Raw genomic sequence first — 72,089 nt, 5'->3', positions numbered from 1 at the left:
TTTCCAAAGGCTTTGTAAATCTTTCTAGCAATATATAGCCTCAACTTTCTCCTCATGAGCTGCTGGCTAGTAGGTTTGAGCCATTGACCTTGTGGTTAGCAATCCAACATTGACTAGATATTGCCAAGAAGGATAGCTTGCTAATAATGTAAATCAGGGACATAAGGGCTGGGGCCATGCAATAAAGTGTATGGAACTCTAATGAGAGAATTGCTGTTCTGCAAGGTTTAAAATGAGCCATCTCAGAAGTTTTCTGAAAGGGGATATCTTACCATCATCAACAAGGAAGTGCCAGATGTGGAACATGCTTTTATTTTGAACCCTAATATCCTTGCACATTGATCCCTTGATCCAGGAAAGTTGACAAAAGAGACAAACAGACTTGGCAATAGCAGAACCAATAGCACCAGAGAGAAAAGTGGGTGTCCTGGCCCACAAAGCTAGAAAACTGAGTGCCCTACCAGTGGTCTGGGTTGCTTCCAGACACTTAAATCGGAGTGCTGGTTTTGTCCGCACAGGGTGCTAGAGCTGAGTGCCCTTGGGCAAAGGCTTACTGGTTGAGTGGGCATTTACAGGGCAGAGCCACACTTGCACAAGTAGATTGACCAAGGACTTGAGGGGTGGGAAGACAAGAACTTTGTAACAGTTGGACAAGCAGGCCATGAAGCTGAGGGCCCGGGCATGCCTATGAACGTGGTTGGCTGTCCTGACTGAAGAACTATATCCTGACCATTTCTTATCCTGAATTATAACTTGTTAAGTTCCCAAGTAAATTTCATAAATGAGTATTGTCTGTGAGTTGTGTGAATTTTGCAGTGAATTTTCAAAGTCAGCAGAGTATTAGAGAGTGGTAGTTGGTATCAGGAAAGGTAAATAAAATAAAATAAAAAATTGTAGGGTAAAGGTATGTCCAACCTCTATGACACAGGAATCAACCTAGATCCAAGTATCCTTCTTCCTTGTGAAGTCAGACATCTCCATCTCCGTGCCCCTTTTATGTGCATCTATATTTTACTGACTCAATTTTATACTGAAATATTTCATTAAAGACAGATCATTTTTGTCCAAAGTGGTGTCATATAATCTTTTAAAAATTGTTTTAAATTTTCAGTTAAGGAAGACCTTTTAATTATTAGTTGGTCCTTCCCTCTATCCTATATTTTGCAGTTTCACTTTGATGGAGACATTTGTTCATCAAGATCAGAAATTATTATATCCTGAGTCCTGGTGGTATAGTGTTTACATGTGAGGCTGCTAACCGCAAGGTTAATAGTTTGAAACCACCAGCCAGCTCCTTGGGAGAAAGAATTACAGCTTCAGACACTGACAGGGGCAGTTCTACCCTGTCCTCCGCTGAATTGGCACTGAGTGGATGTACTTGTGCAATAATTCATTGTAATTGTCATTAGGGTAATAACCGTATAGGGCACGATATATCTGGCCACTTATTTCTAAGAATACTTCTTTAAATAAAACTTTAGTGATTACTTTTGAAAGTTAAATACAAGTATTACACTGTTTCCTAGAAAATAAGACAGTGTCTTATATTAATTTTTGCTCCCAAAGATGCGCTAGGTCTTATTTTCAGGGGATGTCTTATTTTTCCATGAAGAAGGATATGGTACACATTTATTGTTTTATTAAAAGAGATCTCGCACTTCCTGTCTGCTCTGGCTGTGCTGTGGTCAACAGTGAGCCGTGCGGTGGTGCCCACCGCTACAGTCCAGAGTTCAGAGTTATGGTAGTTTAGGGGGACCTTATTTTGGGTGGGGTCTTATTTTTGGGTAGATGCCTTATATTTCAGTGAGGCAAAACTGTTAAGTAGGTCTTATTTTCAGAGGATGTCTTACTTTTGGGGGAACGGTAAGATAATCCACCGTGTTATACAAGAGTTTCTGTATGCGTGATGAAAAAGATTAAGCAGTAGAGTTTTGGAAGTAGCACATTGTCAATGTTATTGTTAGGTGGCATTGCGTTGGCTCCAACTCACAATGATCCCACACACATCAGAATGAACCACAACCCAGTCCCAAGCCATCCTCACATCCTTTACTTTACCAAACATGATGCCCTTGTTTAGGGATTAGTCTTTTCTGATAACGTGTAAAGTATGTGAGATGAAGTCTTCTTCCTGCACCTCATTCTCATGGTACTTCCATCAAGAGAGATTTGTTTGCTCCTCTGGTAGTTCATGGTACTTCCAATATTAACCCAGAACATAGTTTAAATATATCAATTCTTCTTTAGTCTTCCTTATGCATTATCCAGCTTTCATATGTATATGAGGCAATTGAAAATACCATGGCTTGGATCAGGGCACACCTTAGACCTCAAAGTGACATCTTTGCTCTTTAATACTTTGAAGAGGTATTTTGTAGCAAATATGTCCCATCCAATGTCATTTGATTTTGTGAGTGTTGACTGTGGATCTCAGTAAAAGGAAATCCTGTTCGCTTCATTCTTTCTCTCCTTGTCTGTTGGTCCCATTGTACGCATTTGGGTTTTCTTCACATTAAGTTGCAGTCTTTATGTTACTGAAGTTTGTGGTCTTTGATTTTCATCAGTTAAGTGCACCAAGTCCTCCTGGATTTCAGTAAGGAAGGTTGCATATGGCAGGTTGTTAATGAGCCTCCCTTCAATCCTAAGGGCCATGTTCTTTATTGTGTAGGCCAGCCTCTTGGATTATTAGTCCAACATACAGATTGAGTAAGTATGAAGAAAAAATACAATCTGAAGTGTACCTTTCCTGATTTTTAAATCTTGAAGTATGCTCTTGTTCTGTTTAGACCACTGCCAGTTGGGCCAGGTACATGTTCTTCATGAGCACAACCAAGTGTTCTCAAATTTCCATTCTTTGAAATGTTACCCATAGTGTATTATGATGCACACAGTTGACTGCATTTACAAGTAAACATCTCAGATCTATCTGATATCAGCAAGTGATATCCCTTGTTCTATGTTCTCTTCTAAATCTGCCTTGAATTTCTGGCAACTCTGTTGATGTATTGCTGCAACAGTTCTGAAATTATCTAAAACAAAATTTTATTTACAGGGGAGATTAATGATAGTTTAATTTCCACCTTCTGTTAGGTCATTTCTTTGGAATGGGCACAAATATGGGTCTTTTCCAGCTGGCTGTCCAGGTAGCTAATTCTCTCAAAAATTAAGTAGGATAGCACAAGGTTGTCTTCTAAATTCCTTGGCAAAGACCAGTGAGCCCTTTCAGTACTTCATTAGTTTATCAAAACATTTCTATATGTATCCCATCACTTCCTGGAGTCTTTTTTCCCAGTCAATATCCCATCAGTTTCCTGGAAACTTCAGTGTAGCTTAGACACCTTTCTTGAGTAACATTAGTTCTTGACCATATGCTACTTCTGGAAACGATTGAATGTTGATCAATTCTGCACTTCTCCTGGCAACATTATTTTACCCATAGAACACAGTATTACAATCTGGGGCTTGAGTTTTCTCCTCAGTTCCTTAAGCTTGAGTGTGTTCTTCACTTTCGGTGCTCTAACTCCAGACATTTCATTATGATGCTTTATTTTGTCTTGAGCTGCCATATTTTTTTTCCCTTTTTACCCATCAACTCTACCATTTGCTTTAGCAACTCTGTGTTCAAGATGAAGTTTCAGAGTCTTCTGACATCCGCTTTGGTCATTTCTTTCTTCCTTATCTTTTTAATGATGGTTTGCTTTCTTCATGCATAACATTCTTGGTCTTGTCATTAATTAGTGTTCCATTTGTCATATCTGTTCCAGATACTGTCTCAAAAATTAGGTTGAATAATTCAAGGTTGTATTTTGGTTCTATGGCATTTGTTTCAATTTTATTCAGTTTCAATCTGGACTTGGATATGAATAACTGATGGTCTGTTCCACAGCCAGCCTCTGGCCTTGTTTTAGCTAATGATAATGAGCTTCTCCATCATCTGTTCCCACAGATGTAGTCAAATTGACTACTGTGTATTTATGTTATTGAAATGATATACTGAAAAGAAGAAGGCGTTCTTGAAAAATCTTGTCATTCAATGTCTGGTTTAATTTCTACCATGAAGGCCATACATATACTGAAAACCCAGAAATAAAATCACCAGCATACAGACAATTGATCTTTGATAAGGACCAAAAAAATATCCAATGGGAAGCAGATACCCTCTTTAAAAAGTGGTGCTGGAAAAAAATGGATATCTAACTGCAGAAAAATGAAGCAAGACCCTTATCTCACTCCATGCACAAGAATAAACTCAAGGTGTATCACAGGCCTTGAAGTTAAATCTCAAACTATTAGGGCCATCAATGAGGGAATTGGGACCAATTTAGAATTTTGGCATAGGGAATACATAGACAATCAGAAATAGGGAAGGACACAAGCACAGAGGAGGCACAAATTGACAAATGGGATATACTGAAGATAAAACACCTGTGTACATCGAAAGAATTCACCAAGAGAGTAATAAGAGAGTCCACAGACTGGAAAAATATCTTTAGCAATGACATCAGACAAAGGCCTTATTACTAAAATATATAATACTCTGCTAGCTTTCAAAAAGAAAAAAACTAATTGCCCACGGAGGAGGTGGGCAAAGGACCTGAAGAGAAGTATCACAGGGGCAGAAATCCAAATGACCAATAAACATATGAGGAAATGTTCCCAATCTTTAGCCATAAGAGAAATGCAAATTAAAACAACAATGAAGTATCACCTAACACCCTCAAAGGTAGCCCAATTCAAAAAATCAGAAAGCAACAAGTGTTGGAGGGGCTGTGGGGAGACAGGACCTCTCATCCACTACCTGGAAGTATGTACAGCCATTATGGAAATCGATCTAGTGATATCTAAAATAGATGGAAATCGAGCTACCATATAACCCAGCAATCCCCCTACTGGGCATATACCCAGAAGAGGCAAGAAACAAACCATGACCAGACATCTGTGCTCCAATGTTCATCGCAGCAGAGCTCACAATTGCAAGGAATTGGAAACAACCCAAATTTTCATCAACTGAGAGTGGAGTACATCCTGACCCACCAAGCCTTGACGATGAGATTCCCACTCAAAGCAGCCAATCCACAGAAAAGACCATATGGCCAGTCCCACTACGAGACACGACATCCCTCACTGGCCCATAACCCTACAGGGGACAACACTGGAGACAGTGTGGGAATTGCGCCTGATCTGATCCCACCACACCGAGGCAAAACACTAATTAACAGAATAGCAAGGGGAAGAGAGAAACGAAGGCCCCAGGGAGTACCAAAAATAGATTTTTGGGGCAGGGCTAGGAGCCCCATCAGACTCAATGGGAAAACACTGCTAAAGGCCAACAAATAGTCCTTGAACTAACTACAATCTTTTCTGGTTTATTGTTGTTGTGTTGTTGTTTTTTGTTTTGTTTTTGTCATTGGCTTTTTGTTGCTGTTGTTTTCTTTTGTTGCTTGGTCTTGCTCTGTCTTGTTTTTGTGCATGTTATTATCTCCCCAGGTCTGGCTAACTAAGATCGGCTGCATGAACAATGTGGAGGAGAAAACAACGAGACCGACAGTTCTGGGGGGACATGAGAGAGGGGGAGGTGGGGGGAAAGGTAAAGGTGTTAACAAACTCAGGGACAAGAGAACAACAAGTGATCCAAATCAGTGGTGAGGGTGTAGGAGGCCTGGTAGGGCGTGACCAAGGGTAATGTAACCGAAAGGAATTAACTGAAACACAAATGAAGGCTGAGCGTGATAGTGGGACAAGAGGAAAGTAAAAAGAAATAGAGGAAAGAGCTAGGAGTCAAAGGGCATTTATAGAGGTCTAAATAAAGGCATGTACATATGTAAATATATTTCTATATGAGGATGGGGAAATAGATCTATGTGCATATATTTATAGGTAGCAGATGGACATTTGGCTTTCACTCAAATACTCCCTCAATGCAAGGATACTTTATTCTATTAAACTGGCATTCCATGATGTTCACCTGCCCAATACAATTGCTGAAGACAAATGGGTGCATAAGCAAATGTGAAGAAAGCTGATGGTGCCTGGCTATCAAAAGATACAGTGTCTGGGGTCAAAGGCTTGAAGGTAAACAAGCGGCCAGCTAGCTTGGAAGCAACAAACCCACATGGAAGAAGCACACCAGCTTGTGTAATCAAGAGGTGATGAAGGGATGAGATATCAGGCATCAAAGAACAAAAAATAATATCATTGTGAATGAGGTGGGTTGCGAAGTGGGGACCCAAAGCCCATCTGTAGGCAACTGGACATCCCCTTATGGAAGGGTCACGGGGAGGAGATGAGCCAGTCAGGGTGCAGTGTAGCAATGATGAAACATACAACTTTCCTCTAGTTCCTAAATGCTTCCTTACCCCTTACCCCTACCTCCCACCCCCCCGCTATCATGATCCCAATTCTGCTTTATAAATCTGGCTAGACCACATGATGTACAGTGGTACAGATGGGAACTGGAAACACAGGGAATCCAGGGCTGATGATCCCTTCAGGACCAGTGCTGAGAGTGGCGATACCGGGAGGGTGGAGGAAGGGTGGTGTAAAAAGGGGAAAGTGATTACAGGGATCTACATATAATCTCCTCCCTGGGGGATGGACAACAGAAAAGTGGGAGAAGGGAGAGATATTGGACAGTGTAATATATGACAAAATAATAATTTATAAATTATCAAGGGTTCATGGGGGAGGGGGAGCAGGGATGAAGGGGGAAAATAAGGAGCTGATGCCAGGGGCTTATGTGGAGAGCAAATGTTTTGAGAATGATGAGGGTAATGAATGTACAGATGTGCTTTATACAATTGATGTATGTATGTGATGAGTTGTATGAGCCCCCAATAACATTATTAAAAAAAAAACTTTCCACAGCTTTGTCTCCCCCAAAGATATGCCAAACATTAGAGGCTGTTTGCCAGTATATGTTGGGAGGTCAGATGCTTAGAGATATTCTCCCTGAAGGCATTCAGCCATGAGACTAAGGTCTCCTCCACTGTAGGTGGGGCTCACACCCTATTGATAAGGATAGAAATTGCTTCCATTGAGAGTCAGAGAAGTGGTCACACCTGCTCAGTGACATCCAAAGATAGGCGGCTATCTTAAATCTAGGATCCACTCATCTTGTCACATGTGTACCCCCAATCCCTCCTATTGTGTGTATGACCCTAGATTGTCCCCCTCTCATTACTATATAACCTAGAGTACAACCCCTTCCTGTGACGTCTGGCATTACCTTTAATCAGGGGGCTTGCATGCCCCCCAAAGATATATAAGCCTTGTTTAGTAATAAATCTCTCTCTCTGCCTGCACTGTGTGCCGACCTGGCTGTTGAGCTCATGACCATCAGGAGGTGAGCATGCTACCATGAAGTTTCTGACTCTTTCATTTTATGCTTTCTCCTATCTCTCCTTTCTATGACTTTATTATAATCTTTATATACCATAACCATACAACTGAGCCTACCAAACCCATAATTAGTTGTGGGGCTGGCTACCCCCACAAATGGCACCCATTGTGTGGAAGTAGGAAAAGAACTCTTTTGAGTTATGCCCTATGTGACAATTGTATGGCCCCACTGGAATGTAGAGTGAATCAGGAAATTGAAATGAGTACCTGGTGTGGAGATTAGTAGATAAGTAGGAGTAAGAGTAGTAGTATAATATTTTAAAGAGGACAATAGGGCAAGATAAAAGTAAACCTGAAACTTACGGTACTATGTTCATCCACTTACTGAAAAGGCAGGGCGTAAAAGTAACAAAGAAAAAGATGCATGTGTTCTAAAAGTAGTAAAAAGGTATAATCCATGGTTCCCAGAGGAAGGACCTTTCGATCTAGAGACCTGGGAGGAAGTCATTGTAAAATTAAAGAAAACATACAAAGATGGGGAGAATATCCCCGTGTGAGCTCAAGTTAAGGTGGTTTAGTACCTTTTCCAGAGGAAGAGAAAGGGGATTATCAGTCTAGTGAGAAGTCTTGTGTCTGTCCAAATCTAGGAAAGCAAGCTAAAATCTCTCTGAATGAGTATAAATTAGGTGAAGACATTTTAGAAAAAAATCTGAAGCAGCCGCTACTGTTTGTTATCTAAAGGCTCTCTGATTGTAAGCAAAACATCATGGCCAAAGCCTCTATGCCCTTGAGGTGCTGCAACCTCCAAAGGTTTAAAGGTGAGCAGCACTAAGCCTGAATCAAAAGGGGACATCATAGTCAAAGCATCTTCTCCCCTGGTGGAATTTAGTGTAGAAAAGACCAGAGATTATAAAACAATCAAGCAAGCCAGTGCTGGAGGGGGAAATGAAGATTATATCCAAAGAAATGCAAACAGAGAGTTAACATAGAAGATGAAGTTCGGGAAATGTAGTTTCAAGATATACTGTTTGAGAAGACCTGAAAAGAAAATAGAGGCAGAGAGGCAAAGTATAGAAAAGCGCATTTACTTTCAAGGGTAGAAAGAGGAATTGCAGAAGGAGACTTAAAGATTAGAATGTCTTATCCTGTCCAAGTTATTAACAGATAGCCTGGGAAACACCCACGAGGAACTCACAGTGCCTTCCCCTTTGAGTTGCTAAAAGATCTCAAGCAAGGCGATCACTGACTATGGCCCAGACTCTCATTTTGTAATTAACATGATAAGGTTTTTGACAGAGTCTGAGAGCTGTATCCCTGCTGACTGGAGAGTTTTGGCAAAATAATGTATTTATCCTTCAGAGTTTTTACATCATATCTGGTGGGATGAAAAAGCACATGGACAAGCTTGTAAAAATACTGAGAATGAGATTGATATAGGAATTCATCAGTTGCTAGGGCATCAGAATTATATCACAGTTGAGTCACAAGTACAATTTACCGAACAGGCCATAGCACAGGTACATGAGGTTTGCTTAAGAGCCTGGGAAAAGATAATTCTATGAGGAGAGAGAAGACCGAGTTACACAGCTATGAGGCAGTGGAATGATGAATCCTATGTTAACTTTGCATCCCGATTAGAAAATTTTGGGAGCAAATGTGTAATAAATGTGAAGGCAGTGAAAGATATAGTTCACAAGCTATCTTATGATTTCTCTAATAAACACTGTAAAATGCCTTGCGTCCCTACAGGGAACAGGCCATGCTATTAAATTATCTCAGAATATGCAAGCATGTAGAGACAGTTGAATACAAGGCCAAGTTCGGCAGCTGCATTGGAAAATTACAGCAGACCTAAAAGGAAATGCTTTAGTTGTGGGAAGATGGGTCATTGTCAACAAGAGTGCAAGCAGAACAGGCCGATAAGCCTGGCCGCAAAAAGCGAGCTGCAACCTGTGCCAGAGCATGGGCCAGGACCACCGAGTTCGGTTTTAAAAGTACCTGGATTTTGCCCCTGCTTCAGGAAAGGAACTCATTGGGCGAGTCAATGTAACTCAAGATTCAACAGTAAAGGATTTCCATTAGCAAATGCTTCCCAGCAGGGAAATAGAAAAAGGAGTTTGATACAGACTCTGCACAGCAGAGCATGAAGGCAAGATGTCTGTCAGCCAGAGCAAAGAAAATCTTAGAAAGAAATCACAGGTATTCCGCAGTCTCACAGCAGGAGACCAGACCTACCCAAACTTGCAAAAGCCCAGCCTCCATTCTCTCTGCAGAAAGTTTGACTAACCTAGAAGAGGCTCAGAAGCCCCTGTATCAGCTTGTTGATTCTAAAAAGTGGAGCCTCTTATTGAAAGAGTAATACAGTTTTTATCAGCAAGACTTAACCTAAGTACTCAAGGCATTCAAATTGATGCTGCAGTTGATCAGAGTTGTGAGGAAAAGCTAAAAGCTGTAACACATCAGAAATTATTAAGAGTGGTACTTGGGATATACTACCTAAAAGAACTAGAGGTCATTTATTAGGAAAGTCTAACCTAAATTCTCAAAGTGTTCAGATTGTTGCTGGAACTATTGATCAGGGTTATTAAGAAATTAAGGTAGTGATAAAATTTTATATACCATGGTTTATAGGGAAGGAAGATTGCTTAAGCCAATTTTGCTTCCTTGCATTTCTAGAGTAAAAATTTATACCTATTGGGAAAGAGTACTTGAGAAGTCTGACCACCCTTTAAATCAAGGGGCCTTTTGGAATGGTGTTGTGAGGAAACAACAGCGCCCCCAAATGGAATTAGAAATTGGAAGGAAAAGGTTTTCAATTCTGGATATGAGGTCATTTCCTTAAGGCATTCACTAGGGCCTAAGACCCTCCCACTAACTTCCCCTAAAGCCAGCATGAAGGGAACAAGAGATTTAACCAAGACAGAACATTGCAAGATGGTAAAATCCTACAGTGTAAAAAAACTGAAGGGCAATATGGCTTAAATGAACCTGTAACCTTTTGTTAGAGTAGAAAAAAAGGTCTGTTTGGTAAGTTACTTCAAGAACAGCTGAAAAATTCATTAAATTTTTTTTGTCTTTCAAGTCATCCTGAGTGTAGTAAGAAGTTCTCAGAATTAGTCAGCTTCCTGGATTCTCTGAGAGTGGGAACCTACATTTACATAACAATGAACTCTAACTAATTATACTGGTTTAAAACCAAGCAAGTTAACTGAGATTGCCAGCTATGCTTTAAAGTCTCCATTGTGAAAACAGAAGGGGGAGAAGAGAAATCCCATGTGTGAGAAAGTTCATTTAGTCCTTTTAACTAAAAATTTTTTTCCTTACTAAAAGCTTGTAACAAAAATAGGGCAGATAAACACATGTTCACTTCTACAGAGAAAGCTGATCCTTAGAAGACCCAGGAAGTTGGGAATCGTGTTTGGGATCCTGGTCTCATAATCACCTGGAGAAAGGGCCATACATTTATGTTTTTTTGCAGAATAGAGCTGATGGAGTCCCCTTAGAGGATGCAACCATGTTTGGAGAAAGACACAAAAGAGATGGAAAAACCATCCAGTCGACCATGATTCTGTTTCCAGGTTGATAACAGCCCCCAAAAGAGGGGTATTTGTTTATGTTTTCACAAAGGAGATAGGTGGAGTTTTCAGCCAGCAAGGCCCAGAAGAAAGGAGGGAAGCTGATGCTGTACCCTGAGAGTTAAAGGGAGTAGCCAGACACGCCAATGAGGAAGGCAAAAATTTTCATTTCACTCTAGGTTTTGAGACTCTGCATTTATGTGTGGGTGTCAGCCCTAGCTGTTTAGCTGTACATTCCCAAGCATGGAATAACTGGCTGGTCTTTAACGAAACCACCTATGGCTTCTACATGATAATCGGTGAAGCATTTGCAGATTATGAAAGCTCTACTACTATGGAGGGGAGAGAAGATATGGAAACCTATAAAATTATGAGTTACTGGCATGTCGTTGCTGACAGACTCAAATGGCTGAAATGTCAGGGGCCACATGGAAAGGTGCTAAGGAATGACGCTGTAACTTATTGATTAGGGTCCCCATGGCTCAAAGGAAAGTTTCTAACTAATCCTCATGTGATTATATCACTAATTGTGAGTGGCACAAGTCCCTTGATGGCATTGCCACTACCAGGTCAAAGTTGATGGCCTAGCATGAAGGGGTCTTGTACCTCCCTGCCCCAGGTTACTGAAGCCTGAGGCAGGACCTGAACAGTGGGACTGTGGAAATTATATCTTGCCACTAAGCATTTAACAGGCTATACAGGAAGCTTTACTGGCGCCAGTCAATCTGGCTAGACTTATGCTTTTCACAAGAATGAGACTCAATACATAGGCTTCATGTGTAAAGTTGCTTGATGTGCTTGCTGTAGGAAATATCATCATAAATGAAACTGCCCGCAGGGCCACTTGCCATAATCGTAAATTGTTCACTTGCATTAACCATACTCTGCTTGTAAACCTTTCTAAAGACAGCATCCTCAGCCTAAAGAGCAGGATGGGGTGTGGATCCCGGTGGAGATGAAGCACAGATGGGAGGGCAGTCCAGAATCGTCTGCACCATTACATGATGCAAGTGATGTCGGAGATGCTGAAGAGACCTCGCCAATTCGTGGGAATGGTCATCGCAGCTATAATCGGACTTACAATCGCCACCACTGCTGCTGTGCTGGGGGAGCATGAGAAGAATCCATCAAAACTGAACATTTCTTGCAGAAGTGGCAAATGTGTCCACATCAGCTCTTGGCCACTCAACCAAAGGTGGACAACTGTGGGACATAAAAAGACTTTCCCCCAGCTTTGTCTCCCCCCAAGATATGCCATACATTAGAGGCTGTTTGCCAGCACATGGTGGGAGGTCAGATCAGATGCTTAGAGATAGTCTCTCTGAAGGCATCCAACCATCAAACTAAGATCTGATCTACTGTAGGTGGGGCTCCCACCCTACTGATAAGGATAGAAATTGCTTCCATGGAGAGCCAGAGAAGTGGTTACACCTGCTGGCTACCCCCACAAGGTTGTACCTCATCAGAGAAACTCTAAAGCAGTGGTTCTTAACCTTCCTAGTGCCACGACCCTTTAATACAGTTCATGTTGTGGTGACACCCCCCACCATAAAATTATTTTCCTTGCTATTTCCTAACTGTAATTTTGCTACTGCTATGAATCGGGCGACCCCTGTGAAAGGGTTGTTCGATCCCCAAAGGGGTCACGACCCACAGGTTGAGAACCGCTGCTCTAGAGGGTTGGCAGCTAATTCAAGCCTTTTCAGCTACCAGCACTTTCAGCTTTCCTTTTCAATTTTCATTCAAGGATTAGAGAATCTACCTGTACTGCTTATGTGGTTACAGAGAGGCAAAAGAACTGTAAGGAATTATGTAGCTGTCCACTCACTGTATTTCTAGTAGGGCTGTAACTATGTGCCATGAGACAGAACACTGTTTAAAAGCTGAAGTAGACACACTCTAATGTAGTCTTAACCCAAGTTTCTCAAATTTTAACATGTCCTCTTTTCCCCCTGACCCAGTTTCTATTCAAATTAAAAAATATGGGCAAGTTAACCCATGGTTCGAATATATCTCCTTCTCCAGGGTCTAGTCTCACTTGTTAAATATTTTTAATTTGCAGATTTCTCACAGCTTCCCCATTTCTCAATCTACAGGGGTGGCGAACCTTTTTTTCTGCCAAGGGCAATTTAGATCTTTATAACATCATTCACAGGCCATATTGGTCAAACATTCAATTAAGTCACACCAGTAGGTGGCTATGCTCTTTTTATTTGATGAGGCCTGTGTTGTTAGCAAAGAAACGGTGTTTAGTTTTCTACTTGTTATTATCGTATATAGCCTTCTCCCTTTGGAAAAAGGTGTACTTATGTATTCTTAGTGTGCTGGTTAATGATTTGCGATAACTTGGCTGGACCACGGTTTTCAGTGGCTTGGCATTTAAGACTTAGTGATCTTTCATAATGAGATCTAACACAATGTAATCACTTCCACACTGAGATCTGCTATGAGAAGCCAATTAATTTAAAGGCAGTTTCCTCATGGGTGTAGACTGCTGTCAGTGTAAGCAGATGCTGCGGAAATGCTTTCTTGCCTTTTGCGGTGTCTGGATCTTGCATCTGGCTTGTCAACCTCTAGTTCTTTGGACCTGAGCCCATGGTCTGCCATATTGCCTGCCCACCCTGGGAGTTGTCAGTGGCCTGCCATCTGACATATTGATCTTGGATTCATTCACCTCTGCAGCCATAAGCCTTACCTGCCAAACTTGTATTCATTTACACGTGCAGCCACAAGCTTGTCATCTTCCTGTTGACCTTGGGATCATCAGCCCTCCCACAGGTATGCAAGTCAGAAGCCTCCAGCTTAACATCTGACCCATAGACTTGGAATTTTCCAACTTCTTTAACTGTGTAAGCCAATACAAACTTCTCGATCAATATATCTATCTATATATATCCATGTATAAGCTTCACTGGTTTTTCTTTTCTAGAGAACCCAACCTAAGATACCTGGCAAGGTTATTCATATGATAAGCATAATTCCAGAGTTAAACAAATTTAAATTAAAAACTCCATTACCTGTAAGTGATCACGATACTATTGTCCCCTTTAATATTTCCTATTTTATGAGCTATTGTTAACTCAAATCTCATATAATTACCCCCACCCCGCAGGGAAGCTAAGAAGTCAGATATAATACTGGTATTCAATACAGTAGCAGTGGTTCAATTTAGTTGAAAAAGCCTGTTCTCCATCCTCATTAAATGAAAAACCACATAGTATCCATCTGGAAGTTCTGAGAGTCCATATAAAGAGAAAAATTTTTTAATCTTAGCATTGCTTTACTGAGAAAATGGGTGGAAAAGGCAGTACAAACAGATCGGAAATGTCTCTAAAATGTGTGGCTCTAATATCAGGTGACACACTGAAAAAAATCATGAACATTGCAATTATAAACTAACCAGGAACAAAAACAATTGGTGTTTGATTAAAAAAAAAACAACAACAATGAAACCAAACCCACCGTCATCAAGTTGATTCTGACTCAGGGCAGAATGAGCTGCTTCCTAGGGTTTCCAAGGCTGTAAATCTTTGCTGGGGCGGATAGCCTCATCTTTCACCGGAGGAGAGACTGGTGGGTATGGATTGGCTGGGCATGAATTTCTGCCCTTGTGTTTAGCAACCGACTGTGTAACCAACTACATTACCAGGGCTCCCTGGGGTTTAGAAAGTACATCTTAAAAAGCTCTAAGATCTATATTCTGGGGAGCCATCTACAGATGCAGTGACTGTTCACGGGAGGTACACTGTGTGTGGCAGTTGAAGGAAGAGCTAGGACAGCAAGACACAGGTGGGATTTAAACTTTTCAAACTTTTCAAAATAAGGGCACAGGATCTGGCTTTTCCAAGAACAGAAATAAATGTTTACAATTACACATTCCTTTCAGGGCTAGTGTCCTGGTTCACATCTTGTACCATCTTAGAGTCGTCTAGCTATTATCACCTAGCTACCTTTTCAAACAATCATAACTTCATGTTGACACAGTTAGCGTCAGCTCCAAGCTTCCTGCTCAGGTTCTATAGCAACGATACAGGATAAATAAACAGACCTCCCCCACCCCACCTCAGCATACCCAGTCAGACTAATCATAATTTAAGGGCAACAAATTCACATTTTATTTTGTGCTTGAGTGTCTTGAATGTAATATGCTTCCCTTGCCATTAGCAAATAAAAACTTTACATTCATTTTTCTTTAACAAAGAAATTCACCAAGGCTAGTAAAATATTTCAAGTTTAAAAAAGATCTCTTCTTGAATTTTCTTAAATAAGTCTCCCTTAGTATTCCACGTTGTGGAAAACTGACACAGGCAGGCTAGACACCAGAGCACTGCTGTTTCGGAATGCTGCCACCAGTACTTGTAAGGATTTTAGAATCCATCAGAGCAACCGTGTTCCACCTTATGCACTACAGCCGATGACAGGTATGGAACTGCAAGAGGTTTACAGATGATACTTTTAATCTGAAAGTGTTCAATGTATCAGATGAATTCCAAACTGCTTGAGAGAGAATATTGAAAAATAGGTCTGAAAAGAGCTTGGTCACAATCCTTGGGTTACTGCAGCCTGTACTCTGTAGGCACCTATTAGCAACTTAACCTATTGGAAGAAAAAATACAGGTCAGTACAGAAGTAAAGAGCCCCCCCCCCCTTTGCTAGAAAAAGGGGGGGAAATGAAACTTAGCCTCTCCTGGTTTCTCTTACTTAGCAATATATTTCCAGCTGGGTGCTGTTTCTATTGCTATAAGAAATCCAAAGGCCTGTAATTTGATTTCATGATATGTCACCAAAAAACTACTGCTAAGAGTCATGGAAAGTAAGTACCATAGCCTAGAACTGACTTATAGAGTTCTATTCTGAGCAGTCTCTTTCTTGACACATTGTACATAATTTACCTGATATAATTTAGATCTAGACAGGAGATGTACCTGGAACTGCTGCCCTAGTAGAGAGACTGACACAATGGCTCAAGCTTAACCAAAAGTGGGGATGGTGCAGAACCAGGCAGTGTGTGGGTCCGTGGTACTTGGGGCTATGCTGAGGCAGACCTGCTCGACAGCACCCAACAAGGGAGTACCTGTCTCTGTGATAGGGTCTTCTTCCAGAGACTAAGGGGTAACACAACATGCTTGAAGAATATTTCTAATAACAGTAGCATGATTAAGAGTCATTCCGTCCCTCCCTCCAATAGAGTTGATTTTGACTCATATTGACCCGACAGGGCAGGGAAGAGCTTTCCCTGTAAATTTCTAAGACTGTAACTCATTTTTTTTAAGATCATTTTATTGGGGGTTCTTACAGCTCTCATAACAATCCATATATCAATTGTATCAAGCATATTTGTATATATGTTTATATTTGCATATTTGTATCTATCATCATTTTCTAAACATTTACCTTCTATTTGAGCCCTTGATATCAGCTCTTCTCCCCCCAACTCGTGACTCCTTGATAAATTATAAACTATTATTATTATCATATCTTACACCAACTGCTGTCTCCCTTCTCCCATGGTTTCTGTTGTTCATCCCCCTCGGGGGTGGGGTTGGAGTGGTTATGTGCCAATCATTGCAATTGTTTCCCCCTTCATCCCTTCCTCTTCCCACCGTAACCCTACCTTCCTGGTATCACTACTTCCATTTATGATCCTGAGGGATTTATCTGACTTGGATTCTGTGTGTTGTGAGCTCTTATCTGTCCCAGTGTACATGCTCTGGTCTAGCCTGAAGTGGACGGCAGGACTAGGGTCATGCTAGTGGGGGTGAGGAATCCTCAAGGAACCAACAAGAGTAATATTGTGTGTTTCATCAGTGCTATACTGTGCCCTGGTTGACTCATCCCTTCCTTGTGACCCTAACGGGGACTGTAATTCTTTACAGGAGTAGAAAGCCTTCATCTGTCTCCAGCAGACGGGTGGTAGTTTCAACCTTCGGGCCTTGCAGCTATCAGCTGGAAGGGTAACCCCTACGCCACCAGGGATTTGGAGTAATTGTTTGAGAAGTAACACTTAATATGAGGAAAGAATTTTCACCTTAGCAGTGGGTACTTCTGCCAACCTGATGAAGAGTTTATTGAGACCGGCAACAGGACTGAATGAATAAACAAAATGACTATCCTAGAGCAGAAAGAGGCCACAAAAAAAGAAAGTCAATGTTTCTTCAGCAACACTGAAAGCTAGAAAAGAACAGACCATTAGTCTTACAGTACAACTTTATTGTAATGGAGACCAGATACCTTTAGGACTCAAATGATTTCAAAGGTAATCATACAAACTTTTGCATTTGATTTTTCATAAGCCTGTGTACAGAGATTTCTTTGTTTTCACCTCAAGTTATTTTAAGATGTAAATGATTTCAAAAGGAACCTTTAAGAACTATCTGAAAAAAATTATCCAGATAAATCTTTGAGATTAAATACATCCAGCAATATATAAGCATGAATGTTAAAAATGCCCACACCCAGTTAACTTTAATTCAGCTTAGGGAAAGATTTCTCACTGTGGTAGAGTTGAATGCAGAAGGATTCTTTACAAGCATTTATCCAGCCATGAGTACATTATTTGCTATGTGTTTTTATTTTTAAAATTTCATGATGAATTAAAAATAAGAAATGATAATATAATAATGATCGTTCCAATTATGTGTTGGAACTAAGCACAAACATACCCAGAGCTAATAAGTGGCTGCCTTTAGGTACTGAAAGCACAAATAGATGCAACTTCATTTTCTTTTTGAATTTCCTAAATTTTCCTTCCATGAAGGTTTATCACTATGATAGTAGGGAAAAGCTGTAACATTTAACTGCAGGCACGGTGCTCCTGGTAAACCATAACACTTTCCAGATTCAGAATCATGCAGGCTTTAAGGCATTATGGTAAGCATAATTTAAGGCATGAAATTAGCCGTTGTTTTTTTATGGACCGTGTCCAGTATAACTTCATTGTATGATTGTGGGGTACAACTGGTTTACTAAGTGGTAAGGACTGGATTTTATGGAAAACGAAAAGTGACCTTCGCTTTGGATTAGGAGTTTTCGGTACTGAGCTACAAAAAACAATCTTACCAGAAAAACAGGGAGCTGAAACTTGTCATTTAATACTACGGCTTGCACACTGCATGGGCCACAGAGCCGAGCAACCACTTCTTTACCCAGAAAGTTTGCATGGAGAATAAACAGCAGGATCCCAGAGCCTGGGTAAAGGGCGACACAAACACACACTGTACTGAAGCCCCCAGAAAAGGGGTTGTAGTCAGATGTGATTTTATCTTAATGCAAATCCATTTTATGAGCTCCGTGGGGCCCTGCTGAGAAGCCTGGAGGGGGTAGGACTGACACTGGGGAGCCTGTCTGCCAGCTCACCACCCACTGCCGCTGCCAAAGGCCTTGCCAGCTCTGTGTCTGCCCGCGCGTTTGCTTTGCCCAGCCCGTTCCAAGCCACAGAACTCTTACCTTTCTGTCTGACCAAATCCCTCTTAAGTGAGAGTACAGAGAACACACTTTTTTTCCTTCCTCCTTCCTCCCTCCCTCCTCCCTGTCCTTTCCCTCCCCCAGACCCCCTGGCCTAACCCTGGCCTTGTCATGGTCTTGGAAGCCTAATCCTTAGCTGCAAAAACCGAATTTCTGTTTTTCTTTTTTCCCCTCTATAATAACCATGTCATAAGATAGTGATCTTTAGGAGGTGGACTAACTTGGCTGGGCACAATGTTTTCTCATGTTGTCCATGTCTGAAGGTGTTTGACAAACTCATCGTTGCTTTTTAGGAACACGTTTTCCAGTGTGCTTTTTCTAGATTAAAGCTGCTTGAATTTTCTTCGTATAGTAACGTAGAGATGCTGCCGAATAGAAGTTCAAATTCTCATAGCATGTAGACTTTTCTGTCGCTATGGGGGTTGGGTAAACCCCTGTAAAGACTGACCTGAGATAATCCTTCACCCTTTTAACTGAAATCCTCCCCTCAGGGCATCTTGAAACCAAACACCAGGTTGGCTGCACTAGTTCTGCCGTGAGCAGAGCACCTTTCAGAACTACGACCTCGGACATGTGTGACCGACCTCGGTCATGTGTGACCGGATGGGCAACGGCACAGGGAAGGTCAGCCAGGAAGCATAGGAGGCAATGGCTTCTGGTAATGGGGAGGAGTGCATCTGGGAAGGCGAGTGAGAAGGTTGGAAAATTCAAGTGGCACTGGATTCTGCCTGCAGAAACCTGATTTGGCATGTGTTTTGGCAGTGATAGGAGGGAGCATCCCCCCCACCCCAAAAATGTGGGGAAATGGAAAGAAAATATCATGGGATTTTCACCCACACTTTTATTTTTTTTTGCAATCTGCTCATATTCTCAACAACAGAAACACAAAGGTTGCACAGAATGGAGCATGTTCATGAAAAAACCCTGGGGCAGTTCTACTGCGGTCCTCTGTGGCTGTAGAATTGATTTTCCTTCTTTCTTTCTATATATTGTTTGGCTACTTCTCAATGTTCTGATTAATCCGAAACAAAAACAAACATGTCAGCATGAGATGTGAAGTTTGTACGGAATAGTCCAAAAGGTTCTGTACGGTTTATTTTGGGGACAAATGCTGCCTGTGCAGTAATCTAACAAATAAGTGCATGAACTCACCAAGTCCCTGGTAAACCAGGCATTTCTAACATGAGATCATGGATCCTTGTTTGCTGACCTCGCCGTACAAACTATTATTACTGCTTCAGGGCCGATTTCCTCTCTCACTTATACAGCTTCTGCAGCCTCAGGCGCGGGGACCGGAGGCCAGCCTGTCTCGGTCCCTTTCCTCCAGTTCCACCAAGAACTCTGCTGCTGGGATGTCAGGCCGGAGGGGACATCAGGCTGAGCGTTCAGCCAGTGGCCATCTGTGCTGGTGACTCAGATACAAACAGCCCAAACAACGGAAGTCGCCTTAGAAATGTCTTTCATTAAGACCCAAGGAAGTTAGGTCTAAGCAACGTGTGTTCAGGTGTCAGTTTTACTCTCATTGATACATACTTAAAGTGTCATAGATGGGAAATGAGCTATGGGACCCTAAAGGCTTGTTCGCTGTTGGTTCATGATATCAATACATATTTATTTTGTCAGCCATGCTTTCAACATGACTTACAACCCAAAGCCCCTCAAGTGGTCATCACCAGGTGCGTTTCTAGCTCTAATGTGCTTACGAATCACCTGGGGACCGTGGTGACATGGACACTGCTTCAGAAGGTCTGAGTCTACATTCCTAACAAGTTCCCAGGTGCTGCTTGGAAGGGCTGGTCTGCAGAGACCACACTTTGGGTGGCAAGGACTGGAGGACGTCAGGACATTTGTGTGGTCAGTTTTCTGATTAATGGACAACAGAATCATGGCTGCAGATTTTGGACATGAGAAAGAATTCGGTAATTCCAAATTCACCCAGTCACCGACAAGAGTAATACCCACAGACAGTGCATGACTGGCCCACCTTGGCTATGAACGCAAGAGGCATGCCAGTCCCAGCTCTACACATGCCCGCCCAGCTGTCCAACACACATACAATTCGATTATATACATATACACGCCAAACAATATAATCCAAAAATGATACGGGATATATGAAGCGCCAAACACACAGATTAGAACTCCTCCATGCCAAGTTCACTAACCACTAGAATGTTAAGAATAAGGGTCCTTAATGGGGAAGGAGTAGTCTCTTCAACAAAATGATGCCGACCACACAGGGGTTCTACATGCAGAAAATGAAAATAAGATGCGTACTTTGCATCATAAGTTCTCAAAGTTATTTGGCCTACTGCTTATTTTCAGAAAAACAAAAACAACCACTCAGTGCCCCTCTGGCAACCCAAAGCTTTTGTACTAAAGCCCACAGCACAGGATAAAGTACAGGCCCCCGGGGTCATTCCGGTGCTCCCCTGGCTCCGGGGGAAGGTATCGCCCACCGCTGGGAACACTGTTCGACAGGTCTTAGCTGCCCCAGAACCAGAAGGACTAGATGCCACCTGGATAGCACTCATCAGGGACAGAATGGATGGACCCTGGTAGAATGTGAGAAAAGTGTAAATAGACCTCAGATTCCTAAAGCAGTAACAACAACAAAACCTACTAACCTGGTTGAAATAGAAGGGATTCCCCAAGACCACAGCTCTAAAAGACACTTCAAATCTTGAACTGAAACTAACCCCTGAGAGGTCACTTTGTAGCTAAAGAACACACTGGCCCCAAAAGTCCTATCACTAGTAGTTACTGTGCTCCCTAAAGAAAACACCTGTATGACACAATGGCTGGTAATGCTTTGAAAACAAAGATGAGCATGGAAGGAAGCTGAGAAATTTCATCAATGGAAACAGAGCAATCAAAATGAGAATGTCGCGTGTTTTTAAAAAAAATGTAACCAATGTCGCTTAACGAACTGTGTAGAAATTGTTGGATGGGGACCTAAACTGCACAGGGACCTAAACTGCTTTGTAAACCTTCATCAAAACCACAAAATATTGGGTGGAGGATGGGGAACGGGGTGTTAAGGGGAGGAGAAAAGAAGCGCAACTGCAGGGTTATTACATAAAATCTTCACCCACTCCTAATTCAGGACCAGAGAGCACAATGGTGAGGTGCTCGGCTGCTAACTCAAGTTCGGTGGTCCAAAGCCATCCAGTAGATTTGGTGTCTCCTCCTCTGGTGACTAAACCTTATTGCAGCAGAAGACATTTACTTTTAAGCTCTTTCTAGCAGGTCACAGTAATCCAGACTCTCTGGCTCCCTGCCATTGACTCAATTCTGACTCGCAGTGACCCTATAGGACAAGCTAGAACCACCCCACTGGGTTTCCAAGACTGTTAACTGCCCATGGAAGTACAAAGCCTCATCTTTCTCCTGCGGAGCAGCTGGGGGCTTGAACCACTGGCCTTGTGTGTGCAGCGCAATTCCTGATCCTCTACATCACCAAGATGACCTCCTCTAGAGACTATATTAAAATTCAAGAAAAATTTTGACTCTGGGTTTAAAATTTTACAGGTAAATTTTAACCAAAGTCAGTTAAAAAAATTAAGACCCAGCTTGCATAAATTTTAGCATCTGATTGTTAATACAGTGCTCTAGGGGTCTCCTCAAAGCCACCTGGGCGGTTAGACAGCAGTTGGGTCTCTTGTCTGAGCAGCTCTGCTCATCATGAGTTTACATCATTATGTTTAATGGAATTTCCTTAAGGTTTTGCTCAAAGGAAGGCTCTGTCTAGCTACCAACTCATATTTATATGTCATGTTTCGGAGAGAAAGCACAGGTTTACCTTCAGGTATGTTCTGTGGAGGCTGGTAATTGAATTCTGTTGAAAAATCTGGACCCTCACAGAGACGATGACAAGCTATTGGAAAAACCAGTTCTAGTAGAAGAAGACGTGCTTCAAAGTAATCTCTTATTGTTTCTTCTGCTACTCTTGAGAGTCTAATAAAAAAGTATAGGAAGAATTTTCTTTCCTTTTTTAAAATTAAAACATTTTATTGGGGGCTCTTACAGCTCTTATAACAATTCAAACATCAATTGTATCAACCACATTTGTACATATGTTGCCATGCTCATTTCCAAACATTTTCTACTTGAGCCTTTGGTATCAGCTCTTTATCCCCCTTCTGCCCCCACCCTCCCACCCTCATGAACCCTTGATAATTTATAAATTATTTTTATTTTCATATGTTACACCATCCCATGTACCCTTTACCCACATTTCTATTGTTCGTCCCCCTGGGGGGTGGGGTGGCGGTTGTATGTCGATCACTGCACTTGGTTACCCTTTTTTTCCCCTTCTCCCCCCATCTTCCCCCTACCCTCATGGTACCGCTATTCTCATTTTTGGTCCTGAGGGGTCTCTCTGTCCTGGATTCTGTGTGCTGAGAACTCTTCTCTATACCAGTGGACACCCTCTGGTCTAGTCTGATTTGTAAGGTAGAACTGGGTCATGATAGTGGGGTGGAGGGAAGGAAGCATTAAAGAACTAGAGGAATGTTGTGTGCTTCATCAGTGCTAGACTGCACCCTGGCTGGTTTGTCTCTTCCTTGTGACCCTTCTGTGAAGGAATGTCCAATTGTCTACAGATGGGCTTTGGGTCTCCATTCCAACCCCCCTCGTTCGCATAGAAATGGTTGTTTGTTTGGGATCTTCCCATGCCTGATACCTGATCCCATCGACACCTGGTGATCCCACGGGTTGGCATGCTGCTTCTTCCATGTGGGCTTTGTGCTTCCCTGCTAGATGGCCGCTTGTTTAACTTTAAGCCTTTAAAACCCCAGATGGTTATCTTGTAACAGCTGATGGGCAACATCATCTTTCTTCACCACATTAGCTTATGCACTCATTTTGTCTTCAGTATTTAGGAAGAATTTTTAATGTTAATGCAGACACGAACCATGATCCATAAATCTATTCTACTAGTGAACGTGAGGCTGTCTCTGACCAACCCTTACAATCAAGGCAACCCTGCTTCCTCTCTAGCACTCACCACCTGACAGACTAGGCTCTTAGTGTCCAGCTCCCTAAATGGAGTTGGCTTTCAAGAAGGGAAGGGCTTTCTCTCTCCTGCTTCCCATTTCCACAGCCTCAAGAACAGGGCCTGAAAGACTGGGTGCTTGGTACATATTTGGTGAGTGAAAAATCAGGAAGGAGAATCTGTGGAGAAATCAACTAGAGAAGGTTTGCCAGGCACGTGCAAGTCTCTTTCAGTGCTTACTGAGCGAGACCACACTCATCAGTGCCATCTGGGGACATCCGGTCTGAGCATTAACGTCCGGGTGCAGGCAGCCGCTTAGGGCCACTTCAGGATGGGTCCAGGGCCCCAGGAACCCCGCTGTTCACTCGTGTGAACACGGGCTTTGAGAGGAAGCAGCAAAGACTTGTTCTCCTATCCAGCATCCACTGCCTCTTCTACTAGAAACCTGACCGGGTTCCAGGGGGCAACTTGACCTCCTGAAATAGGGGCTTCCCCAGGCCTCTGGCAGCCGAGCGCACCTCTGCCTGGGACTGGTCCCGAGGCACCCGACAGGCCTGGCTGGGTGAGGCTTCCAGCGGGGCTGGTAGAGTGAGCGGGGCCCGGGCACGCGCCTTTTTCAGATTTTGCGGTTTGTCTCTCAATCTCGGCTGAGAATGCAAATTCTGGGTCTGGAACTGGAGTAACCGCCTCATGGACAGGTCAAAGGCATCATATCCCAGGTGTGGAGGGTCAGGAAGAACAGAGCGACGGCACCTGAAGGGGACCACCCTCCATGCCCTGTGCTGACGACCGTCCAGCCCCTCTTGCTGCAGCTAGTGTTTCTGAGGATTCATGTGACACAAAGATAGCAAAGTACCAGGTGTGGAGAAGCAGCTTAAAATAAAAGGAATGTACTGTAGAATTAATTTGAAACAGTGTGACCGATTTGCATATTTCAAAGAAAATGTATGGTAGCTAATTTACAAACAAAATTAAGATTTCCAGGAGGTAATCCTAGATATGACAGTGGTGGGAAAGATTTTAAGACCTCAGTGATTTACAGAAAAATAGCTACTACATCACTTATTGAATTCACTTTCTCTCTGCTGTGAACAGAACCCACCAGGACTTATCCTGGACCACCTTTCTCTGAGCAGTTACAGACAGGTTGTGCCAGTGTAACGTGTTCAAACAGAGATGACTGTCTGTGATTTGATTGGTTCCTTTCACTTCCTACTCACGTTTCCAAGTGGTTCTTCAGCAGATCATACACCAGCACGTTGTTACTCTGCTTAGCAAAATGCAGTGCATTGTTCTGGTGCTTGGACAGAATGTTACAGTCGGCTCCACACTCGATCACAAGCCGCACGATGTCCGAGTTTCCCCGTTTACAGGCCTGTGTCAGGAAGAAGGGTGAGGATTATGTAAAGGGGAACTCTTCGTTGAGTACCAATCCGTGTTTGTCCCTTTCTCCACACCCCCAGCCTGGGTGCGCTCTGTGAAGACAGGGTGAACACGGAGCCCTGGCCACACCCTTCCACAGCCCAGGCCTCAGTTTCATTGGCCCTCCATTTCCTTTCTTCGGATTACTTCACAATCCAGTGAGAAACCATTTACAAATGCACAGTGATTTGCTCTTTTTATTCAGTACAAGGGAGTGTGTGTATGTACGTATCTGTGCATATTCGGTCAATTTCTACACTGACAGATTGTTCGCGAAACAGGTAACCAAAGAATACATCTATCCCAGGCAGAAGATACACCGAGTCCTGTAAATCCCACCTCTGTAGACATCTGGGCAACCAATCCACTTCTCAGTATCCCCACTTTCATCATCTGGGTACTGTACACTATCATTTCACTTATTTTCAAAGACTCCTACAAAGAGAAATTTAAAATAACAATAACCTTCCATCTGATTATTTCTCTCCCCAGCTTAAATCTTTCGGTAGCTTTCAGTTACCACCAGATACATTCCTAAATCTTTAACACGGCACAGCAAACTTTTGTGTCCTTTACTCAGTTTCGACACTCCAGACTTAGCTGATCGGATCACCTGCTGTTTAGAATGCACCTGGTGGCTACTCAAAAAGTTTTAAATTCATGACCGAGGCTCCACCTCTGCTGTAAACATATGGTGGTAATAAGAACACACAAACACATAGAGTAAGACGGAAAAATCAAGCTCATGAACAAAACAAACATTTCCACAAACCAAAAATGAGACAGAAGCAAAGAAGTCCATGTAGCAGGAGCTAGAGGTGTTGGTGAGCCGGTCCCTTAGAATAACAAAGGAACAGCCCCGTGCAAGATATGGCTCAGGGACAGGTGCTAGCTCAAACCTTGGGACGGTTTCCCTCATGGGAAAAGATGGAGAAAGTTTACTGCAGAAAAATAGCAGGTTGGGTCACTCAGTTACAAAGCTGTGTTTTTAGGGAAGGGAAAGGGGCTGTGTCTGCATCTGCCATGTCCTACCAGGAGCCTAGAAACTGCTCACTTATGAGTAGGGGGGGGCCCAAGTTTAGGAAACGGCTGCTCAGGAAAGCTAATAGCAGGTGTGTTTCCGTGCACGCCTGTGCATCGGGAGGCTCAGCAACTTCCCAAACAAAATGTGTGAACCCAGATTCCATGGAGACTGATTCCCCAATACAGAGCAGCCGTGAAAAACCAACCATGCCTTTTCATCTGCGGGTCCTGGCACATGAGGACGTCTGGTCCTGGTCTATCTCCCTTGCATGCATCATCTCCATCAACTTATATTTGTTTTCTGAGACAGTCGTGATTCCACCATCAACTTCTCCCTGAAACCCAGCTCAGCCCACTTCATGGAACATGCAGTTCTCTCGCTTCTTCCTGGCACATGATAGCTTATACCATGTCCCACCTATTATTTTCTGGTCAGAGTTGACTTGAAAGCAGTGAGGGGTTTGTTTGCTGTTTTCAGTTCTCCTGCTCATCCGTGAACTACTGGAGTCCACAGGTGACCTTGTTCCTCATCAGATGCCGAGTGCCCAGCACAAACCAAACAAAAGCTCACTGTCACTGAGTCGATGCTGACTCATAGCAACCCTATAGGACAGGGTAGAACTGCCCTTCTGAGTTTCCGAGACTGTAACTCTTTACAGGAGTAGAAAGCCCTGTATTTCTCCCGAGGCCCAGCACAAAGGGAGGTAAGTGCACTTCCTACCATGAATGCTTGCCCTGTGCAATGCATTTACCTTCATGAGCGCAGTCTCCCCATTGTTCTGCTGGGCATTTATAAAAGCTCCTGCTTCCAAAAGAATAGCCACTGTTGTTAGAAAGTTCTATTAAAAAAAAACAAAAAAGCTAATTGAATTCTCAAAATTCTCTAAAAGACATTTAAAACTATTCTGAAAGGCTTCGTCATCAGCAGCTTTTATCTCAAGCAGTTTGCTGAATATACTATTTCAATTTCTTCACTGCAGAGAGATTCCTGTGTGGGGCAGTTACATAATATCCTGCAAACTTAAGCAAAGGGGTGGTGTGTAGCCTTCCCAGGCCACAGCTTGATGCCCTCATTTGGAGGCATGATGGAGATATATAGCTCACTGGAGGCCAGACCCACTCTCTCTGCTTTCCTTTTCCTGCTGTTGAGACCCTCAGAGAGCTGGAGGAGACATGTGGAGACCCGTGCCAGCATTGAGATGCTTCCACTGCCACTGGATCCACAAGACCTTCTACCCACTGGGCTGTAATCTTCCTGTATTCAGCATCATTGCATGTGCCGCATGAGTCTGAAGAGAAATTTCTGGACTAGTATTGGACATATGGGTTAAATATCTGACTTATGAACTTGATCTGGATTGGGCTATTTTCTCAATAATAATTGTTCTTTTATATAAAGCTCTTTTTAAAATACGAGTGTTGAGGTATTTAGTTTATTGTGCCAACCTGGCCGATAAACACATGTAGGGTGAATTGAAGGGCAGAGGGATAAATGGCTCGGTGAGCCTCGCCTTCCTAGTTCTCAGGTCTCTTGCTTTGTGATGGTCGGACCAGGGTGCAGCTACCTTAGCCAGTTCCCTGCTTCAGCTGGCAAGGCTCACTTCCTGCAAGACATCCCTGAGGAGAAGCCACATGGACCTACCCCGATGCAGCCCTGGGTGCTGGAGCACCTGTGTGGAGACCCCTTAGATGCTTACACCTTCACTGACTCAGCTTTCCTTCTGCAGTCTGCATCATGGCATGTGTTTTGTGAGATGGAGGAGGACTTTATGGATAGGTGTTGGACATATGGGTTAATGTTGAACTTGTGGGTTTGGGCAGCACTGGGCTGGGGTGTTTTCTTGATGTACACTTAGCCTTTATATAAAACTCTTTCTTATACATATGAGTTTCTGTGGATTTGTTTCTCTAATGTACCCAAACTAACACAAGTGTCTATGAGTTTATCTCTCTAGTCAACCTGGACTAGCACACTGTGAATCCCAGAAATTCAGTTCGAAGTATAATCATTTGGTCCAACATAAGAACCTCTATATATTGATGCTTTAAAAATCATGGGCACATTTTAATTAAATTATTAACCGAAGGAAACATCAGTATCTTAAGCAGAGGTCATTTTTTTAATATAAATTCCTTGCAGTGAGCTAAATCCCTTTTTGAAAGCTCAATTATACAATACTGCGGTTGCTACAAGCTTCCATTCATTCCAAGTCACTGATCAACTGAAATATGAGTGATAAAGTTGTGGGACGGTGTGCTCTCGCTCACCACCCCAGACCCCCATTATATTTCACTTTGAGTCTTTCTTAGTTCCCGGGCAGGAATTACCATGAGGACTATAGAAAAGTGACGCACTGTCAAAGTCCCCAACCTTCTCAGCTGCATGAGTCAGCGCAGTTTTCCCATTCCTGTGCCTCCCATTAACGTTGGCTCCTTTCTTGATGAGCAGTCTCAGCACGTCATCGTGTCCTCCAGCTGCAGCCTGCATCACCAGAGTCAGCCCACGCGAGTCCTTGATCGTGTTCCCATTATTGAAGAGAAACCAGGTTACTATTTACTGAGAAAATTTTCATAACTCTCTTCACTTAGGATATTTCACCATGAAATTATTAAATTCTGTTTACTTAAACACATACTAAACTTTATGTCTGACTGTGGGTAGGCAGTGGGCTGTTAACAAGATTAATGGCTAAAACCACCAACAGCTCCTCGGGAGAAAGATTAGGTTGTCTGCCCTCATACAGATTTAGTCTTGGGAAAACTTTGAACTAACATAATAAAACAAACATTCAGAAATGAAAAAATCTTTAATGCCCCCCCCCCCAATGTGAATGCTACCATAAAGCTTTATCATTTTCATGAATTTTGGTTGCAAAAGGATATCAACAGCCTGTATGACATAAAGTGAAGAGTAAAAATTTTTCATTTCATGAAAAATGAAACTTTTTATTGTGAATTAGCTGAAGATTTACTGAGCATAGTTTCCCCTTCAACGATTCATCCATATTCTGATTTAGTCATCATCACCATTCCCTCAAATGTACCACTTCCTCCCGCATTTCTTATTTCAATTTCTCCTACTTTTCTCATCTTATGAACTTTGTCCTTGGACTAACGCTACCCTTTTGATATTAAATAGTCGATCATCCTCACGTGAACAGTGAATATTGATTATGAAAGATACTTATTTTGTTTGTTCATATTTCAGGTCCAAAATTCATGTTTAGCTTCTAGGTAAAAATAGGTGAAACTCAAACATTCATTATATTCCTTTAAGTTGGCCCAAAGATTTAAAGGAAGACCACTATAAGTCCCATAAGCCCATTTTATTGATGAAAAACTAAAATGGAAGTTAGTTGGTTTACACAAGTATTGATGTATATCAATAAAATTGTTGGGTAGTGTGTTTGGTTGCTCCAAGAACAAAGAAATAACATAAAATAAATAGCAACTCTAAGAAGAATTTGATATCCAAAGTTACCAAGTTATTACATTGAAATGTCCCAGTTTCAACAAAAAATCACAAGGCATAAAAGAAATTGAAAAAGAACGGCCCATATAAATGAACAGAATAAAGTGAAAGAAATTGTCCTTTAAAGAAGCTGAGATAACAGACTTAGTGGACAAGGTTTTCAAAACAGTATTAAAGATGCTCAAGGAACTACAGGAAAATGCAAAAACACTAAAGAAAATCAGAACACCATATATGAAAAATAGAAAAATTATCAATAAAGAGAAAGATTCATTAAAAAGGACCAACCAGAATTACCGGAGCCACAAAGTATAATAACCAAATGGAGAAATTCACTAAGGGGTTCCCAGGACATTGGAGCTGGCAGATGTATGGAGTATACGGAATCAGTGTCGTCTGAGATAGAAAGGAGATTACACAAGAAGAGCACAAATGAGAGGAGACATAACAAGACAGAGTTCTCCCAGCAACCAGGCACAGATGCTAAGGAGACAGCGACCATCCTCCAGAGCTGACAGAAAAGGGCGTCCCCTGGAGCCAGGACCCTGAATGAGGATTTTGTAATGTCCAAAATCACAAGAAAATAAAATGTTTTGGAGTCATCAACTGGAAGTCTTTCTTCTATAGCAGCACTAGATAACTACTATAGGTGAACAATGGTGTAAACAGAAAACAAGCAAAGAAATGCAAATGATCAAATTAAAACAAAGAGGAATCATTTTGTGCTCTCAAAACGGATAGACTTAAACAGTACATAAAATCAAAAATAATTAACAATCAGCTAGATAGTGATTTTGAGGGGCTGGAATTATAGGAACTAAAATTTACTTTAAAGTAAAGAAACATAAAATTTTCACAACTGGGCCAGTAGGTAACATCTAGTAAATGGAGAAAATATTGATGTTGTCAAGGATTTCATTTTGCTTGGATCCACAGTCAATGTTCATGGAATTCACAGTCAAGAGGTTGCATTGGGTAAATCTGCTGCACATGACCTCTTTAGGTGTTGAAAAACAAGAATGTTACTTTGAGGATTAAGGAGTGTAACTGACTCGAGCAATGCTATTTTCAATAGCCTCATAAGCATGTTAAAATTAGACATTGAACAAGGAAGACTGAAGAATAGTTGTGTTTGAATGGTGCTGGCAATGAATATGAGAGGGTACCCAAAGAAACCAGATGTTTTCCCCCAAAAAATATGTACTACTTTTTTTTTTTTACACAGCAACCTTATCACCTTCAAAGTACTCTCCATTACACTTAATACATCTATCAAATCTGCGATTCCATTCTTGGAAACATTTCTCAAACGCATCTGTTTGGATGGCGGACAGCACCTCCTTCGTCTTTGTTTTTTCTTTTCACCTCTTCTACATCGTCAAATTGCTGTCCTTTCATGTCCCTCCTTCATTCCCAGACACAAAAAGCAGTTGCACAGAGCAAGGTCAGGTGAGTAAAGTATGTGGCACAAGAAAAGTATGCTGGATTTTAGGCCCCAAACTGGTACATCGTGGTGGCTGGTGAGCAGGTGCATTGTTGTGGCGGCAAAACCAGTCCGCTGTCTGCCACAAAGCAGGCCTTGTGAGTTGCACACTGTTACGCAACCTTTTCAGAACTTCTAAATAGAACTCTAAATGCACTGTGAGCTGACATTTTAATCCGTTCAGGAAGTTGACAGACATCCAGAATGAGGTTTGTCATCAATCGACATTTCCCCTTTTTTAAAATGAGAAAACCACTCTGAACACTCGAGTTTTTACCATAGTGCTGTCCTTGTAAGGTGTGTTCAACATCACAAGCTTCGGCGGCATTTTCCCCGAGCAGGAAACAACATTTCACAGTCGCATGTTGTTCTCTTAAATTGGCCATCACGAAGAACAAGGTTCAAGTGAAACTGCTTTCACGAAAAAATGCACTGTGACCAGAGAGAACTTTTCCAAGCAATGGCACTGGGTACATTAACTCAGAGAAAGTTCCTCTAAGCTCACCTAGCTGGAAAAACACATACTATGAAAGCTCCACTCCACCCAGTGCAATTCCAGTTTGGGGGGTTACCCCCTCGTATGGAAGGGAACGTGGGTGATCAAAAGGACAAAAAAAAAGTCTTGGAAGAAATACAGACAGAATGCTCCTTAAGAGCAAGACTGTCTCACATACATTGGACATATTGTCGGGAGAGACCAGTCCCCGAAGGACATCATGATTGGTAAGGTAACAGGGCAGCAAAAAAGGGGCGAGACCTTCGACAAGATGGGTTACGACCATAGTTGCATTGAGGGGTTCAGACACAAGAACAATGGCACAGGACGGGTCAGTGTTTTGTCCTCTTGCACATAGGGTCATGAGGAGGCTAGCGGTATAAAAAGATTAGGGTGGAGTGCAATTTTAAGTAGATGCTGTGGAAAGCTCAGTAGACTTCTTTTTGGCCTGGATCCTGCATCTGGCTCATCAACCTCCAGTACTTTTACCTTGAGCCAGTGGCACCTCCACGTTGCCTGCTGATCCTGGGAGGCTCCAGACTCGCCGACCTTGGTTTCATCTGTCTCTCCAGTCACCAGCCATGGAATTCCTGCTTTGTCTTCCTGCTTTCTGGCTCATCATCCCCGGGAGCTAAACAAGCCACCTGACCCACAGACTTGACCTGGGCCAGGTTTAACTTTCAAGTGCTGGAGTGGTCCTTACAAATAACGTCTATAACTATGTGAGCCACATTTTAATGTAATTTTTTCTTTTTGTATGTGTGTGTATGCACACATACATATCACTGGAACCCCGGAGAACCCTAGGGTTATCTAGAGAACCCTAATGCAATTTCTTTTCATGAGATTATTCAAAGAGATATTACCTCTTGTTCCAGGTTATATTCTTCACTTGAATTAAGTGCACCTTTTACAGTACTATAGTCCCCATTTTTCACAGCATCCCTCAATACATCTAAAATGAAAGAAAGTTTAAATTGTTTTATATAGCTAGAATTAAGAAAAAAAATACCTAGAAGCCCAAAAGCACTCACTACATGGAACTGTGCCAGTTATGGCAACATTCTCATCTTCTCCATCAAGATGCTTCTGAAAATCATATGGTTTCATCCACTCCAATTGCAAATCCACACCCAGACTCAGTCTTTGTTGCTTGCAATCTGGAACACAGAAGAGTCTTATTAAGATCTATTTCATGGACATTGGGCCTCAAGTGCTCCCTCAATGCAAGAATACTTTGTTCTATTAAACAGGCATTCCATGATGCTCACCTTCCCGATACAACCGCTGAAGACAAAGCTGGTGTGTAAGCATATGTGGTGAAGAAAGCTGATGGAGCCCGGCTATCAAAAGATATAGCGTCTAGGGTCTTACAGACTTGAAGGCAAACAAGCGGCCATCTAGCTCAGAAGCAACAAAGTCCACATGGAAGAAGCACACCAGCCTGTGCATTCACGAGGTGTTGAAGGAATCAGGCATCAGGCATCATCAGAACAAAAAATCATACCATTGTGAATGAGGGGGAGTGCAGATAGGCAACTAGACACCCCCTTACATAAGGGTCGCGGGGAGGAGATGAGCCAGTCAGGGTGCAGTGAAGCAAGGATAAGACATGCAACTTTCCTGTAGTTCCTAAATTCTTCCCCCCCCCACCCCCCGCCCTCCCACTATCAGGATCCCAATTCTACCTTAGACATCTGGTTAGACCAGAGGATGTACACGGGTACAGATAAGAGCTGGAAACACAGGGAATCCAGGATGGATGATCCCTTCAGGACCAGTGGTGAGAGTGATGATACCGGGTGGAGGGAGGGTGGTGTAGAAAGGGGGAACCAATTACAGGGATCTACATATAGCCTTATCTCTGAGGGACGGACAACAGAAAAGTGGGTGAAGGGAGGCGTCAGACAGTGTATGATATGACAAAATAATAATTTATAAATTATCAAGGGTTCAAGAGGGAGGGGGAGCAGGAAGGGAGGGAGGGGGAAAAATGAGGAGCTGATGCCAGGGGTTTACATGGAGAACAAATGTTTTGAGAATGATGACAGTAGCGAATGTACAAATGTGCCTTATACAATTGATGTATGCATGGATTGTGATAAGAGTTGTATGAGCCCCAATAAAATGATTTTCAAATATATATATATATATATTTCATGGCTTTAATATCACTATATCTGTTGCTATATTAAATTTGTGATGTCTTAACCCAAACGACATACTTTTGTATATAAAATTGTTTTAATATTGATAATTATATAACATTTCTGATTTTGGAGAGTTCAAACTATCCGTATTTTGATATTACAGAACTTCAAAGGCATAAAAATTAATAGGCAATGCCCAGGTGTAAAATAGTGAATTTTAAATACATGACTAGGTAGCTCAAGCTATGGAGCCCTGGTGGTATAGTATTTACAAGTTGGGCTGCGATCTACATGGTCAGTAGTTCAAAACCATCAGCTTTCTACTCACATAAACAGTTACAGTCTTGGAACCCCACGGGGAGGGGGGCTCACTATGTATCAGCACTGACTCAATAACAGTGAGTTTTGAGTTTTTTGAGAAGGAGCTCAAGGGAGACGAGAAATCATGGAAGTTCAACAGAAGACTCCCAGTATTTTTTCTTTCCTCAGCCATTTTTCTGAGCTGTACACTGCTTCCAACCATTTTATGTAGGCAAAGTCCCTGAATGTAGACACCAAACCTAGATGGAAATAAGTCATTGCCTATTGATCCTTCCTGGATCAGCTCAACTTTTTCTTCCTAGCTGTCCTCTCTGCTGAATAACCTCACCCCACCCCCAATGCTCCCACAAAGCCTAGGGGTTCACACCACTCATCACACCTTTTAAACACTGGTATTACTCTCTGGGCTGTGTGATTCAGAGGTTCCCTAATACTATGGATGGGCACTCCACTCCTTATAACCAGCACAATCAACAACTAAAATTTGAGTACAACTCATTTAGGAATGCAGATACACCTCACTTAAAAGGCCAATCAGGCAATTTCAGTGATTCCATTTTGTTTGTTTGTTTGTTTGTTTGTTTAAAGGGAAAGAAGCATTCCTCTTTATTATTTTCCTCAAATAGTTTTAATCAAAAGGTAGTAAATATGCAAGAGTCGATGGTACTGAAGAAGTCCCAGCTGCTTTGATGGCATTTGCCAAAAACAAGGCTCCAGAATTTGAATGGAAATGTTTCAACAAGCTGATGAAACACTGGAAGTGCCCACTGTACTATGCCAAGAAATTTAGAAGACAGGTAGTTGGCCAACTGACTGGGAGAAGTCTCTAGTTGTATCCATTCCATAGAAAGTTAACTCAATAGAATGGGCAAATTATAGAGCAATATCATTGATATCATATGCAAGTAAAATATTGCTGAAAATATGCCAACAACAGTTGCAGCAGTACATTGATATGGATGGTACTAAGGGACGGTTGTGTAATTGAAGGGAAGAAATTAAGAAACAGACAAAAGTTTGGGGGTACTTCCCTCTTCCATGGCATCAGGAATCATGTCTGAGCAGAGAGAGACCATAATGCATTCTCTTACAAGCTTATATAATCCTGGGCATACAAGCCATGATAAGCATACATGGAACAGGAAGGGGCTGCAGTAGAGGCGTACATGTAACAGGTGGGGGACGAGTTAGGGGTATGTATACACACTGTGTTAGGCAAGGTTCTCTAGAGAAACAAAACCAAGACATTTATGATTTTATATATAGTTTATATAGCAGGAAGGAATGTAACAGCTTACTAGTCCACACAGTAGTACAGAGATTCAACTCACAGTTAATATATTAGAAGTCCTTCAACTCATGAGGGCTTCCTGGTCCAAGGTCAAGGAAGCAGACAGTGGAGACTTCCCTCAGGCAAGGCAGGCACAGTCTGCGCACAGGCAGCAGACAGCAGGGTGGGTCAGCAACAGTCAGTATTCTCAGGAGCTTAGCCAAGCAGGCCCCTATGGGATCTTGAACTCAAGCAAGGCAACAGGATCAACCAGCCTCCAGCTCAAACAATGTGCACACCAGCAGAGTGGTGAAGCAGGTCTCAAAGGAGCCTGTAGCTCTAGCAACTCGATCCATGGATTCGGTTGACACAAAGGTAGTGTAGCACACAGGTTGAGGCAGAGAACTAGCTAAAGCAGCAGCACACTGGTCTGATCACCAGGGAACAAGAGGGAGATGGAACACCTGCTCTCTTTATTTCAGTCATCCTCTAGTCAAGCTGCGACCTGATTAAACTCTGCCCACATGTGCCTATTGGCCTAGTTAAAAAACCTAACTATCAAGCACGCAGTAAAAAGGGGAGGCACTAGAGGCATACATGTGACAGGAAGGTACATAACTTTAGTAGTCTCTGAGCTGGCTTGACCTTGGGTGTCTCTGAGCTCTTCTCCAGGGAACTAACCTATGGTCCTTACAGATCCCTAAGTAGGGAGTGGGTCCTACTCAGGATGGGACAGACAATAGGGTTTGATTGCTCTCAATGGCAGACAACCTTCAGGCAAATAGCATGCAAGCAGTTAACCTTCAAGTGTATACAGTAGCAAACATGTGCTAGCAAGTAGCACCTTTAACACTGGCATTGTTAGAGGAGACATCGTGGGGAATAACTTTTACTTGGGAGAATGTGATTGGGACGCATCTCCAACCTAAGACCATGAAGGTATGGGAGTCCCGGCCTCTCAGACTCCTTAATGTGTGAACGTAGAGTTTGTCCACGTACATTTTTTCTGGCTCTTTTTCCCACAATGGACAGAGGTTCAGTCTGGATTCAGAAGAGGACATGGAACAGGGGCTATCACTGCTGATGTCAGATGGATCTTGGCTTAAAACAGAGAATATCAGCAAGATGTGTACTTGTGTGTTATTGCCTTTGCCAAGGCATTCTACTGTGTGGACCAAACAAACTGGATAGGCTTGAGAAGAAGGGGAACGCCAGAACACTTCAATGCGCTCATGTGGAACTTGTACATAGATCAGGAGGCAGTTGAGTGAACGGAACAAAGAATACTCCACAGCTTAAAATTAAGAAAAGGTCAAATCCGACTAGACTGGAGCATGTTCACTGGTACAGGTAAGAGCTCTCGATACACAGAATCCAGGACAGATAAACCCCTCAGGAACAATAATGGGAGTATTGATACCATGAGGGTAGGGGGAGGGTGGGAAGAGAAAGGGGAACCAATCACAATGACCGATGTATAACACCCCTGCACCCCCCCCCCACCAAGGGGCATGGACAACAGAAATACGGGTGAAAGGAGGCAGTGGACAGTGTAAGATATGAAAATAATAATAATTTAAAATTTATTAAGGGATCAGGAAGGCGGGAAGATGGGGGAGGGAGGGAGGGAGGAAAGAGAAGCTGATACCAAGGGCTCAAGTAGAAAGAAACTGTTTTGAAAATGATGACAGCAACACATGTACAAATGTGCTTGATACAATTGATGTACGGATTGTTTATAAGAGCTGCCAGACCCCTCAATAAAATGATTTCTAAAAAGAAAAAATTTAAAACGGTGTGCATCAGGGTTGTGTCCTCTCACTATAATTATTCAATCTGCATGCTGGGAAAATAATCAGAGAAACTGGAATATATGAAGAATGTGGTGTCAGGATTGGAGGAGGGATTAGTAACCTTTGATATGCAGACGACACAACCTTGTTTGCTGAAAATGAGGAGGTATTGAAGCACTTGTTGATGAAGTTCAAGGATGTCAGCCTTCAGCATGGATTAAAACTCCATGTAAAGGAAACGAAACTCCTGACAACTGGATTGGTAGGTAGCAAGCATCATGATGAACAGAGAAAAGACAAGTTGTCAAGGATTTTGTCTTGCTTCAGTCTACAATCAACGGTCATGGAAGCAGGAGTTAAGAGATCTACTAGAAATGGCAGAACCCAAATAGAATGAATGAGAATGGTGATCTGCTGCAAAACATATAAGCAATGTCACTGAGTAGTTTGTGTTGGAATAGCTAAATAGGGACCTAAACTTTCACTTTAAGTGTAATCTTTTTAAAAAGTTGTCCTTTATTTTTTACATAACCAGATTTGATTTTCAGGAGACCTGGTGGCCTAGTGATTCTGCATTGGGCTGCTACTCGCCAGGTCAGTAATTTGAAACCACCAGCTGCTTCTCGGAAGAAAGATGAGGCGGTCTAGGTCTGTAAAGCAGTGGTTCTCAACCTGTGGGTCGTGACCCCTTGAGGGGGGGTCGAACGACCCTTTCGCAGGGTGATCCCATTTATAACAGTAACAAAATTACAGTTATGAAGTAGCAACGAAAATAACTTGATGGTTAGGGGGTCACCACATGAGGAACTGTCTTAAAGGGTCATGGCATTAGGAAGGCTGAGAGTCACTGCCGTGAGGAGTTGCAGTCTCAGAAGCTTGCAGGGAAGTTCTACCTTGTCCCATAAAACAGGACCTATGTGGTCACGATGAAGTGGAACAGACTCGATGGCAGTGAATTATGAGATCTGATTTGATCCTGTATTATTTGAAGCTTCTGTATTTGCAGTTATGGATGAGCTTGACTGTCATTTTCCTTTATTATATGGCTTTTGTCTGATGTGAGTCATGAAATTATGATGATCTCACAGGATGAATTCAAGTTCTCTCTTTTGAGTAGGAATTTGTGAATTTAGCAGCCCTTATGCACATAAAACCATGAAGGGCTGATGTTGACTTTGTGAGGCCACTTTAAAGTAGTAACGTAGTTGGAACACTATTTCAGCTTTCTATTTCTTGTCTCCATTTTGCTGTTATTTATCCATGGCTTTGTCCATTTCATTCGGTTTACAAATTGGTTAGCAGGAAATGTCACTGAATTCTTTCAAAGAACCAACTTCTGGCTTTGGTGATGGTTCCCTAATGAATGTGTTTCTTCGTCACTTGATAACCCAGTATCCGTGCTACTCTGCGGCACTACCCCCTAAGGCAGCGGTTCTCAACCTGTGGGTCGCGACCCCTTTGGGGGGCCAAACCACCCTTTCACAGGGGTCGTCCAATTTATATCAGTAGCAAAATGACAGTAATGAAGTAGCAACGACAATCACGTTATGGCTGGGGTTCACCACCACATGAGGCACTGTATGAAAGGGCTGCGGCATGAGGAAGGTTGCGAACCACTGCCCTAAGGCAACCAACCTCTTTCCCGTGCTCAACGGCGCTAGAATTGCTCTCATCCCTGCAAGCTTTAGCCTGCTATGTCCTGAAAGTAGCTGAAAATCCTCTTCAATTTTTCCTACAGATTAACAAATTACACGAAGTCCTTTCCTACCAGATTAACCCATTTTATTGATTCTGTCCTCCTCATAAGTATACAAACACATGTTTCTTCCCGACCCCTCCCCCCGACTGCTGTTAGACTCCGCGGCCTGTGAGTCTTCCTCTCCCTCAGCCCATTCCAGTATCTTGAGGAAAGCATTTGCAATATAGCATCACCTAGTGTTACTTACCACAAAATTACTGGGCAGAATACTTAGTAGTAAGTATATTTGATAACTGTCAGAAATCTTTGCTTGGTAAGAACAGGTAAGGGAGATGATAAATTTCTATAATGTCTACATGTACTGAGTATATTGAAAGGATGTAGCAAACAGCTTCAAATCAACTGAGAAGTCACAGGATGACCTATCTCTAATATAAACTTATTTTATCAGGATACCCACGGGAAGTCTCTACTCCACTATTTTCTAATCTCCGGTAAGAATGACAGTGGGAGCAGAGCACTAGGAGAATGAACTACAGTGGGCCATGCTGAAAAGTCTCTGCAAGAGGGATGGCAGGCGTACTCACCCGACTTCTCATCTGTCTGACACCCTTGTCTACAACTTCCTGGTGACCTGCTGCTATCTGTACCCAAGTGTCTGTTTCAGCTTTTGTGTGTCTGCTTTCTTTAAAGAACTCATTTTCCTCAATTTTACAGTCATCTGTGGTTTTACCATCTAGGGTTATTTCTGCTCTTTTCCAATTATTCTCAGTAAGGTCATTTTTTTCTTCTGGAGTTAATTTAAGCATGTCAAATGCACTTCTGATTTCCTTCAACGCTAGCAAAAGAATTATTTTGAGGGTAAATGGGAGTCACCGATTTCCGGGTTAGTGTTTGAGAAACTATCATCTTAAGCTTTAACAAAACTTGCCCTGGCTCTAGAGCATGGTCAGGTTTATTATCAAAGGAGCCTCGCCTTATCAACTTCAAATTTAGACTTCCTATGGGTTGTTCAGGATTTAGAATGACTGCAGTCAGTGACTGTGAGCCAGGAGTTCTGAACGACTTCTGGGTTGGGGAGCTGAAAGCCTCATCTTTCTTCCACTCAGACTCAAAAGGAGCAAGAATAAGGTAGCCAGAAGGGGGTGAGTTATTGTATTATAATAAGATTATGTTATTAATTCATATGTGAAAATTATATTACCTTACTATAAATTGCTATGTAATAAAGGTTGAAGGTTCGGACCTACCCAGCAACATCACAGAAGAAAGGTCTAGAGGTCTGCTTCCACAAAGGTTGTGGTCCAGAAAACTCTATGGCGCGCAGTTCTACTCTGTAACACATGGGGTCGCCATGTGTCAGAATCAACAACTACCAGGCAAGGAGTCTTTTTAAACTCAAACCAAACCCAAACTCACTACCATCGAGTCGATGCTGATTCATAGCAACCCTACAGGGTAGGGTAGGTCTGCCCCTGTGGGTTTCTGAAACGATAAATCTTTAAGGGAGTAGAAAGCCTTGTCTTTGTTGTGAAGTGCTTACCTTGTGGGCTTGCAGCCCAGTGTGTACCCACTATGCCATTCCGCCAGGGCTCCAGTTTTTAAAACCAGTTTAAGCACAATTTAGTCTAAAGCTCTAGTCTCCCATGACCAAAAAAAAAAAAAAAGGGCCAGTTCTAAGACATTATAGGTTAGAAAATAGTTTGCATCCACAGGAAATGAAGCTCTTTATATAAATGATGACAATGGTAAATGGTAAAATGTTAGCATCCACACTTACTCTTTATTTCTTGGGGCTTTTTCTTGTCTTTTCCATCCATGTCAGAATCGTGCATTTTCTGACATTTTTCTTTGGGCTCATTCGTTTTAATCTCTTGTTCCTGAAAATATGCAAAATAAGAAGGGCTCAAGAGCTGTTGCTGGATATTTACCATGTAAAATATAGGCTCATGAGGTCAAAGGGCGCTCTAGCACAAGACCACTGATTATTAAATATTGTTTGGCATAAACTGCTTCCTCAATCAAGATTATCCATCACCTATATACTCTGCAAACTATCAAGTTCAAAACTCAAAACCAGTTGCCTTACTCTCTAAGAATTTACTTTTTTTAAAAAAATCATGACCACCAAAAACAAACTCCCAGAATATCCAAAAGAAAATCAATATATAGTCCTAAGAGGAAAAAAATGACTTTTTATTTCCCAAAGCCTCTCCTAATCCTTGTTATTCTACAGTTAATTTTTTAAAAATTATTTTTGCTCTATTCTGCATAAATATTTTGGCCTACTTGTACACGTTGGGCTGGTAACTACAAGATCAGCAGTTCAAAACGAGCCACTTGTCAAGAGAAAAATGAGGATTCTACTCCCGTAAAACAGTCAGTCTTGGAAACTCAGCAGGGCAGTTCTCCCCTGTCCGGAAGGGTTGCTGTGAGTAGAATGGAGTTGATGGCACTGACCGAGGCGTTTTGGGGGTTTTGGTTGAATAGTCATTCGTAATTATGTACTTTTCTCTCTCTTCCTTAACATTTTGTAAACTTTCCTAGTTTTGCTACATTGATTTAAGATTTAAGTCCTTATAGAACAGTCCTCGAGATGATACACTGACCTTTTCTTAGCCCTTTCCCCACACACAGACTGCTTTCAGGTTTCACTCCTGAAGATAATATTGCTGTGTAAGTATCTCAACAGAGGTAGCTTATTGCCCTGTTGAATGATGCCCTTATGATAAAAGTCCAAAGATTGGAAATAATGAATGAAAAGAAAACGATCTTCTTTATAGCCCTGGGTAATTATTGCATATATGAATAGTATAATTGGAAAATATTTCCATTTTTAAAAACTAAATAAAAGCAATTTTCATAGTTATGAAACAACCAAAATTCCAAAAGCAAATCCACTGTCATTGAATTGGTTTTGACTCATTAGGCCAGAGGAGAACTGCTCTTGGGGTTGTTTCTACGGCTGTAACAGTTTACAGAAGCAGACTGCTGTACCTTTCGACCTCAGAGCCGCTGGTGGGTTCAAAAGACCAGACTTCTACTCAGCAGCAGAACCCATGAGCTAGCAGGGCTCCTTAACAATGGGGCAAACTCCCTATCAAGTATATTTTGTAAGAATTAGTTCATAATTTTGAAATAAATAAATAAAAAGAATTTTATTTGAACAAATTCCAGTGCTGTTTACTGCAAAATTACAAAGTGGAGTACTTAATAGTCAGTACATATTTGATAATTGTCCAAAATATAATAAAATATAAAATCAGCTACTTAGCCAGAATAGATAAGGTAGACAATCAGAAACCTCTATAATTGCTATTAGAAGGACACAGAAAACTGCTGTTAGATCAATTTAGAAGTCACAGGATGACCTATCTCCAACATATAAAGTTATTTCTTCAGGATAGCGTAGTGGAAATCTCTACTTCCTCTGTTTTGTTTTGTCGTTGTGTTTGGTTTTTTTGTTTGTTAGTTTCCTGTTGGTGTTTTCTGTACATGAAATCCAGGATAGGTAAATATTTAGAGACAGACACTGGATTAATAATTATATAGGAGCATGGCATGAAAGGTTGGGGGAAATGGGGCACTAACAATGAACACAAGAAAAATGTTACGAAATTGATTGTGGTGATGAGTATACAGTTTTTCTTAACATGACTGAATGATTAATTTGTGTAAGTGAAGTATATGCCAATAAAACTATTTTTTAAAAGAATTCAGACTGCATTACTGCGTGATATATACTACTTATGTAAAAGTGAGTACATCCTTAAGACACAAAGAGGATACCAAGATGTGAAAAATTATGAAAACACCAAAAAAGTCTTATGATATAATGCCACAGACATCCAAGTACCTCTAAATGGAAGAGGGAAATCCTGCCTGTGCTCAGAAGTCAGCCTTTAATTTTCTAGTTGTCCTCAGTCCCAAAGAAAAAAGGAGTCAGAGACTAGGAGATAAACCAGGTGGTATAAAGACTGGGTAATTTTCAATATTTCTAACAACCTACACCTAGTCACAAGGGGCTTTGTGGATTATGAGATGGGTTACCAAAGTGAGCAGTTCGAAACCACCAAATGCTCCTCAGGAGAAAAGTGAGGCTGTCTGCTTCTGTAAAAGGCTTACAACCTTGGAAACGCACGGGGGCAGCTCTACTTGGCCCTACAGGTTGCTTTGAGTTGGATCAACTTGATGGCAGCGTGGTACCGAGTCACAGTACTAAATAGCCAACTCCCTGGTGATCAAGAAACGATTCTTACCATCTGTCTCCAGCTTCCTCTGCACTCAGAAGAGCACTGGGTCGGTCTGCACATGTCTGCCTTCTGTACGGTTTAAACGGTCATCTTTCTTTCCACTCATGCCCCACTGCTCCCCTGCCTCAGAGACTCACCTTTCCAGGGGAACCTGTGGGTCTGAGGCCGCTCTGTTCTTCACCCAGGTGTGAATCCTTTTGTGTCTGGGCAGCTGTCAGTACTGGTTTCTCTAACTCCTCCGGACTTGTGCCTCGGCCTTGATTCCTCTGCTGTTTCTCTCCGCCCTTTCCGGGGTTCTGCTCTCCTGCACTTGTTCTGACAGCGGTGTCCCCTTCAGCAATGACCTTGCCCTCTGGGTGTGTACTTTTCATTGGCTTCTCTTCTTTGTCCGGCTGTAAATTTTCACGGTCATCATCTTGAGAATGGGCATCATTAGGGACACTTGCTTCAGATGCCCACTGAGATTTAAAGCATTGGCCCTTTTTGGTTTTTCTGTTTTCTTTGGAATAGTCTCTTATTTTAGTCCTCAAGTCTCGAGGCTCATCCTGTTGAAGTTTCTTGGGTTCCTGTGTGTCTTGTGTATCATCTTTTTTAGACTTTTTAAATTCCTTTAGTCCCTCCTTGGCTTCTGACATTCTTTTCTTTCTCTTTAAATCAAGAACTATTCTCTCCAAGGAGCTCTCCAGATCTGATGTGGACCTGTCTCTTAGTCGCCCTGTCTTCGCTTTTCTCTTTCGCATATTAACCAGGCTCTTCTCTTCTCTAGCTCTAAACCTTTTCTTTTTATTCTTTGAGGAAGCATCCTCTTTTGTTTCATTTTGGTCATCACTATCAGAGTTTGCCTCAAATATGTCATTGCTTAAGGAAAGTCTCTAGAAAATACAAAAAAAATTAAAATAATCATATTGAGGATAATTTCATAGCTTTGAAAGAGAAATCTAATAACATCTGATGGAAATGCACCCCCCCCCCAATTCCCACTTATCCCCCAAGCACTTTTTCGACTCATCAATGGAAAAATTTATAGAAGCAGAAACCTTAATTTGCATAATTGGTCTTAGTGGTGGTGACGAGGGTCAATTTATTAAAGCAAATAAACAGAGTGATTAAAAGAAACGTCAGTGTTGCTGAAGGTCTCAAACTAAAGTATCTAGGTGGGATGCAGGAAGTGTGAATTTTGAAATCTCCCCAACAAAGTATTATTGTACAGACTTTCAAAGTTGTCCAACAAGTAGCTACAAATCCCAAGGCAACTTCCAAAGATTTTATGACCGTGGATCCCAGAATGTCTTTTAACTTCTCACTGCTGAATATGAACAAGCATGGCTATATGCACATTTTTCTTCCCCGATGGATTTAATTTGCATTATGTAATCTGACATAGTTACGATGGAAAATACATTTTCAAATTCTAAAATAACAGCAAACATACACGCAAAGAAGCCAAACCTGAACTAAAGGATAAAGTATTTGCCTACTAAGGAAGAAAAGTAAAAAAATATACCTTAGGGAGAATTCAAGCAAAACGTCTGTTTGAAAGTAATGTAAACCAATCACTTAAGTTAAAAAATTTGAATGTGTATGTGTTTTTAAGGAAAGAAGTATAAAAAAGGAATGTATATCCATTCAAAAAAAGTGAACCCAGAACAAAAAAACCTTATCAATGTGAATGAGGGGAAGTACGGAGTGGAGACCCAAATCCCATCTGTAGACAATTGAACATCCCCTTACAGAAGGGTCACAAGGAAGAGATGAGCCAGTCAGAGTGCAGTACAGCACCAATAAAACACAAAACTTTCCTCTAGTCCTTTAATGCTTCCTACCCCCCCACTATCATGACCTCAGTTTTACCTTACAAATCTGGCTAGATCAGAGAACAAACATGGGTACAGATAAGAGCTAAAAACACAGGGACTCCAGGACAGATAAACCCTTCAGAAGCAATAATGAGAATAGTGATACCAGGAGGGGGAGAGGGAGGTATGGTGAGAAAAGGGGAACTGAGCACAAGGATCTACTATAACCCCTTCCCAGGGGAATGGACAACAGAAAAGTCGGTGAAGGGAGACATCAGTTAGTGTAAGACATGAAAAACAATTTTTAATATAAATTATCAAGGATTCATGAGGGAGAGAAGGTAGGGAGGGAGGGAAAAAAAGAGGACCTGATAGTAAGGGCTCAAGTAGAAAGATAATATTTTGAAAATGATGATGGCAACATATGTATAGATGTGTTTGACACAATGGATGGATGTATAGATTGTGATAAGAGCTGTATGAGCTCCCAATAAAATGATTTTTTAAAAAATAAAAGTGAAATGTAACTAGTGCAGTGGAGGTAGCGGGAGGAAGTCTCTAATCTGAGCCCATTTTGTAAAGGATTCCTTTTACAAAAATGTATAAGTACTGAACATATTGCTTGTTAATTTAAAGCACATCAAGTAAAGGCCCTGCCACTACAGCATAAATTAAAAATGATCAATTCCACTCATTTAAATAGATTTCAAGCTATAGCCCCAAATCAAAAGGCAACTGAGCACAGTAGCACTGAGTGCAGGCCATTTGGCTGTAGCGTTACCAAATGAGTAAACTTGGCCTATGTACTTAGATTACCTTATTTCCCAACTTGATTTCTGTAAAGTACTTGCCCTATTTGGCCCATACATCCTATGTGGGCTGCTTCTGACACTGTTATTAATAACAACTACTACAAATAGTCAAAATGGGATTCTTAATACTGTTTTGGTCATAAAAAAGCACTGGTTATTATTACAAATGTGGTAGAAACTCAAGTTGAAGGGAAAGAGTGGGGAACTATAGACTTCTTAACATACAGGCGTCAACACCCAAGAACGACTTTTCTCTTGTGATAAGTATATACTAAGTTTAAGATCTTCTTCAATATTCTAAAGAATGCTGGTTATTTCTAGAGAAAAAATAACTTTCAAAGCAGTCATGGGCTCCATCGATAAGGAGAAGTTACAAATAAAAATTACACAGCAAAGGCGGATGAGAACATTATTTTTAAATTCATAAATAAGTCCAATTATACATGGAATGGGAAATCTTGGATTTAAAAAGAAATAAAAATCCACAGAGGAATACCCTGAAGCCAAATATGCGTGTTAATTTTCACATTACTACAGTCTAGCCTACTCCCAAATCTCTTTCCAAACTGCTGACAATAGGAGTTTTGACTTATCTGGGTCACTCGGCTCTATTTACTCTTGCTTACTATCAAGAAGAATCACTCAAAGTCAGTGAGGTCACACATGATTGAATTGAGAACAAAGGAAGAAAACAAAGATCCGGTTAACTAGCCTTTGAATAATCTGAAATGGATTCAAATGTTTAACTTTATAATGTAACATAAAGCACTGGTTCATTAATTTTAACCAGCAGAAATAGCCAACATAAGATATGAGATAAAACACGATACCTCAATGAACCAGCTGACGGGCTTAGCTTTGTTATCAGCAATAGTCTTCCGAAAGTCAAGCAGAACTTCTTTACAGTTCTCGAGATGAACCTCGGGCTCCCAGGTGTCATCATGCGAGGTGTATCCTTTCCATCGGACTTTGTAAAAGACTTTGCCCTGTGAGACAAATCAAAAACAGGCACAATAAAGGTTGTAGCTGAGTTGCTTACATGTCCAAGAACATACTAGATGCTGACAAGGTACGAACTAGCGCAAAACGGCAACTAACTGGCAGTTAATATCACATCATTTAAAAGCATGCTCATGTCCTGAAACAAGTAGGTTAAGAAAAAAATCTTATCAATGACTTATTTTTATAAATCAAAGACTAAAAGCTTTCTCTTACTGTATAAGCAATGTGCAGTCTTAAACAACAGGGAAACATAGGAAGAACCAAATAAAACTGACCAGAGATGATCGTGACAGCACTGTGATAGAGGCACAATCGTTAAGCGCTAAACTGTCACCACAGGGCTTTCAAAAGTCTGTGCTTCGAACCCATTCAGCAGTTACAAGAGCAACAAGACCTACTGCTCGGCGCCCTGAAGACGACGGGCTAGGAGCCCTCTGGTACAGGGCTGCTCTGTCCCGCAGGCCACGAGGAGCTGAGGCAGAGCAGACAGCACAAACAGCTACATGTGTCTGCACAACGTTTAACATACATCACAATATGGAGATCATACTATGATTTTATATTGATTGCTTTTTCAATTATATGCCAAGGACTTATTGAAGTATTTCTCAAAATCATGATATTTATGCAACCAAAGATTATTTCACTATGTAAAAACAAGCATTTTCAAGCAGGTCCATTTTTAACCTCAAGTTTAGGTTGTTTCCCATATTTTAAATTTCACCAATAAAGTAATAAAATCCTTGTGTAACTCTGATTAATTGGTTATAATCAATTATCCAAGAAGAGATCAGTAAAGTCAAAGAATATAGTCATTTATATTACTAGTATTTCTATTACTAGGTTCCAACGGTCCGTAAATGAGAGCTCAACAAGTTAGAGTAAGGCCCTGCCCTGTCTCTGCTCACCCTGCAAGCGAAGTTTGAAGTGGCTGGAAAGATATCAGAAGAATGGCATTTCTATCAAGTGCTTTAAAATGTCTACATCTTTGCTCCTTTAATCTTTAAAACACCCTGTGAAGGAGGTACTGTCACCCTGTAATGCTCGCGCGCGAGGTGACTGGAGCTCCTTGAGGGGTTAAGTCAACGATCACACAGTTATTGAAGAGTTCAGCTGAAATTCAAACCCAGACTCTTAGCCCTGGGCTGTGCTCCCACACATGAAAACCTATCTAACACTAGGCGGACAGGCTCTAAGTGCCAGAAGACAGAAGCAAACATTTGGTAAATTCCCCAAGGCAAAAACATCACTGAGTTTAAGACAAGCAAAGGAAGCCTTTGGCATGGTGGCTATGGGTTGGGCTGTTAACCTCAAGGTCGGCAGTTTGAAACCACCACCTGCTCAACAGGACAAAACTGAGGCTTTCAACTCCTATAAAGAAGTACTGTACCATCTCGGAAACCCACAGAGGCAGTTCTACTCTGTCCTCTAGGGTCACTATTCGCCGGAATTGACTAGATCAGCGGTTCTCAATCTGTGGGTCGAATGACTCTTTCACAGGGGTCGCCCAATCTATAACAGTAGCATAATTACAGTTATGAACTAGCAACGAAAATAATTTTATGGTTGGAGGGTCAGCACAACATGAGGTACTGTATTAAAGGGTCATGGCATTTGGAAGGTTGAGAACCACTGGACTAGATGATACAGAGTTTAGTTTGGGTTTTTGGAATGACTGGGAACACTAACTTTGAACCTCAAGTTTGTCTCATAACCCACACAGCCTAAAATGTTTACTACACAGCCCTGTCAAGAGCAGGGACTTGATCCTGATACCCTATTCTATAACACTTAGAGAATTAGTGTGAAGCCACTCATCTGGTTTCTTTTTAAAAATGACAATGAGTTTGTGAGTTGTTACCATGAGGTGCGAAACACCAACCTTTTGGTTCATGGCCAACCACTTAACCCTTGTGCTACCAGGACTCCTTGAACAGACTGGAAACTGAGAAATGAATGGAAAATGAGGAGCTTTAAACTTTTCTAAAGATAATCTTGAAAAATAATCTCAAATTTTAAAGTGTCATGATCCAGCTACATAAATGGACTAGACAGTTATGTAAACAAGTGTTCAAAAAGAAAACAAATACTTGACACATACTGTAAGCGCTTAGGTGAAGATGGAGTGTAAATTGAGAACTAAAGGTGACAAGGTTTGGGTATTGAAGCCCACACCAATGGAGAGGAGAGAAAAGTTTGGCTGGCAGAATGCAATATGCTGTCTAGGAACAGGACGGCCTGTCCAGGTAGAGAATGAAGGCTTCATATTCGAGTGCATGAATATGCTCATTTTTTCAGGAATAGTTTTGGTCACTTTATTTTTGTGTGTAAGGTGGGTGGGAAATTTGTTAATTACTTAACGTGGGTGTTAAAGTATACTAGCAGTGAGTTGGAAAAAAATTAAGATGTAGAGAAAATATGATACAGCCAGTATGATAAATTCTGAACAAGTCAGGAATCTGAGTGAGATATTATACATAGATCTTGAAACTTCACTAGTGATTAAAAGGACAACCACAAATTGTTGGACAAGAATTAAGTGTACATCTCGATTCTGACTCCAGGTTTGACTATTAGCATTTCTATTTATCCTTATTTCTGCAGTTTCTGGCCCTAATGTGTCAGAAACTGTTTTAAGTCCTAAGGCACAGCAGTACACAGGACAGGTGGAATCCTTGAAATAGAAAGTCCTTTCATAGGAATCCTGTGCTGTCCAAAATTACAAAGTGGCGCATACCCCAAAACTCACTGCACAGCGGCACAAAGCACCGCCCAGTTCTGTGCGCTACTCAAAATCAGTGGCAGATAGACAGTGGCAGATCAGTGGCAGCTGTTGCTGTCAGGTGCTGTGGCGTCAATTCAGATGAATCACAACCCTATGTGCAATAGAACAAAACCCTGCCTGGTCTTGCACCATACTCACAAGGGCTGCTATATTCAAGCCCTTTTTGCAGTCACTGTGTCAATCCATCTCCTTGAAGGTCTTCTTCTTTTTCACTGGCCTTGCAAGTTTTCATTGGCTGATTGTTAGAAGTAGATCGTCCATTCTGCCCCAGAAGCTCTGCCGACACCTGTTAAGCATCATCACATCCTAGGTGGTAACTGTATGTAAGGTGGTTGCACTGACTGGGGGTCAGACCTGAAGCTCCTTCAGGCAAGATGAGAGTCCTACCACGGAGCCGCAAATGTCTTCTGACACCTTTTAGGATACTGGCAATTCGGTGGCAAACATAAAATACACAATAACAAGTATTGGCGAGGTGGCGGAGAGACTGGAATCCTTTCCACTGCCGGTGGGATGGAGAAACAAATGCACTCAACGCTCTGGGGCCACGCCAATGTTATTCACAGCGGCACTATTCACAACAGCCAAGACTGGAGATGCAAGAAAACAACGAGCAATGAAGTCAGCACAGGGATCTGGGGGAGCGAAAGGGCAGTGACTGGACAGGGACACAAGTGGGCCTGGGGCCGTCAGTGTAATGCTGCCTCGTGTGGTTGGTGCTCACACAGGTGCTGACTCTGTGAGAATTTATTAAGTTGTTCAATTTTTAAAATGTAATTTATATCCTGATCAAATCTCATACTCTTCTGTGATGCTCACCTTCCTGATGCGAGCGCTGAAGACATAAGCGAATGTGGTGAAGAAAGCTGATGGTGCCCGGCTACCAAAAGATACATCATCTGGAGTCTTACAGGCTTGAAGATAAACAAGCGCCCATCTAGCTCAGAAGCAACAAAGCTCACATGGAAGAAGCACACCAGCCTGTGTGATCATGAGACATCGATGAGATCAGGTAGCAGGCATCAAAGACCCAGAACAAAAAGTTATATTGATATGAATGAGGGGAAGAGTGGAGGACCCAAAGCCCATCTATAGACTATTGGACATCCCCTCACAGAAGGGTCACAAGGAATAGACGAACCATAGTACCAATAAAACATACAACTTTCCTCTAGTTCTTTAATGCTTCCTCCCCTCCCTGCTATCATGACCCCAAGTCTGCCTTACAAACCCAGCTAGACCAGAGCATGTACACGGGTACAGATAAGAGCTTGCAACACAGGGAATCCAAGACAGATAAACCCCTCATGACCAATAATGAGAGTAGCAATACTAGGAGAGTAAGGGGAAGGTGGGGGGAGAAAGGTGGAACCGATCACAATGATTTACATATACCCCCCTCCCAGGGGACGAACAACAGAAAAGTGGGTGAAGGAGAGAGCAGTTGGTGTAAGACATGAAAAAATAACTTTTAAATTATCAAGGGTTCATGAGGGAGGGAGGGGGATGAGCTGATACCAAGGACTCAAGTAGAAAGACAATGTTTGAAATGATGGTAACATATGTACAAATGTGCTTGATACAATGGACATGTATGGATTGAGATAAGAGCTGTAGGAGCCCCCAATAAAATTATTTATAAATAAGTAAAAATCTCATGCCCACAAATAATAGGGAAAATTCCAGTTTTTATCTGAGAGAGGCTCTGATTCAAATTTGAAGTCCAAACCCATGGCATCTATCATATTCCGAAATGTTATTTGTAAAGTTCATTGGTTTTTACTGAAAATGTTTTTTTTAAATCATTCCTAACAATAAACTAAAATTTAGAATCAATGTTAATATTACTCCACCAAACTAGAATTCGTCAGAAATGTCAGCAGGGCCTTCTCTGGACAGGAAATCACCCATGTGTCTGTGCATGAGATTACAGATAGTCTTTGCCTTTCATTTGCTCTGATGTAATTTTCTCATTTTGACTAGTAAAGGTTGGAGGAATAAAGGTAGGGATGGGTGGGAAGAAGAGCAACCATTGAAAGAAGTCCTTATCCAGTCCTACATTCAGTCTAAGTTCCAAATTAATCTCTCACTACAAAAGATTCCCCTTCTTCCAGTGCTTGGATACCAGCCAGACACACAGACTCAGACATCCTCTCTCCTGTCTCCCTCCCTCTGTCTAGACATCTGCTCTCTCCAGAAGTTGAGTCAATGAATCAAATGGGCAGAGAGGCAGGAAAGGAACCGTGAATTGCAGGGATGTGGGGACTGTAACCAAGTGGATGACATCAGGAACTCTTTGTTGCCCCCCCCCACCCCACCCCTCTAACATCCTAAGTGAAGTCTCAATTACAGAGTCTTTGGGAAATCTCTTGATATTTAAATTTCGGAAACTGAATTCAAGTTAAAACAAAACAAGAGCGCAAGAAGGTGTCAATTTGAGACCTTGCCTTTCCTCAATCCATTCTTCTGGAAAGCTAGCCTCTTGGCCTACTCAAGGTAACCCTGGGTGGCTCCAACAGTTAAGCACATTGCTACCAACTGAGAAGGTGCCAGTTTGAACCCACCCAGAGGCAGCCCCAAAACAAGGTGTGGCAATTGGGTTTCAAAGGGTCACAGCCACGAAAACCCTAAGAGTGCAGTTCTCCTCTGTCACACATGGAGCCTCCATCAGTCAGAATCAACACCGCCAGCAACTGGTTTGGGCTTTGCCCAAATTCTCTCATTGTCCTCTTTTTTTGCTAATTAAGGCAATTCCCAAATCCCTCATTCTCTCTAAATGTCCAGTCTGTTCCCATCACTCTGTACCAGGGTGCCCTCTCCTGGCCACGAGCTCCCAGAATATACCAACATGGTTCAAAACATTTTTGTGACACATCTTTCTAGGTTTATACTACAATTTTAATTTTTGCCATCCGAAACAAATGATAAATAATCATGTATAGTTTAGAACGGTGGCTGAATATATTTGTACTTAGGTCAGGTATTTAAGGAGCCCAGGTGTCAGAATGGGAAAAGATGAGGCTTTCGTGGAGAGCAAATGCTTTGAAAATGATAAGGGCAATGAATGTACAGATGTGCTTTACCCAATTGATGTATGTATGGATTGTGATGAGTTGTATGAGTCCCTAATAAAATGTTTTTTTAAAAAGATGAGGCTTTCTACTTGCATAAAGAGTTACACTCTCGGGAACCCACAGAGCAGCTCAACCCTGTCCTATAGGTTTGTTGTGCATCAGAATGGATGTGACAGTAGTGAGTTTGGCTGGGTTTGATTGATTGGTGGCATCAGGGATTATGCATTCGGCTGCTAACTACAAGGTTGGCAATTCCAATCAATAAGTCATTCTGAGGGAAAAGATGAGTGTCTGATCCTAGAAAGATTTACAGTCTTGGAAACATACAAGGGCAGTTCTCCTCTGTCCTAGGGTTACTAACAATTGTAATTGACTCGATAGTAGTGGGTGGAGTAGGTCATTATTTACATACATGAAGGACTTCAAAAAGTTCGTGGAAAATGGAATTAAAAATAGTGGAACTGTTCCATAAACTTTCTGATGCCTCCTCATACAGATGACAACCAAGAAATCTTATGAATAAATTAATCAACAGGGGGTCAATGCTATTTTGGACTAAGTTCCAGGCTCTAAGGAAGCCTAACCAACCCCTACCATGATGCTTATTGTTTCTGAATGGCTAGTCTGACACACTGGCTGGCATTCCAGCAGCATTAACAGAGTAAACCCAAACCAAGCTCACTACCATTGAGTCCATTCTAACTCATAGTGAGTGACCCTACAGAACAGGGTAGAACTGCCCTTGTGGGTTTCCATGACCACAACTCTTTACAAGAGTAGAAAGCCTCATCTTTCTCCAGTGGAGCAATTGGTGGCTTTGAACTGCTGACCTTGTGCTTAGCAGCCCAACCAATGTATGATCCACTAAGCCACCAAGGCTCCAATAGACAGAGCAATAGCTACTGCCATACTCCTTTCCCACCTCATACAAATGCTGCCATAGTCCTGTGGTCACTGATGGCCCCAACTGTTGCCTCTGACTACTAACCAAGAGGCTGGTGGTTGGAACCCACCCAAAGGCACCACAGAAAGGGTTGGTGATCTGCTTCTGTAAAGATCACAGCCAAGAGAACCTTATGGAGTAGGTCTCCGCTGCAATTCACAGGGAAGTCACCAATCAGACAGACTTTAGGGAAACAGGTTTGGTTTGTTGGTCGTTTTTTTTCTTTTGGGGGGGGGGGTGGGGTTCATAGTGTTGTTCAACTGAAAAACAATTTTCATCTGACATTTATTCACAAATGCCCTGAAAACTCCAAGACCTTGAGAATGAGAATTTTTACTCAATTTTAGACTGAGTAAATTCTGTTTCCTTTACTGCTTAACACATTAAGCATCTGCATCTCAATTGCATCCACTTTTGACTACAACATGAGGCCATAGGTACAGGGCTTCTGGTTCTGTAGGACTGACAAACTTAAACACTCTATGAGTGGGAGAATAATCAAGCTGGAAAGTACTACTCTCCTAACCAAATATTTTCTAAATCTCTTCTAGGTGCCAAGGATTATGCCAAATGCAGGCAATACAAAACAATAGTGAGATCCTCCTCTCACCTCAAGGTGCTAGTAATAAATTTGGGAAGGCTACACAGGAAAAATATTTTGATCTTCATTGTATTGTACCCAACCACAATATGAATGGCATTGCATTTTAACTATCCCCTACTCCAGACCCTAACTCTTTATTTAACACTGAACCTAAAGCACAACAGCCAAAAAAAAAAAAAAACTCACTGCCATCAAGTCAATGCCAACTCATAGTACAAGGCAGACCTGCCCTGTGGGTTTCCGAGACTGAAAGCCCTGGCATTCTCCAGAGGAGGAGCTGGTGGTTTCGAACTGCTGACCTTTCGGATAGAAGCCCAACTCATAACAACTCTATGACAAGCATATAAAGAAGCATAATGCTGCAAATGCTAACCCCGTGTGAGACGGCACTGATGAAGAAGCCCTTCATTCTGCAGAGATCAGGGTCGTTTTGGCTTTAGGAGGCCGCAGAGGGAGGGGAACAGGCCGGGTCAAGTGCTGGTCAGCATGATGAGAAAGTACAGATAGAGTGTGTGGCTGGAATCATTTCACGCAGAGGTTGAGAGATACTGCTCAGGTTCTGAAAGCTCTTAAATGCCACCCAGACTTTATTCTGCCGTTGGAAGGGAATTCCTGAGGATCTTAAGCCAGAGAACAGATCACGTTGTGGGGGGAAAGACCGGAAATGGTGTGGTCACTGAGTTGTGAGAAGGAGCTGTGGGAAGACGACGCATTATTTTCGGCGTCACCCTTTCCCAGCGCCCAGCAGTGCCATTCGCCTGCGATGGATACTAAGTATCGACGACCAAGGAAACCCTTCACTGGTTGTCAGCACGCTTCTTTCAATCCTTGCACACCCCACCGCAAACGACTTCACCCCTGCCGCCAAAACATCCTTTAAAACTGCCAGACACGTACCTTCACAGACACAGCCCAGGGTCCGTTTGGAAATGCCATTCCACTCCGCCCCTGGCCGTGCGGACATCCGCTGAGCTGTGACTGTACCGTGCCTTCTCCCTGCTTATGTTTTGGATATGCACGTGCTACTAATTTTCCAGCTGGCCCATTCCAGGGGGGTGAACGAAGCAGTCTTCCCTCCCCGCAGTCCTCCACCAAGCTCTCCAAACTGGGAAGGGTCAAAACGAATGCCTTTGAAGGATAACGAACACCTCCACGTTCACCTTCCCGGCCTCTGCATCTCCACCCGCCCAGCGCCCTGCGGTTCTGCACAGCCCGAGGGGGGCCGGCCGGTGTCACCTCCAGCCCCGCCCCCCGCCCGTCTCCCAGGCCTCGCACCTACCCCCTCGGTCGTCATGTCCAGGATCTTCTCCACCTCGAACACGTCCTCGTCGTAGCCCTCGGTGACCCCCGAGTCCTGCGCGCCCGTCTCTGCGTCCACGGGCCCAAGCCCTTCTCCTGCGTCCTCCGGAGACCCGCCATGGCCGTCCGCACCCGGAACGGGGGCTGCAGGGGCAGGCACCCCCCCTGCGGCCGAGGCGGCCGCCATCACCAGCGAACGGCAAACCGCCGCAGGGAGGCTGGCTGCGCCGAACCCCCAAAGGGCTCCAATCCGTGCGGGGGAGCGCACCAATGGCGAGGCGCCTGGGCCCGGAGTGACGTGAGCCGGGAGCCAATCGCTGTCCAGGAGCCACGGGAGGTGGGCGGGCCGAAAACTCCGTGGAAGGACGCCTCCACGGGCGCCGCCGCGAAGAGGTCGAGGCTCCGCGGCGCTCGCGTGAGAGCGGCACGGGTCCGGCTGCCACGGGGGCCGCTGGGGCCGCGGTCTGCGAGGGAGAGGTCGGGAGAGGGTGCGTGGAGCCTGCGGACCGATGGACGGAGCACAGGTTCGCCTCCGCGCGGAGGGTGAGGAGCGACGCTTCCGAGAGGGCAAACCCCGACTGGGGCTCTCCAGGGATGGAGTTGGCCTTGGAAGAGAAGTTCAGGCGCTGAGGGGGCGCGGGGGCGAAGGGCGCAGACCAGGGAGGGGTTGAGAGAAAAAAAGTTTGTCAAAGGAAACCGAAGCCGCCGAGTGACCAAAAAAAGACACCATTCGAAATGTTTGTCATTTCGGAGGAGGCGGTGTGACTCATCAGTGACGTGATGATGACAGGATGGCTACCGTGGAGACCGAAGAATAAACGCCTTACCTTTTTTGGTTGTTTTTCTGTTGTGGGGTGTTAAAAATAATTTTATTGAGGGGACCCACGGTTCCAGGAGAGGGGAGGGAGGGGGGTGCCAACAAACCCAGGGATAAAAAAACAACACGTGATCTAAAGGCAAAGAGGGCATAGGATTCCTGGTGGGGTTTGATCAAGTGCAATGTAGCTGAGAGGAATTACTGAAACCTGAATGAAGGTCGAACATGATAGTGGGACAGAGGAAAGTAAAAGGAAATAGAGGAAAGAACCAGAAGTCTAAATACGGGCATGTACATATGTAAATATATAAGGATCGGGAAATAGATCTATGTACATATCTGTTAAGTATTAAAGTAGCAGACACACATTGAGCTTCTACTCTAGTGCTCCCTCAAGGCAAGGACACTTTGTTCTATTAACCCTGCATTCTGTGACACTCACCTTCCAGGCACAATCACTGATCACAAAATGGGCGCACAATGCCTTGTCTTACGCACAATGCCTTGTCTTACGCAGAGCGTCAGATCTGGGGATCTAACACAATGACTTTGCTGGAAGATTTAGTCTTAGCCTGGCCATGAAACCTTCATGATGGAGTTGGTTCATAAAGCAATCGGTTTGAATCATGTGAAAGATTAACTCAACTTTTAGTATACGTTCCGTCGTTTTAAGTCAGATGATGCTTTACCGGCCTATTCATTTATCAGGCCTTCTTGGAACAGGACCAACGACTTATCAAATGGCTGTGGGACCAGTCACCTGCTGAAAAGGGAATCAAAGTTAAAACAATCGAAACACAAAGATTTAAAAAGGAAACTTTTCCCCAGCAGTTACCATGTATGCATAAGGAGACCATTCTGTTTCTTAAAAAAAAGCAAAGTTCAATATGTGATCGTTTTAATGAGAAGATGAGGGAGGAGAATAGCAAACATTGGCTAGTCTTCAGGTAATTGAACCCCGCTAGGGATGCTCGCCCTATTATCTAGTGCTGCTAGAGCATCGACTAAACAGGCACAAAGAGAGATCCATAAATGCCATGCAGACAAGACCCAAGGAGAGAATGTCCAGGGTCCCTACACTGAGAACCTCTAGACCCAGGAAGAGTAATTTGAAGAAACTGAAACACAGGACTGTCCTCTGGAGCCAGCGGGAAACTTTGAATTCTATCCTAGAGTGAAAACTCACAAAAGTAAAACTTATTGAGTGCTTAGAGACTGGGAAGAAATCCAAATGCACAGAGCGAAATTTCAAAGTCATAAAATATAATCACTGATGAAATAAATCTTGTCGACATTATGATACGATTTGTTGAAGCACAAGTTTATATTTTTCATAATTTCAAATTTTAGTAAAAGTGATGGTAGCTTGTTTTATTAATAAACATGTAGGGAAAAGCATACCCAAGTAGAATACAACATACATTTATATCTAACAAGGGTAACCCAGAAGAAAATTGCTGCTTTTGAAAGCTTTATTGACAAAATTCACATACCATACTATTCAGTGGTTTGAATATATTACAAAGTGTGCAGAGATCACATTCAATTGTAGAACATTTTCTTCACTTTTGCACTAATTGTTATTAGGTCCTCCTTCCTTTCCTGTCAACCCTCCCTGTTAGAACCCTAAGAAACTATTAATCTAGTTACTGTCTATAGATTTGCCTATCCCGAATTTCATATAAAGGAAATCATACATCAAAACCCCAGCAATAATAACAAACATAACACAGGGAAGTTTCAGTCTAAAGAAAACAGAAATAATAAAAGCCAGAACAAATTAAGAATGAGTTGAACGAGAAGAGAGATAAGTTTTAATCAAGCTATTATCTGCATTAATTCATTTTCTGATACACTATGTCAGAAGGCAAGACTTTTCACATCCAAATCAATGGTCATAAGGAATTCAGTAGAGGCTTAATCTTCATAGGGTTTTTGAAAATGGATTTGGGGCTTTCACTGTCTTCCATGGCTTTCTGTAAACCAAGTGTTCAGAATTTAAACTCTAATCAATTTCCCTCCTCTGAGCTTGGATTTTGTTATTTAAAATCCTTGGATCACACAAGCTGACAGAGTCCTATGTGGGCTTAGCTGACAGTTCACTTAGATAGCTGCGTGTTTTAAGACCCCAGACAGGATTAATTTCTGATAGCCAGGCACTGTCTGTCTGATTTCTTCACCACACTGTTATAGCAGTGATATCGTCATGTAAGCAAGCATTGAGCAGAGTCACATCCTCAAAAACTAATTGTTCTTGGGTTAGGGTTATGATTAAGTACAAACTCAAAATCCATTTATGTATCTAAGGGGGAAACACTGTTTTAAAAAATACTGGTTTAGTTTGCCAAAGATTATTTGCATTACGTGAATTTTAATTTTAAAAATTTTTTTGGGGGGGAAATTGTTTATAAATTACTGTTTTTTAAACATTGTAAGCATTTTATATTTATTCCATTTCTAGGACATTTAGAATTACTCCCCTTATATAAACATCTGTCTCTAAATCAATGAGATTAAAACTCCTTGATGGGGGTGTCAAGTAGTGTGAGACAGCTAACCTCGTAATGGAGTGTTCAAAACCAGCAGCTAGTCTGCAGGGGAAAGTTGATGCTATCTGCCCCCATAAAGGTTTTCATGTCCAAAGTATGTGAGATGCCGTCTCACCATCCTTGCCTCTAAGGAGCAGTCTAGCTACACTTCTTTCAACACGTTTTTATTTATTCTTCTTGCAGTTCATGGTAAATCCAGTATTCTAAACCAATGCCATGGTTCAAATGCATCAATTCTTCTCCATTCTTCCTTATTCGTTGTCCAACTTCCACATTCTTATGAGGCCATTTAAAATCCCCTTGCTTGACCCAGATGCATCTTAGTCCTCAGACTTACATCATTGCTCTTCAAGACTTTAAAGAGGTCTTGTGCATTAGATTTGTCTAATGAAATATGTTCTTTGTTTGTCTTGGGGGGTAGTTTGCTGCTTCCATGAGCATTGTTTGTGAATCCAAGCAAGGTGCAATCTTTTGATAATTTCAACCTGTTCTCTGTTTATCATGATGTTATCTATTCATTCAGCTGTGAGTATTTTTTCTCTGCTTTACAGTGAGTTGTAATCCATATTGAAGATTGCAGTCCTTGATCTCATCAGCAGGGTTTCTTTAAATTCCATCCTCTTGATTTTCTCCCTTCTGTGGACCCCAAACTCTAGGACAGAGTTTTTCAACCCTGGCAATTTTGACATTTGGGCCATTCGTTGTGTGAAGTTGAAGAGGTAAGCGGGGGCTTTGTCCTAAAGGATTCTATAAAACGTTTTGATGAGTATGGAATTTATTCTTAGTGCAGCAGGGAGTCACTGAAAGGTCTTCAGGGGAGTGATGACGAGACCATATACACATCTTAAAGAAAAATAATTCTACCTCTACGACGGGACCTAGGTTGGAAAGATGGGTGTTAAGGCCAGAGGAGAGTTCTTCAAAGTAGGCATATGGAACCCAGGATGGGTGGATCTATAAAGACCACTGAATTGAGGGTTCCTAGGGTGACGGGAGGGAATGGCAGGGGAAGTGATGGGTAAGGAGGAGCTAATATCAAGGAATACAAAAAGGAAGAAAATGTTTTGAAACTTATTGTGGTAGTGATCAAACAACACTTCTTGGTACGACTGAACTATTGAATGGGATGATGTCTAGATTATGTACTAATAAAGTAGTATGACCCCCCAAAAGTAGACATGGGTAAATAGATTTGATAGAATCAATAATATTCAGTTAATAATTTGATGTGTGTTGGGAAGGAAGAGTTAAGACTAATTCTAAGTTCACATTTTCGGTAGTGGATTGGTGTAGGGAGTTGCCATTTCGTTTGATAAGGAACACTGTGGTAAAGTAGGATTTGGAAGGGCAGGTCCCAAGTCCAGTTCTGATGCATTTTAAAAAGTAACAAAAGTGCCAAAACGAACATTTGGGTCAAGATAAGCCCAACAGAGAGGTCTGGCATGAGATGTGGATTAGAAGCAAATCAACCTATAAATGATCATGAAAGCCATAAGGAAATGAGGATACCAATAAGTGGCTATAAAGCTAGAAAATGGCTTAAGAAACTGAGACCTACAGTCATTGAGGAAGTAGCAGAAGAAGCTGCCAAGCAAGGAACTTGAGAAAGAGTGGGTAAAAAGGCAGTGAGAAAGCAAGCGCTTTTGACAGAGAGAAAGAAGGAAGGAGTGGTAGACGGAATCCGTTATATGGCCCCTAGCAACAGCAGAAAATTGTGGCCAAGTTTTGCAGCGTAAGGCATCAACTATTAATTCTCACATAATTGCTGTGGGTCAAAAATCTGAGCCTAGGCTAGTGGGGCCCATCAGCTTTTCAGTCTTCATGCTCTGGGTCTCTTGACATAATCTCGTCTCAGTTGGGAAGAGGCCTCTTCCTAGCTCACTAATGGTTGTTGATAATGTTCTGTTTCCTGAGAACCGCTGCACTCAGGCTGCATCTCCGGGTTCCTTGCCACATGAACCTCTACAGAGAGTATCTCACAACATGGCAGCTGACCTCCTCAAAGCAAGTACGGGAGAGAGTGCGTATGGCATCCCCATGAGTTAGCATCAACTTAAGGGCAACTGATAACTGGTATAGTGATGGAGCGCTATACTAGTAGGTCTTTTAGGAGCAGACTTCTGATTTGTTATAAGATCCTTGAGACATCTTTATTGAAGAGATTCCAATATCGATTGGCTGAATTTCTGAAGTGAAGGTCTGACGATGCTTGGTTGACTTACAAAAGTGTGTTCCCTGAGGCGAGTTTGGTTAATTGGTTGAGTAGGTTTAAAACAAGATCTCATGGATTCTGTTACCATGGGTACAGGACAATCACTCCCAAGTTTATGGAAACTTTTGTTTGCCTCTCAGGCACCTGTCTTGATCCTTATTTAAAGATACAGGAGACACTATGAAATATGCTGATTGCCTCCAAATTTGCTATTGTTGATGATCCTTGAAGATATGAATTTCAGATTGTGTGCCCATCAGCAAGTTTCACCCTGGTCTCATTTTGTAATCATTTGTTGACTCATCTTTCAGTACATTGGCTGTGTTTTTGTCTATCTAGATGATGGACACCGAGCAAATGCATAACTGGAAGTGTTGAACGAGAGTATGAGACACTCCAGAATTGTGACACAAGATATTTCAGGCCTTATCAGTAACAGCCTGAGTGATGCTTCATGTCTCTCCAATAGTTAGGTCACCTTCTCTTTGGGCTTAGGTGTATTTTCTTTCCCCCACCTGAAGTTTGGAGTATAATGTGAAGTGTTAGCTTTGGCACGGACTTTTCCCTGGTTGGTCAAAAGAAAAATCTTAATTAAATGATTTAACAAGTCTTAAATTTGTTTGTTGTGCTTTGGGTCATGTTTATGTCATTTCCCATGCAGTGTGAGAGAAAAAAAAGTGAAGATCGCTTCAATCCAATTAAGTCCTAAATACTGGGTGTCTATCCGTAAGAGCTTTTCTCCAGTAAACACTTCGTTCCTTGGGGCTCTGTAAGGGATCATGAAGCCTCACTCTTGGAAGGGCACAGATGCCCCATAAAACAACCTTGGTCCTCGGTTGGGATTACACAGTCTGACTCATGTATTTAACTATAACCCAGGAACGGGATGAGAGATGCAACTTTGCTGGAGCTGTTGGCATACTTTCTCTGGTGCTAGTCAGCAGACGGTCACTGTTGTCACTGCGGTCCTCTGAGGTAAGGCCATTTTTCTGTGTATGTGTCGGTCTCAAAGGGTGTCATTATTGGACGACTGGTGTTGCATACCTTCATATAATTTTTCTAATTGACTATAGCTTGAGAAAACTGAATTATATCATTAGAATAATGGTGTTTCTGTAAAGCTTAAATGTACGCAACTGCTATTACCAATAAGAGGCACATGATAGATTAATTCAGAAGTTAACGAATCAAGAGGGAAAGTATGACTAGATGAACAAGAACACGGAAGAACGTTGTGACACATACGCTCTTGTTCTGAGACCTTGTCAACAAGCTGAGGATCTTACGTTAACAAGAGACCTCTATGGACTGTCTGCTTCTGAAGGTTCTCTGAAGGTCCTCAGTATGGAATATAAATTGGATCTTTCCGTTTTATTAAAATGTAGGTCTTCCCCCCACCCCCCACCCCCATAGAATCTGGAATGATAAAGGCAGACATGTTTTTGAGACCTTAACATATTTTCATGGATTAAATTTTTTTTAGTTTATGGTATACCCATGTCAGTGGGTTGATAAATTGGAAATCACTAAATTAGAAGACACCAAATCTAAGAGTATTTTAGTCATTGTATATGTTCTCACTTTTTGAAAGAGAAACGCTTCAAGCCACCTAGACAATAAATATGCTACCACTAGTATACACTTTACAATGGGATAAAATCCATTTGGAGATATTCCAAGTATTACTTGAGTCCCTGCTCCATCTTTGAGATTTCCAGATTGTTACAATGAAGCACCTGCACAGGTGGCTCTTTAAAAAACATACTGCTCCAGATAGACATTTTTTTCCTAGGTTAGCTAAACTACTGTTTGTTCTTGAGACAACTTCAGGGCTTAATTTTGGTTTCAGGTCTAAAGATTTTATGAGGATAATAGTTTCAAGGGATGATTTGTTCATCCTACATTTCTCCAAAATGTCAAGAGTCCACGAGAATTTGAAATTCTGTTCTGTATTATCCCTTCTTTGGTCAAGATTGTTCGGTGGAAATTTTTTATGAAAATGCTCAGTAATAACCCACACAAGGGGAGGGTAGAGTTTATATCTCCACAGGGAAAGGGGGACTAGACCTCAACCCAGTGCTCCAAGATGTGAAGGTAACATGCCAACATGGAGTAGGGAACCATTGGAGAGGTCTGCAAGGCCGGTCCCATTCCCAACTACTACGTCGACACCTGCTCCTTCCTCCAGAAGAATTTGTTTCAAAGGACGGCATTGAATCCGCAGCTCCAGGAGAGGGATATATCTGATTGGAGCACATGGGAGCAGAAGAAGGGGGAGAAGGAGAGAGTGGAGCACATCCTAGCCCACCAGGTCTTGAGGACGAAGTTCCTAATTAGAGCAGCCAGTCCACAGAGAGGACCACCATATGATCAGTCCCACTATAAGACATGACGTCCCTCACTGACCCATAGCCCTACAGGGGACAACACCAGAGACACAGAGTGGGAATTGCACCCAATCTGATGCCGCAACACCAAGGCAAGACGTTAAGAGGGTGCAACAGAACTACAAGGGAACAGAGCAGCGAGGTCCCCAGGGAATGCTGAAGGTTGACTTTGGGGCCAGGGCGTGGTGCCCCAACAGACTGGACTGGAAAACACTCCTGGAGTCCAATAAACAGTCCTTGAACTTACTACAAGCTTTTCTTTCTTGGTATGTTTTGTTTTGTCATTGGTTTGTTGTTGTTGTTTTGTTGTATATTGTTGCTTGGTTTTGCTCTGCCTTGTTTTTGTGCATGTTATTATCTCCGCAGGTCTGTCTAAATAAGATAGGTTGGATGAACAATCTGGAGGAGAAAACAATGGGACTGACAGTTCTGGGGGGACATGGGAGAGGGGGAGGTGAGGGGAAAGGTATTGGTGTTAACAAACCCAGGGACAAGGGAACAACAAGTGATCCAAATGAAGACTGAGCATGATAGTGGGACAAGAGGAAAGTCAAAGGAAATAGAGGAAAGAGCTAGGATGCAAAGGGCATTTATAGAGGTCTAAATAAAGGCATATACATATGCAAATATATTTCTATATGAGGATGGGGAAATAGATCTATGTGCATATATTTATAGGTTTAGTATTAAGGTAGCAGAAGGAAATTGGGCCTCCACTCAAGTACTCCCTCAATGCAAGAATACTTTCTTCTATTAAATTGACATTCTATGATGCTCACCTTCCTGACACAATCGCTGAAGACAAAGTGGGTAAATAAGAAAATGTGGTAAAGAAAGCTGATGGTGCCCAGCTATCAAAAGATATATAACGTCTGGGATCTTAAAGGCTTGAAGGAACACAAGCGGCCATCTAGCTGAGAAGCAACAAAGCCCACATGGAAGAAGCAAACCAGCCTGTATGATCACAAGGTGTCAAAGTTATCAGGTATCAGGCATCATCAGAACAAAAACTCATATCATTGTGAATGAGGGAGGGAGTGCAGAGTGGAGACCCAGAGCCCATTTGTAGGTCACTGGAAATTCTCTTACAGAAGGGTCTCGGGGAGGAGAAGAGCCAGTCAGAGTGTGATGTAGCAGCGATGAAACATACAACTTTCTTTAGTTCCTAAATGCTTCCTCCCCTCCCCCCACCTATCATGATCCCAATTCTACTTTACAAATCTGGCTAGACCAGAGGATGTACACTGGTCCAGATAGGTACTGGAAATACAGGGAATCCAGTGCAGATGATCCCTTCAGGACCAGTGGTGAGAGTGACAATACTGGGAGGGTGGAGAAAGGGTGGGTTGGAAAGGGGGAACCGATTACAAGGATCTACATATAACCTCCTCCCTTGGGGATGGACAACAGAAAGTGGGTGAAGGGAGACATTGAACAGGGAAAGATATGACAAAATAATGTATAAATTATCAAGGGTTCATGAGGGAGAGGGGATCAGGGAGGGAGGGGAAAATGAGGAACTGATGCCAGGGGCTTAGGTGGAGAGCAAATGTTTTGAGAATGATGAGGGCAATTAATATACAAATATGCTTTACACAATTGATGTGTGTATGGATTGTGATAAGAGTTGAATGAGCTCCTAATAAAATGATATAAAACAAAACAAAAAAAAGAACTCAGCATAAGAGTTCAATGGGAAGTTTAAGAAAACAACATGAAACAAACACATATTCCATAAAAATACCACCAAGCCATTCAAGTTTCCAGTATCTGACTGTCCTGTGCTATCCATCAGGCTTTCAGTGGCCAATTCCTCTAAAGTGAGACGCCTAGTCTTTCATCGTAATCTGTTCTTAGTCTGGAAGCTCTGCCGAAACCTATTCCTTTAAATGTCTTATAGGGTTTTTTGTTGAAGCCCTAAACCAAAAGAAATGGTTCTGCTTATTAAGTTAGATTAAATTAAGAATTTGTTTCCTGCTTTTCCAGCGCTGACGACCACCCGGCAATCATGCCTCTTGCAAAGGATCTCCTTCACCCCTCTCCCAAAGAGGAGAAGAGAAAACACAAGAAGAAGCGCCTGGTGCAGAGCCCAATTCCTACTTCATGGATGTCAAATGCCCAGGCTGCTATAAAATCACCACAGTCTTCAGCCATGCACAAACAGTAGTTTTGTGTGTTGGCTGCTCTACTGTCCTCTGTCAGCCTCCAGGAGGAAAAGCAAGGCTCACAGAAGGATGCTCCTTCAGACGGAAGCAGCACTAAAAGACCCTGGGTCACGACGAGTGAGAAGCCATTCTAATAAACCCATTTTGGATACAAAAAAAAGAATTTATTTCCTAACAATTTGAGACTGTTTAAGGTGTATATATGTGTATATGTGGTTTACATGGGTATATATGGTTTATATGTGTATATGATGTATATATGTGTGTGTATGTATACCTTTAAAAGGTATACACACACTTTTTAAGGGCAGCTTGAGTCTTGAGTATGTATACCTTGTAAAGGTGTATATATGTGTGTGTGTATATACATATGATTGAAACATTTTATTTCTTTCTTTTTTATTTTAATATATAATTGTATTGGGGGCTCTTACAGCTCTTAGAACAATACACCCATTGTGTCAAGCACATTTGTACATATATTGCCTTCATCTTTTTTCAAACATTTTCTTTCCACTTGAGCCATTGCTATCCGCTCTTCATTTTTTGCCTCCCTCCCACTGTCATGATCCTTTGATGAATTATAAATTATTATTTTCATATCTTACACCATCTGCTATCTTCCTTCACCCATGCTTCTGTTGTTCATCACCTGGGCGGGGTGAAGGGTGTTTATAAATCAAAATTATCATTGGTTCTCCCTTTCTCCCCCACCTTTCCACTACCCTGATGGTATCACTACTCCCATTATTGTTCCTGAGGGGGTTATCTGTCCTAGATTCTGTGTGCCCAGAGCTCTTACCTGTACCAGTGTACATGCTCTGGTCTAGCTGGATTTGTAAGGTAGAACTGGGATCACGATAGTGGGTGGGGCGGAAGCATTAAAGAACTAGAGGAATGTTGTGTGTAACATCAGTACTATGCTACACCGGCTGACTCGTCCCTTCCTTGTGACCCTTCTGTGAGGGGATGTCCAATTGTCTACAGATGGGCTTTGGGTCTCCACTCCTCCCGCCCCGCCCCCCTCGTTATTTGATTCTTAAATAACCCTGATGGGATGTATACATCTTTGGGGCTCTGTTGTTGTTACTGTCGTCAAGTCAAACTCAACTCATGACGACCTGATGTACACAGAAGAGAAGTGCATCCTTAAGGTTATCAGGGTTGTGACCTTTCAGAAACAAAGTACCAAGCTTCACTTCCAAGGTGCCTCCAGCGGGGTTTCACCCCAACCTTTCAGTTAGGAGGCCAGCGATAAACCATCTGCCCCACCCAGGGCCTGTCCAACATCCCAAACCTGGGAATCAGCTTGGACCCTGACACCTTTGCTGGCAGGCCATCTGGCTTTTCCCATGGTGCTTGCTTTTTATCATGCGTCACTGGAAACCAAGCTTCTGGGAGACAAAGTCCTCAAGGGAACGTCGAGTGATCTAATTTACCATCTAGGAGCTCACTCAAGCGACTAGCTTGTTACCTTGTTGACCAGATGTTGAGTGTTGCTGGATTTTTCTTTTCTTTTTAAAAATTTTTATTTTATTTTTTGGGGGTGTTTAATGTCCTAATTTAAAATCTCCCACAGTGTCCTTGGGTATTCATTGCAGTACTCCGGAGCACTTCAGTGTGGGGTGTGGGAACTCCGGCAGCAGGCTTCTTTATTTGTGATCCTGTCACATGATTATGTTTGATGTTTGACCTCTCATCTTATTACTTAGAGATGTCGTATAACTGTGAATTTGTACATTTCTTGTAATGTATGCCATTTTTGCTTTATGCTTTAGGGGTCATAGAATTTGGTATATTAATAAGAATTCCAGGTGAATTTTTCCTTCGATAGTTACATATTATCCATTGAAATTTATTAATAATTTCTACTTCACATGCTTTTTTTCTGATGTGAACATTGCACACAAACTTTCTTTTTCTTAGTATTGATCAGATATATCTCTTTCCACCAATCAATCTTTAATATGTCTGTGTCCTTTTCTTTCCAGTTTACTGCTTATTATGAAATACGTATGTGGATTAAAAATGCAAAATGATAGCTGTTCTTTTTATGAGGTGATTTGAGTCTGTTTACATCGATTTTGGTTATTGCATTAGTTACTTCGTGCTGCTGGAATACAAACAGCACAAGTAGATGGCCTTAAAGAACAGAATCAGGGTCTCAGCCATGCAGACTCCTTCCTTGCTGGAAGCCCCAAGAAATGCTTGTTTCCTTGACAGAAAAGTCTCCTCTCAAACCCCTTGAGCAATATAAGCTCTCTATACCACAGAGCCGAGGAGAACTGCCCTCTGTAGGTTCCGGAGACAGTCTCCACAAGAGTAGAACCTCATCTTTCTCCCTTGGAGTGGCTAGTGGATTCAAACTGCTGACCTTTCAGTTAGTGTCCCAATGCATAACCCACTACATCACCAGCGTTCCTATGATCCACAGTTGACTTGATGGCAGTGAGTTTGATATGGTATACTACACAAACCCAACATTAGGCCCAATACTGAATCTCTATCATATGGAAAATTTGATTTTGAGATAGAAAATGAAATTTAATTCTAAAAAAAAGACCCAAAACAGTTCTATTTCTCACACCTCTAAGTCTGGTCTGCATTTCATGACTCTACTACTTGGATATTATTGGTACCCTGTAAGTATTCATGGGTTATGACCATTACCCTAAGCCAGAGAGGCTACTGCTTGGGAGAGCTCCCTTAATGGACAATTAAGAAGGATCCTGTGTTCTCCCCGCCCCAACAAGTGGTCAGCAAGATCATTCCTGAGAAGCAAGAGGGATCAAAGAGGCAAAAAGGAATTGGTTGATGCTCAACCAGATAATATATGATCAGGATTAAAGACATTGGTGCACTAAATGTCTGTAGTCTTGGACTAAGCTGCATTAAAGACAATGGTGAAAAACAAGGTTCCCAGAACTGACAGAATACCAGTTGAAACGTTGCAACACTGGAAGCACTCATGCGTCTGTGCCCAGACAATTGGATGACAGTGACTTGACAGTTTGGAAGAGAGCCATATGTGTGCCCATTCCAAGGGAAGGTGATCCACAAGAATGCAGAAACCATCACACTATCTCGTTAGTATCACGGGCAAGTAAAATTTTGCTGCAGATCATTTTTAAATGGTTACAACAGTATATCAACAGGGAACATCCAGAATTCCCAACCAGATTCAGAAGAGGATGTGAGATGAAGGACAGCACTGCTGATATAAGATGGATCCTGTCTAAAAGGAAGAATGCAACAAAAATGATTACCTGTATCTTATTGATTGTGTTGCTCATAACAAAATATGAGTAACATGTCCATAGACCAAGAATAGTCATTCAAAGATAACAAAGGAATATTGTGTGATTTAAACTCAGGAAAGGTGTGCACTGGGTGGTATCCTTTCATCATACTTATTCAATCTCTACGCTGATCAAATAATCTGAAAAGCTAGGCTTTATCAAGAAACACGGAGTAAACAGTCTGTGGGAGGCTGTTGACACAACTTTGCTTCTTGGAAGCAAAGAGGACTTGAAGCACATGCTGATGAAAGTCAAACACTACAGTCCTCATTATGAATTACATCTCAACATAAAGAAAACATATATCCTCACAGCTGATCAATAGCAGCAACATGATCAAAGGGGGAGGAGAACGCTGTGAAAAATTCCATTTTATTTGCATCCATAATCAGTGCTCATGAAAACAACACTAAAGAAATCAAGTGACACAATGCATTGGACATATGATGCAAAGGACCTCTACGTCAAAGAGCAAATATGTCACTTTGAGGACTAAGGTGCGCCTGGCCCTTGCCTTGGCATTTCTAATCTCTTCACATGCATGTGAAAGCTGGACAATAAGGAAGACCACAGAATGAATTCATTTGGATCGTGGTGTTGGCAAAGAATATTGAATATACCACGGACTCCTCAACAAATAAAACAAATCTGTCTTGGAAAAAGTTCGTTGGAATGCTCATGTTATCAGCAAGGACCCGTCCCGGGAGAAGGACATCATGCTAGGAAAAGTAGAGAATCAGTGAGATGCAATGACACATGGGTAGAACAAGGGGGTCAACCACAAGAACAACTGTGAATGCAGTAGGAGAGGGCAGTGAGGAGAGGCAGTGTTGTGCTCTACTGCGCGTAGTTGGAATGGGCTGCCAGAAGAGCCAGCACAGCAGCAATCGCTAGTTCTGGTGTAAATGATGATTGGAAGGTGTGCTTCTTGCTCTCTAACTCTGGAAAGTCTGGTAGTTGGTGACCAGAGAGCATCACCTCATTCACAAGAAGAGCAATTTCTTGCAGAACCAACTGTCTAGTACCATCTACGTCATTAGGTAGTTTCATTATAAAGGCCGAGATGAATCACACGAGAGAACTCTATTTTCACTCTAAGATTAAAAAATTAAAATTTTGAGACTGGAGTATATTTTGAACCACTTTTTTAAAAAAGGAAATAGTATTTTTCTGAAAAAAGCTTTGTACTATCCCAAATAGATCATAGAAAATAAACATTAGAGTACCCTAAAGTACCAAAATAATAACTACATTATTTTTATGAAACGATGTCCCCGTGCCCTGTAGGTGCCTCCTCTCTGACTTTCAGACTCTTAACTCACCCACCCCCGCCCCCATTGCTCTACTCTCTTCTCGTTCTCATGAATAACCCCAGTTAGGGTCTTCACCACCGTATCGATGCTGTGTTTGTTTGTTTTTGTTGTTTCCTTGTTTTTTAAGAAGATGTTAATATTGAAATTTCCTATAAATGAGGAACCACAAATACAGAGGACCAAAGAATTGATAACTTTAGATATAGTGTTAGCGAAGACTATTAAATATACTGCGGACCGCCAGAAGAACAAACATGTCTGTCTCAGAAGGATAGCCAGGGTGTTCCTTACAAGCGAGGGGGTGGACTTCGGACATGTCATGGACTTCGGACATGTCAGCAAGAAAGACCAGTGTGCTTTGTCAAGTTGAAGGTCAGTGAAAAAGAGGCAGACCCTCAACAACATGGTTGCAACACTGGCTCAAACAGAGTTGCTTTAAGTTGGCAGTGACTTGGCTGGACTGTGATTTTCTGGTTTGGTAGTTACAGCATATGTTTGGCAGTTGTGTAATGATATCATTGTTAAGTTTCTGAAGTGGTGTAAACCTCGGTTCTTGCTACACTGCGTGGAAAGAATTCACAGGGCAGAAGCATGTTCATCCTCCAAACGAGTTTTTTTATGAAGGAAAGGAAAAGTTTCAGGTTTTACAGTCTCAAAAAGGTATAAGCTATTTCTGGAAAACATGGCAAGCTGCACAGAAGCCATGCTGGGGTTCAAAACTGGGCATGAAAAACCACGTGGAAAAGAACACCCACATGTGTGGAATTGGTGAATACCTGGGACCAAGAAGCCAAGAGACCACTTGTCCCTATATCTAGCAACCTTTCATAAACATTCCCCATAATAAGATTGATAGAGTGTTGTCACCTCCATGACAAGATCTGCTCTGAATAGCCCATCAGTTGAAACGTAGTTGTGGTAGTTACATAATCTGGTGTCAATTTGGGACTTGAGAGGATTAAGAGTGAAGGAGTGGAGTCTAGTCTGTCAATTGGGTCATAGCCAATGAGGCCTTTGTGTGGACATGGCCTTCTCCTGAGAATTCTGGGAACTCTTATATTTTCCTCCTTGGAGGCAGGAGACACACTGTCTCTTGGCTTACTCCCTGCCCTGGGAGTTGGAAAAGTCACATGGACCTACCCTGATGCATCAGCCCACCAAAATCTAGAATCCGGTGGCTCTGGGCAGGGAAAACTAATGCAGAAATAGCAAGCTCAAGCAAGGGAAAAATACAGAAGCAAGAGTCAGCAGGTTAGCAAGTGAGCCTTCGGGTACTTCAAGACCTCCCTAGAAGTCCTTTCCTGTGAGTTTGGACTAGAATTTAGGGTTCCCTCCAACTCTCAGACCCCATGGCAGTGAGCCCAGAGCTTGGAGTTCCAACTCTGAAGAGTCTGAGATGTGCATATGTAAAGCAGATGTCCTCTGGAATGCTTCCTGTCCCTAGGGCTTAGTTTAATTGAGAAGTGATTCATTGGCCAGTGGTCATGTCCTTGCTCTAAGATGGGAGATATCCTGCCCTTTCTAAATGAAAGGGATAAAGGGGAAGAAGGAAGGAAGGACGTAAAGAAAGGATGGAAGGAAGGAAAGAAGAATGGAAGGAAGAAAAGGGGATATGAGAAGGGGAGAAGATGTGGGGGGGGGGTGGATTGTAAAGTGGGAGACTTTTATCATTCTTATCAAACACCTTCAGCTTGGTTATCCTGGAAGCTCCCTTGAGAATCTCCTAACCTCCTGAACACAGAGGTTTTACAATTTGCTCCTTCAGGCTGCTCCATATCCTTTCGAAGCCGTTTCAGCACTCCACACCCTAACCTGAATTCTGCGACTGAACCTCTCAGGGTCTCTCCACTCCCAAATTCACATTCCCCAGTAACAAAGCCTTTCTTTAAATAATAATTTCCTGTGTTTTAAGTAAAAGTTTACACAGCAAATTGGGTTCCCCTCTGACAGTTTTCATACAAATTGCTCTTTCACGGTTTTACAGCATTCTCACTAGATCCAATCATTTTGCTCTTTTTCCTGGGCTCCAGCTTCCCTTCCATCCCCCACAAGTCCATTGCCTCTTTGCCTCGGGATACATGTTGACCTTTTATTTGGTTGCCTATTGTTAATTGCTCAGGAGGATATTGGTTATTTTACAGGCCAATCTATTACTCGGTGGCAGGATGTCCTGCAGAAATAGTTCCAAAGCAAGGAAAAGGTTTATCTTAGGACACTACCCTTAGGGTTCCTCCGACCCTTTCTTGCTTCAGTGGTTAGACATTGGACTGCTAACTG

At 42.2% G+C, this 72,089-nt stretch overlaps 1 protein-coding gene and 1 pseudogene across 1 annotated transcript; one reads left to right on the top strand and one right to left on the bottom strand.

Moving 5' to 3' along the window:
- Window positions 1–15,009: 15,009 nt before the first annotated feature.
- LOC142461192 (M-phase phosphoprotein 8-like) lies at window positions 15,010–55,315 on the bottom strand. The gene is made up of 13 exons (XM_075562870.1): window positions 55,051–55,315; window positions 46,194–46,349; window positions 42,893–43,627; window positions 40,283–40,382; window positions 32,304–32,429; window positions 32,136–32,224; window positions 28,190–28,330; window positions 26,571–26,657; window positions 24,594–24,748; window positions 22,180–22,334; window positions 17,973–18,100; window positions 16,942–17,025; window positions 15,010–15,509 (listed from the first exon to the last, which is right to left on the bottom strand). The coding sequence occupies exons 1-13, from the start codon at window positions 55,255–55,257 to the stop codon at window positions 15,453–15,455; spliced, it is 2,220 nt and encodes a 739-aa protein (XP_075418985.1). The 5' UTR covers window positions 55,258–55,315; the 3' UTR covers window positions 15,010–15,452.
- A 9,728-nt stretch (window positions 55,316–65,043) lies between these two features.
- On the top strand, window positions 65,044–65,498 carry LOC142461649 (small ribosomal subunit protein eS27-like; annotated as a pseudogene).
- Window positions 65,499–72,089: the final 6,591 nt, after the last annotated feature.

Source organism: Tenrec ecaudatus, chromosome 11 (genome assembly GCF_050624435.1).
Source record: "Tenrec ecaudatus isolate mTenEca1 chromosome 11, mTenEca1.hap1, whole genome shotgun sequence".
Lineage (NCBI taxonomy): Eukaryota > Metazoa > Chordata > Mammalia > Afrosoricida > Tenrecidae > Tenrec > Tenrec ecaudatus.
This window is presented reverse-complemented; position numbering and strand designations above follow the sequence as displayed.

Excerpts from the sequence above, each read along its gene's own strand:
- LOC142461192 (XM_075562870.1), bottom strand. The coding sequence starts at position 55,257 with ATGGCGGCCGCCTCGGCCGCAGGGGGGGTGCCTGCCCCTGCAGCCCCC. Across the intron at positions 40,383-42,892 it reads CCACAGGTTCCCCTGGAAAG|GAACAAGAGATTAAAACGAA; the intron begins GTGAGTCTCTGA and ends GCATATTTTCAG. Across the intron at positions 18,101-22,179 it reads TCCACAGAACATACCTGAAG|GCTCTGGGATCCTGCTGTTT; the intron begins GTAAACCTGTGC and ends CCCTTTACCCAG.